The sequence below is a fragment of the Podarcis bocagei genome, assembly GCF_964188305.1.
Source record: "Podarcis bocagei genome assembly, chromosome: 5".
Lineage (NCBI taxonomy): Eukaryota > Metazoa > Chordata > Lepidosauria > Squamata > Lacertidae > Podarcis > Podarcis bocagei.
Genome location: NC_138129.1, coordinates 39786436 through 39858524, shown reverse-complemented (window position 1 = coordinate 39858524; position 72089 = coordinate 39786436). Strand labels below are relative to the sequence as shown.

General features: G+C 43.3%; 2 long non-coding RNA genes and 1 pseudogene across 5 annotated transcripts; 2 read left to right on the top strand and 1 right to left on the bottom strand.

Moving 5' to 3' along the window:
- The first annotated feature begins 14879 nt into the window (after nt 1-14879).
- LOC308587755 (large ribosomal subunit protein uL30 pseudogene) lies at nt 14880-16428 on the top strand (annotated as a pseudogene). The gene is made up of 2 exons: nt 14880-15012; nt 15940-16428. The product of its transcript is annotated as a large ribosomal subunit protein uL30 pseudogene (transcript).
- A 16720-nt stretch (nt 16429-33148) lies between these two features.
- LOC308587550 lies at nt 33149-41122 on the bottom strand. The gene is made up of 3 exons (XR_014008437.1): nt 41053-41122; nt 35253-39298; nt 33149-34630 (listed from the first exon to the last, which is right to left on the bottom strand). It is a non-coding gene; the product is annotated as an uncharacterized lncRNA (long non-coding RNA).
- LOC308587551 lies at nt 40826-63263 on the top strand. Of its 3 annotated transcripts, XR_014008439.1 has the most exons (6): nt 40826-41134; nt 41617-41807; nt 42893-43050; nt 55637-55689; nt 56121-56188; nt 62966-63263. It is a non-coding gene; the product is annotated as an uncharacterized lncRNA (long non-coding RNA). The 3 variants fall into 3 exon arrangements; XR_014008438.1 differs by lacking the exon at nt 41617-41807; XR_014008440.1 differs by lacking the exons at nt 55637-55689; nt 56121-56188; nt 62966-63263 and adding an exon at nt 43780-44713.
- The last annotated feature ends 8826 nt before the right edge of the window (nt 63264-72089 follow it).

The following is a 72089-nucleotide window of genomic DNA, read 5'->3' as shown; positions in this document are numbered from 1 at the left end:
AGGGACAGCCCCATGGAGGCCATGCTTTCCACGAAGTCCCGAGCGGCCCCTTGTAAGGTCGTGTCGGCATGGATGTTAAAATCCCCTAGGACGACCAGGCTGGGTGTCTCCAGGAGAACATCCGCCACGACCTGAAGCAGCTCGGGCAGGGAATCCTTGGTGCAGCGGGGAGGTCGGTACACCAAAAGGAATCCTGTACTGCCCCTATTGCCCAACTTCCAGAACATGCACTCAGAAAACTGGGTCTTCCCAATAGGACGCCTGGTGCAAACTAATGACTTCCTAAAAATCACTGCAACCCCCCCTCCCCGCCCACGTGACCTGGGTTGCTGTGCGTAAGAGAAACCTGGTGGACAAGCAGCGGCAAGGACAGGCCCATCTGCTTCATCCAACCAAGTCTCTGTTACACATGCCAGGTCAAATCCTCCATCCATGATCAAGTCATGGATGGCAGTGGTCTTACGAATCATTGACCTGGCATTGCACAGCAGCACCTTCAGGTCACGTGGGTATCCCTTGCTGATTCTAGTATCCATCCGGACAGGACCAGACCCGGAGGCAGGGATAGTCCTCAGACAACGACTAAACCTGCCTCCTCTGTAATGACATGGTCTGGTCTTAACGTAACTCCTCCTCCTACCCGTGATCACTGAGATCGGTTGTCCCAGTGCATCCCCCCCTGTGGAACATGCCCCAGCCATTTTGTGGGCTGGGGCCCACTCCCCGGCAGCCCTGAACCCTCCCCCTAAAAACAAAATAACACCTTAAACAAACAAACAAAACCAATAAAACAATACAAACAAAAAAAATGTAAAAATTACAAAAACATCAAAATAAAAAAAATAATAATTCCCCAAGCCCAACCAAACATCCATCCCACCCCCACCCCCCACATACAAAAAATCCAAAGAAAATTTTTTAAAAACATTTTAAAAACACTCTGTGCCTCTCCGGCAGTAACAACTGTCCTAGTGAGGCCTGTCAGGCCCCGCCCCGGGCCAGGTGGTAAGTGGCAGGGAGGAGCAGGGCCCTCAGGCACTCACTCAGGGGACTCCTCCTGGGCAGCAGGCAGCAAGCAGCACGCAGTCCTTGTGAGGCTTCAGGCCCCGCCCCAGGCCAGATGGTAAGTGGCAAAAGCAGGGCCCACAAGCACTCACTCAGGGAGTCTTCCTGGGCAGCAGGCAGCAAGCAGCACGCAGTCCTTGTGAGGCCCCAGGCCCCGCCCCAAGCCAGATGGTAAGTGGCAAAAGCAGGGCCCACAAGCACTCACTCAGGGAGTCTTCCTGGGCAGCAGGCCGCAAGCAGCACGCAGTCCTTATGAGGCCCCAGGCCCCGCCCCAAGCCAGATGGTAAGTGGCAAAAGCAGGGCCCACAAGCACTCACTCAGGGAGTCTTCCTGGGCAGCAGGCCGCAAGCAGCACGCAGTCCTTATGAGGCCCCAGGCCCCACCCCAAGCCAGATGGTAAGTGGCAAAAGCAGGGCCCACAAGCACTCACTCATTGAGTCTTCCTGGGCAGCAGGCCGCAAGCAGCACGCAGTCCTTATGAGGCCCCAGGCCCCGCCCCAAGCCAGATGGTAAGTGGCAAAAGCAGGGCCCACAAGCACTCACTCAGGGAGTCTTCCTGGGCAGCAGGCTGCAAGCAGCACGCAGTCCTTATGAGGCCCCAGGCCCCACCCCAAGCCAGATGGTAAGTGGCAAAAGCAGGGCCCACAAGCACTCACTCATTGAGTCTTCCTGGGCAGCAGGCCGCAAGCAGCACGCAGTCCTTATGAGGCCCCAGGCCCCGCCCCAAGCCAGATGGTAAGTGGCAAAAGCAGGGCCCACAAGCACTCACTCAGGGAGTCTTCCTGGGCAGCAGGCCGCAAGCAGCACGCAGTCCTTATGAGGCCCCAGGCCCCACCCCAAGCCAGATGGTAAGTGGCAAAAGCAGGGCCCACAAGCACTCACTCATTGAGTCTTCCTGGGCAGCAGGCCGCAAGCAGCACGCAGTCCTTATGAGGCCCCAGGCCCCGCCCCAAGCCAGATGGTAAGTGGCAAAAGCAGGGCCCATTAGTCAAAACTGCATACAATCATATTGCTAACATGCTGAAGAATTCTCACGATTTCTTTTTTAAATCACAAGTTGCTGCGGAAATGTGGAGACCTGAATCTAAGATTTAACTAATGAGAAATTGAGAAAACTGAAACTGACACATCCTTCCATCCCTAGTTCCTTCTGTTTTCCTAACAGTTCCTCTGAACCTTCTCTGTAGTAGTACTTCTTGTGGGATCATGACCCCTCCAAGCCGTTGTAATTGCTTCACATAATGGTAAGTGATTTCTTTGGCTCTGTCCTGCTCATCATGCATTTTCAGCCAGACACACCATCACAGTGAGAACAGGCTGTCCAGTGCTTGCTGCCTTTACTCTGAAGTCCTATTTCCGAGATTGCATTGGAGCCACTCTACAGTGATGACAGTTTTACTTACAAACGGACTTCATCATGTGGACAAAGCAGGCTGTCATTATCAAGATGTTAAATGGCTTTCCCATGTCAGACCTGCTCCAAACCTAGGAGTAAACAGTGTGATGAATGGCTTCTCATTTATTTGTTCCTTTGCCAAACAGCGCCCATCATTTCCATGCAGGAATGGCTGCGTCATACTGCAAAGAAATTTAATTTCATGAGTCAGACTGCCAGACTGAGCCAGATGGGCCCAACTGTGCTAGCATAGAAGGCTGGCAAATAATTTAGATCCATCTAACTTATATATTTATCATAACCTCACCATTGAGTTGAACATAGTAAAGTAGCACTGCTGGTCATCTTCAGAGCAGATAGAGATAGGTTCCATGCCATGAAGGTGGCATGCTGAGTCATTCTTAACATCTACTGTAGGTATTTGCTTATGCCTCCATGTTCAGGCCACCTTGCCCAGTTCTGTATTAAAAGAGAGGATGTGAGCCAGTAAATGAAAACCAACTGATATGTTGTTGGTCAGAGTTCAGTTGCAATTGAATCATGTGCTGAAGTGCCTCAGTCTGAAAGCCGCACTCTCTGTTTCAACAAAGCCATCATTTCAACATAATTAGCTCATGTAAAATCATAGCTCTCACTATGCTTCTTATCTTGCCACTTCCACAGGGCCAGCTCTATCATGAGGGAAAATTTATTTTTTATTCACTTTATATCCTGACCTGGACTGAAATGGAGCATCAGTAGCATTAGTCAAGGGAGAGGGTGCATTTGAACATGACAGGGCACAAATTCTTGGTCACTGGCCCACAAAGCCATCCATCCATTTATTCAACCACATGGCTTCTGCATAGTTTGATGAGAAGACCCCAAGTAGTACTTTGACTGGGCTGCTATGAGCCCTCTGAGGGCAGCAAGATGGGCACTAGCCATGAGAGCTGAGTTAGTTATTCCCCCTGTTAATTTTGTGCTTCTATTTGATAGCATTAATTAAGTGTGGTTGTGTGGTTTCACTGCACTACTGAATTATATGTTGCCTTTGTCCTATTTGCATTTCTTTGATAGTTTAACTGTGTTTCCCATATATAATGCTGTGTGCTGTAAAAGAAACAAATTCTTCCTTCCTTTTAAATACATCATCCAAATTAAAACCAACTAGAGGGACTGAAGTTTTTTCATTGCGTCCACTAGAGATGATGAAAGATAAACCTTTAGAGTTAACTGGTGTGTTTTAAAAGTAACCATTCATCAGATCTATATTGTTCATATTGGGTTCTTCAATAATCTGTATTCGAATTGGGACTGGTGCTGTTTAACTTATTTAGAAATGATGTGCAGACAGAGAACAGTGAGGTATGAAAATCTGTGATTGATATAAAACTATTTTGGATGGTAAAAATCTTAGCAGCATCACTGAGAACACCTTTACACAGAATACAGATGAAATTCTGTCACACACTTGAGTACCACCATTTTCAGATGCCAAGGTGAAATTCAGTGCCAAGTTTAAACTCTAGAAGAGAAGATTGCACCTCTCCCTCCTCAGAAGATACTGAAACAGGCCTCTGTTGGTATATAGCAGGGGTGAGGAATATTTTGTGCCCCAAAGGCCATGTTCCTTTCTGGGCAACCTTGCAAGAGACACATGCCAGTGGTGGACATGGCCAGAGGCAAAGGTGGGTGGAGGAACAAATGTAAATTTTACAGCAAGCCTCTTTTTATCCTTTCTCCTGACTAGCAAGACTGGAAACATTCTGAGTCATTACTAGACCTCATAGGCACATCACAGCTTGACAAAAACATGAAGTAGGGTCAGTGAGGAATGTGGGCTAAGGTGAGTTCTGAGGGCCAGGTAGAGAGCCACATTGTGTCCTTAGGCATGGGGTCCCCTGGTTATGGTTTGAAGTAGTCCTACTCTCTGGCATCCATTGGTGCCTGTTATGCTGTTGCTATACAGAGTCCTAGTTGCATATCAGGCTTTTTCCTGCAGCCTCCAGTGTCTTCTCTCCCTGCCCCACTTTACCACCATTCAGTTGCTCCAGATCTTTTTGCTATCTCCTTGGGAAACAGATGCCACCCAAAGAAGCTTGTGACCACCAAATAAAAGAAGGGGCCATTTGACTAGTTGAGGTTTATTCATCAACAACAGGTTTTCAGCAATCCGAGCTTCCCACAACTCATACCTCACTGCAGGAGTCAGTTGACTCGACTGGCTTCAAGCGCCTTCCAAGGCCAGATATATGCCAAGCCTGCCCCCACTTCCTGCTGGTCTTCCTTTGTTCTATTTGCTTGCTCTGCCTCCTACTTCTTGGAGACTCAGGTGCAGCCAATTCCTCCTCCTCTGGAGTTGAATCCAACCCGCTACTACCACCTGCATCCTGCTCCTTCATCTCTATGCTGCTGTAAAAACTTACAGGCAGCAATCCAGAGCGAGAAGGGCTTATCTCACTTTCGTGGTGTGAATGAACCAAGTTCCTTTTTTCCTCTGCCTCTTCCTCCCCCTCTGCAGAGTCCTCTCTGCCGGCCATGTCTCTGACATACTCTGGGCCAATACTTATCCATTTCAGTCTCTGAAGGAATCTTTCGCACTCTTGTAGACTTATAATGATTAACAGTGCACTAGATGGAGAAGAAGTGTGACAGCAACCCCATTTTCCCTTTTCTCTTCCTGAAGAGAATGACAGTGTTTTCTTTCTTTCTTTCTTTCTTTCTTTCTTTCTTTCTTTCTTTCTTTCTTTCTTTCTTTCTTTCTTTCTTCTTTCCTTGCATTTCTAAAAAAGTTGCATAGGTTTTTAGTTTTTTTAAAAAAACTGTGGAGTTTAGTTTTGCTAAGGAACAACTGTGTTTCGCTGATAATTTTAGAAGCATATATTTACGCAAGGCTTCATTAGGCTTTTCAAGGTATGTTATGATTACAGAGCGCTACATAAATATAGGCTGCATCTAATCATATTTGCACTGATAAATATTAACTATTATGTTTTAAACAGCATAAAGAACATTTGTGTCTGCCACAACCAGTTTATTTTCCACATAGCTGGGATCTATTGTGCTATGCAAGCTCCAGCTTGTGAAATCCAAGGAAGCTTTGCAGAGGATATGTGCGTGGTTCTGTCAAAGAGGATTCAGATTCTGCCACTGATATACAGCAAAATGTAAAATAATTATAAGGAAGTGATCTTAAAAGTGTGAGGTGTTTATCTTTTACTTTCTTTGAGTACCCCATAGTGTTAAAAAAAGCTGCTTACAGAGAGGTTCTAACATGTGAATAGTGTTTTGAGACAAGAACCTGTACTCTTTGACAGGGCAGAAAATATTTTTCAATTATATTGCTAACCTAGCTAACAGCACCCTCTAGTGCACAGTCCAATATGTTTACTCTTCCAAAGCCATCTGGGCCTTCTGCACTAATGAACTTCCTGTACTTAAACTGTCAAGACAAATAAATTTATTTGACTATCTGCCGTTGTGATGATTTCTGTTCAGCAATATTATTGTTTATGACTATTGTCAGTAAAAGAGGACAAAAAAGAGCGGGAGGGCTTTCAGAGGATAAAACTTCTGCTGGGGTTTTGTTTTCATGTTTGTGCCTGTATCCTTCTGGGGCTGTGATTCATGTGCCCAGGACCTATTGCAGATGGAACACTTCAGAAAATTAGATAAACATATTCACTGTGCATTAAAATCAAATAAGAAGAGACTGCAGAGAAAAACTAAATTTCCCCACAAGTAAGCTATTTTCTAGACTTAATTTTCAGAAAGCGTTCTCTACTATGCCAATTCCATTTAATCTAGCAAGTGGGAACCTGGTTTAATTGGGCCATCACTTCACACTATTCCTTTTGTTTTTCTGAGCTGACAGTGCTTCGCAGGTATGGGTATAGGGGTTTAAACTATTTACTGATAGTTTTGCTGAGTTTTACTGACAGTTGTACAGGGTTAACAATTGACTGAGAATTTCAGGCACAGTGAAAATAAATCCCCATTAAACCAAAGTCTGGAATGAAATTGATAATATTCAGGGCTTTTTCCCCCCTCCCCCAGCTGGAGCCAGGGACGCGGACTTAGAAAAAATATTGGGGGGGGCCCCGGGAAAGCTCATGAATAATAAATAAGCTCATGAATATGCAAATAAAGTGGCTCCGGCCCTAAATAGGGCAAGCCACGCCCCCCAGCCAGCCGATTGGCTGGCTGGGAGGTGTGGCCAGTCGGGATTCCCCTGTTCTCGCGGGATTTCCGGCAGTGCCTTGGCCGGGGCTCTCCGATTAGGGCGCGCGGCTGGCTGGCTGGCGAAGGAGCAGGCTGGGAGGAGACGGGGGACGGCGGCGGCGCTCTGCTGGAAGGGCGCCCGCCGGAGATTATTGGGGGGGCTGAGCCCCCCCAAAAAAATTTTTGAGGGGGCTCGAGCCCCCTCAAGCCCCATGGAGTCGGCGCCTATGGCTGGAGCTCACTGAGTTCAGTTCTGGCACCTCTTAGGTGGGCACTATTGTCATTGTAAGAGAATGAGGAAGAAGTTCATTGTGAGCTCCATCACCTCTTTTTCTAGAAAATAGCACTAATTAGAACTACTAATCTACAAAACTCATTCCCACCTAGCAATCCCCTCAACCTTCCACCCTCTTCTCTCTGACAAAATTCCCATAATCACCCCATCTATTATTCAAGTCTCCTCTGACTTGCTTTTACATTTCATATTTCAAGCAATCGCCTCCCACTAAACACAAACCTCAAATATGGTTCAGCACAAAAGATAACAGAAGCAAAGTATATTGAGGAAGTAATGATAAACAGGGAGACATTTATTTATTCTTACTGTGAAGCAATGGGAGCAGCTTCCCTCTTACAGCTACCAAGGCATTAACTCAGGTTTTGTAACATCAGATTTCTATTGTACAAATATAGGTGAGTTACATCTTGCTCTGTCCCCCCCCCCAATCTGCAGCGTATCTCCTTTGATCCTTACAGGCCAAGGTGTAGTGGGTCGAAACTGAGGAGATCAGGCAGATTCTCATACAATCAGTTTAATTACAAAGAGAATCCCATACTATTCAGCTTTGTTTACAGGACTGATATGCCACCCTTTCATGTGAAAAGAAGCGGAACAAAACAAGCACCCCACCTTCCACAATAACTTCCAAACAGTTCAGAGCAGAGTGTGTCCAAACTCCAGCTGGGCAGTGGCATGGCAGAGAAGATGAAGATGATGATGATGAAGAAGAAGAAGAAGAGGAGGAGGAGGAGGAGGAGGAGTAGTTTGGATTTGATATCCTGCTTTATCACTACCCAAAGGAGTCTCACAGCGGCTAACATTCTCCTTTCCCTTCCTCCCCCACAACAAACACTCTGTGAGGTGAGTGAGGCTGAGAGACTTCAGAGAAGTGTGACTGGCCCAAGGTCACCCAGCAGCTGCATGTGGAGGAGTGAGGATTACAAGTCTGCTGCTCTTAACGACACTGGCTCCCAGAGGAGAATAGCTGCCACCACATGCACTGTTCCATTGCTCTAACCACTAAAGCTAGTGTAGTGGTCATGCAGGGATAGGGCCCAATACTGTCAGGTGATGGCAGTGACCACAGAACATCCCGAGCTGGCTCAGCCCCCAGAATGCCCTGATTTGGGGCTTTCCGTTGACATCTTGACGTCCCCACTCGCATTCCTCTCAAGTGAAGGAGCTTGCGAGAAGTTCTGGGGCAATGCTCTCTCTGCCTTTTCAGATGCTCTAGGGTGGGCATCAATTCACACGCCCTTCCCCTACTATGATTTTGATACTGGTTTTGCTTAGTTCGAATTCTGTTGTTTTAATGGTATGATCTGGAATACATATTGGTTTTAAGGTACTGTTTTAAATTGTATTGTAATTTGTTTAAATTTGTTATTTGCTCAAAATGTTTTTTTAAAAAAGTTGTAACTGTAAGTATGTGTCTCATCCTAAAGGTTTCACCATACCTTTACCATGCCAGGCTGGCAGAATCCATAGAGGACCATGGGTTGTATCTCATACTTCACTAGGGCAAGCCAATGATGAATGATTGTCACTTGGCCCAGATATGGTCCATGGGCTTTTCTACATCTTCCTCTTCCTTGACTTCTTCCTCTGGCATTGTCACTGTAGCATGTAAACACTGAGTCCAAACCCCATGGGAAAGGCCTCCATGCTAATATGGCCTAGCCCTGCTGCCATGGCAACACCTGTGAGATATACCATGGCAGACTTCTTCACACCCACCCACAAAACCATAAGGGAGACCAAATTTCCCCAACCTTTGCCAAGCATAGTACAGTGTCCCTGGTAAGAACAGAAGGATCTTGTTAATTTCCTCAGTTCAGTCAGGCTTTGCAGCTGAGCTTACAGCTGTTTCTTCAGCAGTGAAGCAGTGCAGCCTGAGAGTTTAAATGAAAGTGGAAAGCTCTACCTCTTCTTCGCTGTCAGCTATATGCATGTGCTCCACACTCCTGAGTAGCACCAGGTCTTTGTTGGCACTTTGCTGGCAGCCATGATGTTCCTGCCTGGCTTTCCATCTCATCTGTTTCTGAGGTCCGGGGGAATGACAGAAGGCTGGGTAGAAGTACCAGACAGGAAACTCTTGTGGAGATGTCCAGACCTGGGGCAGGAGTGTCAGGACTGCACAGCTCCTCTTGGCTGTGTAGATATCTTCTGTGGGATCCTGCTCCCACTCCTCCAAGGAGACTTGAGGTTCCAGATCTGAACAGGATTGAACTGCTTTGCTGGGTCAGACCAAAGGCCTAACCCATTTACCACATTGTCCAATCAGATGCCTATCAGAAACCCCAAACCAGCATATGTGGGCTTTGCAGTAGCAAAGAAAGAAAAAAACACACCCTAAAAATAAAGGAACTGACCTACTGCTACTGCTAATGCTAATGGTGAGCCCCAGCCCAGGGAAACAGTAGGAGAATTTCTCCTTCCCCTGGACAAATTCTGTGAAGTGGTCCACACAAAATGTATCTGCCATCAATTATGGTAGGCAATTACCATATTTATACAAGAGCCTATTTAATGCAGAGCCCAAACATACGCAGGAGATCCATGTACTCATCTATGCAAGAAGCCACTGAAATGGAGATAAGTGCTTTAAAGAGAACACATGGAAACAGAAAAAGCATCGTGCATGCTGAAAACATTCTTGTAAATGCACAAAATCCCAAGAAGTCAAGTTAAATTACCCCCCACCCCCAAGAAAGAAAGGCCAAACTTGTATGAAAATCCCTAGCTCAAACAATATGTAAATATCATTTAAAGAAAAAGAAGCAAGCAAGCTTATATAGTTCTTGCAAATCCTGGTGCTTCTATTTTCCTCATCATGCTCTATGTGGACAGTGTGTGTGTGTGTGTGTGTGTGTGTGTGTGTGTGTGTGTGTGTGTGTATTTTTGCATGTGTATTGCTAGTTTGGTTTGATTGGAATGGATAGACTTGGTGAGTATGGGCAGATGAATGCATAAATAGATATGACTTTTATCAAACAAAGAAGTATTTTAGAAGCTGAAAGTTTCAATGTGATTAGATCATGAATTATTCTAAGGAAATGGAGCAGAAAAAAATAAAATGAAAAACAAAATGTACTATTTCTCATTTTTATTTTAATGAAAAATATGTTGAATCAATATCATTACTAAACTCCTGAGCCTTCCCCTTCCTTGTTTTATAGATTTTATGTGGCACATACAGAGATAAAGGAACCCACTTCCCCGTTCTAAGTCACTGTTCATTTGTTCCCTGCTATGAAGGCTATAATAGTGATAATTTAAAATCCAGCCTTATCGACACTTCTACATATGCTTAATTTAGATTCATATAAGTGGCTAAGCTGAGGTCAGTGAAACTGCTCGTGGGGTGAAAGACAAACATATGTGGTGTATTAAATGAAAAAGTTTAGAAATCATGAGTTATGCATGCTAATCATACAATTTTATCACTCCCTCCTCCCTCCTTAATGCTCATATTGGTTTCTTAGATGCTTGGATGTACTACAGCCACATCCTGAATTGTGACATTTGCTTCTTGTTCAACAAAGCTAAACATTTGTTCCTTCCTCATGACTAAAAGTCTATAATATATACCTGCTTCTTTTCTATATCAGTTTCCACAGGCAAAACCAGTGCTCTTCATCATTCCTCCTCTTATAAAAAGCCATTGTGTGTAAAATGCCACTATGTACCCTTCATAAGGACCCCACCTGGAAGTTAAGCTCATGTAAGAGATGTTTGACATGGGATCAGAGTGTTTTCCTCACGGATTGCAGTGGTACAGGGGAAAGTATCCTGTTTTTTATTGCAAATTGTTGTATATGAACAAATTTGTGGGAATAGGTGCCAAAAGGAGCCATGAAAATGCCCTCAATGCAGCAACAATTTCATGCACGTTGGTCCTTATTTTGACTAGTTGCACACTCTTGGACAGTTCTTTTATATTAGTTTTAATTTGTTGAAAACCATTTGCTAGCTGCTTTTGCAATACTTAAAAGTTACAAAGTGGTCCTATGTTACGTTGCTGCCAGGAGCTGTGTCCAGCTTCTTCATGTGCCAAAGTAACAAACTACATAGGCTGGGCAAAAAGTCATATGAAGAGCTTCCTGGATATGATGTGTTTTTGCATTCTTGCTTATTCTTTGTCAGTCTTTTCCTTCAATTTTGATCTCTTCTTTGGTCCTGACTTCTGGTGTCTCCCATGGTCCCAGGCTTCTCCTGGTTCAGTTCAGACTGCTACCCACAACCAAGCCCTGACAAATGCAGTCCTGTGCGTTTAGTAGCTCTGTGTAGTGGACCACTTGTACATGCATTATAAATTATGAGATTCAAGTGTCTTCTTCCATGAAAGGAGATACACAAAAATTAGACATAATTCACTGTGCTTGGCCCTTGGCCTCTTTATCCATTGTTGGGTCCTAATAAAATGTACATAAATATGAAGAGTTTGGAAGGGTCGGAGGAGAAAGCCTTCAGGATGCTGATTGGTAGACTGAGAAACAGTTCCTTGTCTGGGAGAACAAGGTGGTCACTAGAAGCTGACCAGATGCACAAAAAGTAATGTATTAGCTACTGATCATAGATTGTAAAAACAAACAAACAAACAAATCTCTAGTACAAAGTGGTCCTATGTTACGTTGCTGCCAGGAGCTGTGTCCAGCTTCTTCATGTGCCAAAGTAACAAACTACATAGGCTGGGCAAAAAGTCATATGAAGAGCTTCCTGGATATGATGTGTTTTTGCATTCTTGCTTATTCTTTGTCAGTCTTTTCCTTCAATTTTGATCTCTTCTTTGGTCCTGACTTCTGGTGTCTCCCATGGTCCCAGGCTTCTCCTGGTTCAGTTCAGACTGCTACCCACAACCAAGCCCTGACAAATGCAGTCCTGTGCATTTAGTAGCTCTGTGTAGTGGACCACTTGTACATGCATTATAAATTATGAGATTCAAGTGTCTTCTTCCATGAAAGGAGATACACAAAAATTAGACATAATTCGCTGTGCTTGGCCCTTGGCCTCTTTATCCATTGTTGGGTCCTAATAAAATGTACATAAATATGAAGAGTTTGGAAGGGTCGGAGGAGAAAGCCTTCAGGATGCTGATTGGTAGACTGAGAAACAGTTCCTTGTCTGGGAGAACAAGGTGGTCACTAGAAGCTGACCAGATGCACAAAAAGTAATGTATTAGCTACTGATCATAGATTGTAAAAACAAACAAACAAACAAATCTCTAGTACATTTCTGGAGTCACTAATGCTCCAATGGTTTACTTCCTTACCTGGGAGTAAGTCCCATTGAACTCAGTGAGGTTTAGTTCCGAGCAGGCATGTATAGGTTGCACTATCAATCTTTCCCAATAAGCATCATTAGCACAGACTTGTGGAGCTTTCTCATTCCTTAGACTTTGATGCATCATATTATCTTGAGTTCCACATAGAGGTAAATTCCCTTCCCCTTTGCAGAATACCTGCATTGGTCTACCTGTGTTGTGCCACCTGGACTCAACAATGATCAGATTAATATGTATGCATAAATATTTGATTAATATACATGTGGATAAATGCTTTCAAAGCTGTTGTAAGAGGATGCACCATAAGGAAACCAGAGATGTGAATATGCCACCCCATCCCCCACCCCACTCATGGTCAAATGGCAGACAAATGCAGAGAAGTACTGCATATTACTTTGTCCCCACAACACATCCCAGACCTCTGTTATGAAGATACACTTGAGTGAGTCGTTGGATGCGAGGCAAGCTATGGAGGTTAGTTTCTGCAGCTCTGTTAGCAGGAATTCCGCCTATTATTTGTCAAGTTAACATCCACAGGCAAGATGGATTTCTCCTGTAAGTCAGACCTGCCCACAAGGAGAGTAATGCACAGCCATTTACATGAGTGTGATAATTTGTGTGCCACACACCCTAGTAAACCTTGCAGAATGTCAATTTCCTTCACCAGTGTCAGCACATATAACCACATATAACTCTGGAGTATTTGAATGATACATCCCCCTCTAACATCTTGTAAGTAATATTTTTATTCTTCTTTCCTGTTTGAAGAAAGCAAGAAAACCTCTGTTTGGATGGATGATGAAAATGATACAATACGGTGATAAATTTTGCTACTTGTATCATTACTGTCATATTAATGTTACATGTAAGAAGGATTAAGTCAATAGAAGCAATTACTAGTACAACTTCAAACTTCATTTTACATGTTTTGTGTTTTTGGAGAGTGTTGCATGCATATCATTGATTCCTATCAGCTTTCTACCAAGCTGTGGTAGCTGATGCGATCTAGTGATGCATGGATTTCCCGTGTCAGTGTCAGGAGCTGCTGACCACTGCCCCATCACTGCAGCTTCTCAATGAAATGTCAGCAGCGGCTGTCAGCTGTAGGGGGGGATATACCACAGGTTAATTGCATCCTGAGCTCTATGGGGTGGAAGAGTGGGATATCAAATCCAAATAAATAATAATAATAATATAAATAATTCCTTCAGGTGTGGTTGCGAAAGAAAAAACCACATTTCTTCACAATGCTACATAGGAAGAGAGGAGGAAGGGACTGAAAGGCCCTGAGAACTTCTCCCTCCCTGTTGATGTCAATGCAGCAATCATTGCAGTAGCATGCATGTTCCACTTGAAACCGATTTTTCAGTGGGATGTCCTCTTCAAATCTTCATGCTCAAAGGAACTGGTGCACTAGGGGACAATGGAGGTGTGGTTTGTGTGTTTCCCTGCCTCTTTACAGAGGGCTTCAGATACTGCCATTATCAGTCCATTCATTCCAGCATATTCTCTATTGCCCTATAAGAAGTCTTCTTCTTTTTCCAACCTGGGATGTGGCAATGGTTGAATTTTAAAACACAATGATCACACTAGCCTGGCGCATAGCTGTTGTGTTCATTCACGGTTTCTTCTTTGCAGCTTTTGCACTTGTTGTGGCTTCCTTCTTCAGCGTGTCCAAAGCTACCCAGGAGCATCCATTGCATTAAACACGAGGCAGAAATGATCCAGACATTTGCGTGACCAGGCGGCGACAGCCCCAGCCCCCATGGATCACAAGGAAGGAATAAGGACTCTGACAATGTTAAATGGAATTAAAATTAGGCCACAACTTTATTAAACTTCCAAATGTAGGAAGACCTTGGCTTAGGCCTTGGGCATGTATCCCTCCCAGCCGGGGGAAACTGGGGCTCATCAGGGTAAATGGGATATGGGGGTGCTCTGCAGCCCAGTCCATATACCCGCACACAGGGTAGTTCACTGATGACCTTTCAATGCATGGCCAGTGATACCCATATATATAACCCCTTTAAGAGGGGGACTCTGGAATTGCCGCTACAGGAGGGTGAGTCACCACTTCATGTCCCCCCTCCCCATATAGGGAAGAAAAGACTAAAGGATTCCACCCATAGCTGTTGTGTTTTCATTCACAGTTTCTTCTTTGCAGCTTTTGCACTTGTTGTGGCTTCCTTCTTCAGCGTGTCCGAAGCTATCCAGGAGCATCCATTGCATTAAACACAAGGCAGAAACGATCCAGAAATTTATAATACGTTTTCTTCTCCTGAAATGCCAGGCCTCCTGGCTGCCACTTTGCCACGCTTGCAGGGAAGGACTCGTTGTGAGGGGTGGGAACCAACCTTTTCTTCTGAGTTCTTCCAGAAAGCACAGAAAGACAGAGGCGTGTAGCGAATGCATCCCTAAATAAGCTTCTTATTAGTGCAAGGATTCCCACTTGCCCAATGGGACTTCCTCCCTCCTGCCTTCACCCTCCCCAAATCTGCTCCAGAGGGTTGGGGAAAACCCCAGAACAGATTTGGGAGAGGGAGAAGCAGGACGTCCTATTGAGCAAGTGAGCACTGATGAGATGCTTACTGAGCATTACACTGGATACAAAACAGGCCCAATTACAAAGCCAGCCAAGGGTACTTTTTCTGGCGGCAACCATGGCGGGTGAAGAAGCAAAGAAGAAGTTGCCTTCGGTTCCCGAGAGCCTTTTGAAGAAACGGAAGGCTTTTGCTGATATGAAGGCCAAACATCTGAAAAAGCTGTTGGTCCAAAAGAAGTTGTGAATTGCTGAACGAAAATTAATCTATAAAAGGGCTGAGTTATACCACAAAGAGTACAGGCAGACGTACCGGCACGAAATTCTGGAGGAAGGCCTCTGGGAGGAAGACCTTTCATTGCCTACAGACCACCACCCAATCTTAAACAACTCCTAACCCACAATAATACTACAACCAGACTTAACACGGAAACTGGCACCAGAGCCTGCAATAAACCCAGATGCCAACTTTGCTGCCACATACACCCGGACAACACCATTACTGGCCCCAACAACATCACACATACCATCTCGGGACTATTTAATTGCTCATCGTCTAACATTGTGTATGCCATCAAATGCCAACAGTGTCCTTCAGCTCTCTATATTGGACAAACAGGCCAAACCTTACGCCAAAGAATAAACGGACATAAATCTGACATCAAGAATCACAAAACAGAGAAACCAGTAGGGGAACACTTCAATCTCCCAGGACATTCTATACAAGATCTCAAAGTAGCTGTTTTACTACAAAGGAATTTCAGAAATAGACTGGAAAGAGAAGCTGCTGAATTGCAACTCATTACCAAACTCAAAACCATGGAGAGACCTGGTCTGAACAAAGACATTGGATTCTTATCTCATTATACATGACTAAGCCATTTTTCACCTTCTCACCCCTTGCCTTTTCCTGTAAGACCTATTGCAGTCGTTAAGAGTCGTCAACAGGCTCATCTCAGCTATCTGCCAATCTCCCATTCCCACCACCCTTCTGAGTAATACCCCTCCCCACCTTCTCACTATATAGAAGGATCTGGCAACTTCTGTTTCAGTGTATCTGAAGAAGTGTGCATGCACACGAAAGCTCATACCAAGAACTAACTTAGTTGGTCTTTAAGGTGCTACTGGAAGGATTTTTTTTATTTTGACTATGTACCTGCTGAACCTGAAGGTACTGCAGCTTCTTCGCCTGCGTCAAATTTTCAATGGCACATTTGTGAAACTCAACAAAGCATCCATTAACATGCTGAGGATTGTTGAACCTTACATTGCATGGGGTTACCCCAACTTGAAATCTGTGCATGAGTTGATCTACAAGTGTGGTTATGGGAAGATCAACAAGCAGCGCATTGCTTTGACAGATAACTCTCTCATCAAAAGATGCCTGGGAAAACATGGCATCATTTGCATGGAGGATCTGATCCATGAAATCTATACTGTTGGCAAAAACTTCAAAGCAGCAAACAACTTTCTCTGGCCATTCAAGCTGTCTTCTCCACGGGATGGAATGAAGAAGAAAACTATTCACTTTGTAGAAGGTGGTGATGCAGGAAACAGGGAAGACCAGATTAACCGGCTCATAAGGAGGATGAATTAATGGGGCCTAGCAGATGACATCTCTATGCATTGTTAATAAAAAAAATCTTCTGTGAAAAAAAAATCAAAAAACAAAGCCAGCCAAGGGTAATTCACTCATCCAGAGAAGCGGACACGGAGCAATGGATCCAAACTACAAGAAAGAAGATTCCACCTAAACATAAGGAAGAACTTCCTGACAGTACGAGCTGTTTGACAGTGGAATTTGCTGCCAAGGAGTGTGGTGGAGTCTCCTTCTTTGGAGCGCTTTAAGCAGAGGCTTGACAACCATATGTCAGGAGTGCTCTGATGGTGTTTCCTGCTTGGCAGGGGGTTGGACTCGATGGCCCTTGTGGTCTATTCCAACTCTATGATTCTATGATTCTATGATCACTAAGCTTCTACCACCATATAATCTTAAAGAAGCTACCATCTACTTTTGCATGTGCTCCGTTTTATACTGGAATAAATGAACAGTGAAGCAAACCTTTGAAGCCAGAAAGGGTCACAAATATATTTCCAATCCATCTGAGCTCCTAATAGCTGGCTAGGCTGGTTATCTCCTCCAAGGTCTGTAACTGGTATATTCACTTACACTGCTGTCAGACGAAGGCCTTACATGCATTCTGTCTGTGTTATGGGAGCCATGCCTCTCACATCCAAGGCTAATGTCGGCTCTGACAACAGCTATGGATTTGTAATTGGCAGGGCACATCATCAACAACAGCTTCCTGGGTGACCGTCTGCAGCAGACAAGTGGAGCAGGAAAACTAAATTGGCTATCAGACTCCATTGGGTACAGCTAAGCAGAACACCTGTGAGACTCCCCCCTCCCCCCACCCGCTTACTGTTTCACCAACTCACACACAGTCTCCTGTTGTTCTAAGAGCCATCAGAGCATATAATAAGAGTTTCAACCAGTTGGAACCTCCTGCCTGCAGCTGGCAAACTGTTTCCCTCCTGATATTCTTTTATAGAGTCTCTGGCCTTGAGATATAGAAGGGGACTTAGAAATGGAATCTCTGTGGATTTGCATACAAAGCATATCTTGATATTTTATGAACATCTAAGAATAAGCAACATTTTTTGAAATAGCGCACAAGTGGCATGTGTAATTACGTGGACATTTTGATGGTGTGTCCATCACAATAATGGCCAAGGACACATGCTTGTTCATGGATGATTTATAGAAACTGCACGGTGCTACCACAACAGAGATTCTGGGTCCAAAGGGTAGCTAATAACTTTTGGGCAGTTGCCAATCCCCCTTTGGGGAGGAAGTGGGGGGTGGAGACGGTGGTGGGACAACTGTAAGTGTTCTGGGATGGCACTGATTATCTGGATCCACTTCAATCTGGGTTTAAGCCTGGTTTCAGAACCGAATAAGCCTTTATCATCCAGATGGATGACCTGTACTGGGAGAGGAACAAGAGTGTGATCCTGCTACTCTTACTTGTTTTCTCTGCAGCTTTTGATATGATTGACCATGCCTCCTACTCATATCCATATATCCTGTCCAGGCATAATGCATAAACGCTACGATGGACAAAGACTGAGATCAGAATTCTTAGTACTCTCTGGGATACTAAACATACCCATATTCTTTACCTCCTTTCTTCCCAAGTATTACATCTATCGCCACCACTAAATGCTTTGGTATTGCTCCAGTGAGGCCAGAGAGGCAAAACAAACATCTCCTCTGATTTTTACACTCCCCAGATCTCTGTGAATTAGGTTAGACTGTGAGGTAGTCTGCTTGATCAAGACTCCCACAGTGGGCTCCCTAGCTGAGCAAGATCTGGACCAAGGTCTCCACCGCTCATGTCCAGCCCTCTGCTACTCACAGTAACACTGTGGCTCTTCTCAAGGGTCTCCTTTTCTAGAAAACATACATTGGAATTTCCCCTAATCTCTTCCTTCCCTCCCCTTTTGTTTTCCATGCCCCCTCTCTGTTAAGGAGATTGACAGTTGCTTTCTGAGCATTTTAAATTTGAGGAATTCACAACCAGAGCCTCAATATTTAATGAATTGCTTTGACCTTTCAGTGCCAGCAAAATGTCTCCAGATGTTCCTGCGTTCATTACCATTGCTGCTTTCTTGGGATATAAGCATGGAAGTCAGCAATATGTGACATATTAAATACATAATCTGTTGTGACATGCATCTAGATAGGTTCAGTGGATGGGAGGATCTTAGGAGCATTGTGCACTTTATTCTTTATTTAATTATTGAAATGCATTTTATCTATCTATCTATCTATCTATCCATCTATCTATCATCTATCTATCTATCTATCATCTATCTATATCTATCTATCATCTATCTATCTATCTATCCATCTATCTATCTATCATCTATCTATCTATCTATCATCTATCTATATCTATCTATCTATCATCTATCTATCTATCTATCTATCTATCATCTATCTATCTATCTATCTATCTATCTATCATCTATCTATCATCTATCTATCTATCTACTGGTGGAAAGTGCCAAGTATTTGTCACACAAGAAAGAGGTCCCCCTGGTTAACCATAGGACTGCTTCAATGGCATTTTGCCATCCTTTCCCAGCAATCGTTTGTAACAAGACTTGGCATGGCTTCTTCTTTCATCTGCTGCTCCTTGTAGTTCGTCAGAGACTGCTCCAGAATGATCTCTGATTTGAGTTGGAGGCAGAGGACACAGGAAGGCCACAGTGAACTCAGAAGTTAGGGCACATAAGGAGAAGAAATGCATATGGAATTGGATTCTAGAATGCTATAGCTCATGTGAGTTTTTGGGAAAGGATCCGCTGAATCTATGTCTTTTACCCACACAGCTCTATCATAGCATGGCAAGCAGCCTTTGCTATAAGAGGTTAGGTGAAACATTTCATACCATAATTTTCCACTCTCTATTTGTCTGATGATGTAGAAAATCCAAGCTGTACTCTGAAGTCTTGTTAGTGAAAGCTCGTTATTTTTACTCAACACCATGATTGTGTACAAAGAAGCATATATTCTGTAAACTGCAAACAGCCATTATTGGGGGTTTCTGGTGTGCTGGATTGCTCAGAAGCTGCATGTATAATTCTCTCTCTCTCCAGTGTAGCATTCTCAGTTGACAAAATGTGTGCATCTTCATTACACAAGTACAGGCCTGTGTGGTTGATAATAGGAAATGGCTGCATGGTGGCCGCTGTCAGAGGCATGTCGGCGGGTTAGATGAAGCATCGTGTCTGTTCATTGTTCTTTGTTCCTGTGCATAAGTAAACTGCAGCCTCCAGAGCTGTCAATCCGGTAAATTTCATCAGCAAAATATGACACTTTCCCCCCTCCTTTAAGAATAAAGAAACCAATTATTTCTCGCCGTGTGGATCCCCTTTGCTGGAGCCAAATGAATGCTGTGTGAGCCTGTGCTTGATTACAGAATTGCTTTTGTATTCCATTTAAGATTGCTTCATCTCTTATCAGGGAGGTAGGAAGGCTCTGAATTGTGTCACCTTCTCATCTTTGCCAATAATGTCATAATTTGATATGGAAACTATGCATAACATTATATCCTTATTTGATTTTTAAAACATGCTTCAGCAGTCAGCTGAACTCCCACTAATGCATTTATCTGATTTCCTTCACTCCCTTTTTTTCTCTTCTGAAAGGGGAATATTTTGGAAAGAAAATGCAGTCTTTGCACACACATGCACACACAGAGAAAGAGAATTATGAGATATTCTATTTTCTCCATTTTAAAAGAGATTAAAGTTGTTGAATATTTTTTGAAGATCTCGAAAAAACCCCCACAAAATAGGCTGTTAATATAACTTGGAATAGCACAAAGACAACGTTACACTTTTCTTTTCCCTTTTTTTCTAGTCTAGAGCATGAAATATTCTACAGTGGTGCTCTGCATCTCATATCTCCTCCTAAGCTTCTTTCTCCCTGTTCCCATCAATGTGCTTCTGTACTCTTTCACATCTGTTCTCTCAAACCATTTGTTTATTATATTTATATCCTGCTTTTTCTCCAAGGAGTTCAAGGGGGTGCACATGGTTTCACCCTCCATTATTTAATCTCCACAATAGCCCTGTGAGGTAGATTAGGCTGAGATACTGTGACTGGCCAAGGTCACCCAGTGAGCCTCACGGCTGAGTGGGGATTTTAACCCTGGTCTCCCAGGTCCTAACCCATCCCTCTGACCACTATAACACACAAGCTCTTCTTTGCTGTTGTGACTTCAGGCATGCTCACGGGGCCTGAGCTGAGGGACAAGATGGCATCCTCTCCCTACACCACAAACTGAAGCCGACCTCAACATTGGCGAAGGCAAGCCATTCCCCATTATAAGACTCAGGGGTATCCATTGGGCAAAATAGAGAAATGGCTGCAACATACGCCTATGGAATCAGATGCTTTGTGCTGTAGGTGCACCTAGTGGTAGACGGTGTGATCTGCCTCCTGCTGCATCTCTGCTGCATACTGGGATGGCCTGAGGAGGTGGCAGTGAGGCTGGAGTGGTTAAAAAGTGATGCCAAGTGTGCTGGATTGGCTCTGCTGACATGTTTGCATCATACCAGCCTTATCACCCCTCCTAGTCTCCATCCTAATATGTAGCAGAGATGCAGCTGCAGGGAGAGCAGGGGCAGCCCCATCATGCTCTCTGCTAACGTATGTACTAAAGCTCAGCTTCCTAGTCATTTGTTCATTGTGACAAGCAATTAAGCTAGAGAGAGAGAGAGAGAGAGAGAGAGAGAGAGAGAGAGAGAGAGAGAGAGAGAGAGAGAGTTGTGTGTAGTAGTTAGAGAGTGTTGGACTTGGGAGACCAGGATTTGAATCCTCACTCAGCCATGAACCTCCTGGGTGACCTTGAGCCAGGCACTGTCTCTCAGTCTAACCTAACCCAGGGTGATCATGAGGATGAAATAGTCTATCCCATCTCCAGCACCTTGAACTCCTTGGAGGAAAGGTGAGATAAAAGTGCAACAGGTAATATACTAGACTGTATCCGTAAAGAAATCAACGTGTAAAGTGTGAAAATGCAGTATTAAAATGTATTTAAACACCCTCAAACTTCCAAGCATCATAGGGCAAGTCAGGTCAACGTGGTCAGCTGCTCCATATATAGAACGCAGCCAGCGCCATAAGCTTTGGGTTATGACAAAGTGAAATAAATGCAGGAGGGTAGTTCAGACAAGATCAATACTCATCAGAAGAAATGAAGTAAACCCTGAAGGAGGGACCAAGTGGCTGCTGGGATAAGATCCTTTTGAAAGCCGAAGTGACACAAAATGACAAGAGAGGTGAAGCAAGCAGGTGACATAAGGAAGATTACAGAATAAGCAAATGGCAATCGAACAGAGGGAGAGAGGAAAGAAACCTGCTTTGGGGAGAAAAAGTCAGCAAGGAGAGCAGTGAATGAATGCATTAAAATCAATGTTAAAAATCAAAGTTATGAAGGTTAACTCTCAAACTACATATTCCGTTTCCTCTCCGAATGCCTGGCATAAATACCTCCATCTTAAAAGATTTTAGTCAATTCTAATTGTTCCCCTGTGTATTTTCCTTGCCTAGGTCCAGCTTTGCATTTATAATACACTGAAAGGAATTTTTTTCTCCCTCCTCCAAATAAATCCACAAGCACCCCTGAGGACTCTTTGAAAGACTTGGAAGAGGAGCTGCAGAAGTCAGAGAAAAGAATCTTGGGCTGTATTAGGAATGTGGCTTTTTAAGTCTTCCTTCCTTTGGACATTTGGATTTCTTCTGAAATCTCAGTGCATTCGTCCTTGCATGTTGCAGAAGTTTCCGAGCTATGTTTGGCGGGTGTGCTCAGTTCACAGCGAGAGCTGGTCACAGGTCATTTGGTCCTCACCACAGCATCTGCCAGACATCTGAGGGCTCCTGGGCTCATCTAATGAATATATATAGCAGGGAGGTGGCATTCTGGCAACAGATTCTCTCCCCTACCAAACACACCCCTTTCACTGCATGTCTGAAAAACACAGTGCTGTGCTGAAAATGTCTCCTATGTTTTCCCCAAACCTTCCAGCAATTAATGAGAAAAGAAACTACACTGTAAAATTATGAAAAAAGCAGAAAAAAAAGAAAATTTCAATGAAATTCTCATGGGTGGGGTGTGAGGCTTTTGTTGTGCGTCTCTTAGGCTTATTTTAGGCTTAAAACACAGCTACTTTGTTCTTTTCTCTCAGTTCAGATTGAAACTGATTTGAGGGGAAACACATCAAAACACAGTGGCTCCTTAAGAAATGACAGTATAGCTGTGGTATAGATGTGGATTGTGGCAAGCGTTGCGTACACAGTGCTTCCCAAATCAGCAGTTGGAGTATACTGAATGTAAAGTAAACAGGAGTGGGTACACAGGGTTACTGTCAAGGGGGCCAAGGGGGTGTCTATTCTTTCATGCCACAAAAAATATGTCAAGTGATCTGTACTTTGCAGCTTTCCGGGGTGCCTTCATTTCCTGAAAGCCTCATAACTTCCTCGCCCAGGCTTGAAGTTTATCACCTTCACTATATTGGAGCCTCTGTTGTATCTGCTACTTTCCCACATAACAATCCTGTAGTGATCAGCCTAACACATCTATTGGTTAGACACCCCTCCCCGCCCCAGCAACCCCTGATGTTAATTGCTAAGATCCACCAGAGGTGAACAGTGTAGGGTAGATGGTTACAACAGCAGAATGGACTGTACTGTTATGAATGCAATTATTGGATTCCACTAGCTGCAAACCACGTTGCAAATTCAGTTTTCAATCAGGTTGCCATATTATCTTTTAAATGCCATAATTGCCCTTTGTGTACTGAGAAAATAAACTGCCAGGTTTTATTACTCCACCACTGCCTAAGCAGAAAGTTCAGGGATGAAGTTTGTTGGCTGCAGAGTCCGCAGCAGGCAAAGCTGATGACATCATCGCAAATCAGAGTGTCTAGATGTGAAGAACAGGAAGTTTTGAGGGGGGGAAATGGAGCAAAAACAAAACAACAGGAGGGAGGATGGCTACAATCCTAAGCACATTTACCTGGGAGTAAGCCCCACTAAACATGTTTTTGTATTAATAATAATAATAATAATAATAATAAATTTTATTTATATCCCGCCCTCCCCAGCCGAAGGCGGGCTCAGGGCGGCTAACAACAATCAAATAATCAAACAGTCAAATAGTCACACAATCTAAAAATATTTCATTATAAAAATTAATTAAATCAAATTGATGGCAACCAATTAAGCAAAATTCTGTGCAGGTTGCCAGAGGAGGGAGTCAGGCTGCGCCCTGACCAAAGGCCTGGCGGAACAACTCTTATTATTATTATTATTATTCTGAGCAAGTGCATATGATTCAGCTGTATGGAGAGCAGTGGGGGCATAGCGAACTATATTCCATAAGCCCTGGTTGCTCATCTTAGCCAGAGTGGAAGGTGAGGAGCAACCATTTTGTGTTTCTTAATGCTTCTTCTCTCCCGCCATCCCATAGGAAGGTACATGTAACAGTGAACCACATATCAGAATTGGCATATCAGTTTGGCGCTGTCTCTAGTGCCTTTTTGGCACCTATTGAAAAGCTTCCCTTTTTTAACAAGACTTTTAAGTGGAGATTTGGCTTTTATCCCAGCCTGGATTTATATTGGATTTGAAATTGGTTTCAGCTATGAAATTGTTTTATTTATTTATTTTATATGAAGTTGTTTTAGTTTTGCTATATGGCATTGTTTTACATGTGTCTTCATTGGTAAATTGGTTTGAGGGTTGTTGTTTTTTTATGGGAAGTGATTGACAAATAGAAGGAAATACCGTATTTTTCGCTCTATAACACGCACCCGACCATAACACGCACGTAGTTTTTAGAGGAGGAAAATCCGTAGGCATGCCACCCATAGGCATTTCCTCCATAATACGCACAGACATTTCCCCTTACTTTCTAGGAGGAAAAAAGTGAGTGTTATGGTGCAAAAAATACGGTATATGAATGACACAAAGCTCTTGAGTTAGTTGCATTTCAGACTCTCAGATCACACCGTTTCCAGCCTCACCACTGGCAACGGACTGCTGGTGGAAAGGAAAATCTCTGGAGAGCTCTGATGCCATCCAGGAAGAGCTTCTCTCTGTGGGCTAACCTCCTTCTCCGCCAGCTGACTATGGTGTCCCCAGTGTCTTATGGTCTCTGGTCTCTGGTCTGCCTTCCCAAGGACCGTAAGATTGCACCCGTGTTTCATTTCATTTTATAATGATTAGTAACCATTACAGAGGAGAGCATAAATCTATAGACTTAGAGTAAGAAAGGAAAAAAGGACTTATTTTCTTAATCCTATTTTGTGCTGCAAAATCAATTATTGATTAGCTGTAACATATTTTTTAAATAATGTTTTAAAACATATTTGCCCTATATTTAGCCATAGATGATAGGAGCAAGGAAGGCCACTCAAGAAACAGATGCGTAATTACATTCCATGAATACAGGAAAACGGTAAGGAGCGCTTTGAGATTTAATTGACATTTAACAAGATAACTACAGCAAGTTAATTAGAAATTATCAGCTAAAAATAAGAATTAACTCCAAATAATCTTCTCTCTTGCTGCAATATTACTGTAGTGTCTTGTTATATGCCAGTGAAATGCCTAAATGATTTTTTCCATATCCTTTTTTTTTTAAGAATTCATTTCCTTCAAACTAATTCCAGCATTATCAGTTCCTTATTTTGTTATAAAGTCACTGAGCTGATCTGCTTAGCAACAGATTAAGCCTTGTCTTCTTTCGTAAAATAAGATTTTCTTGCTTGTCCGTTGACATGCGAAGAATAAGAATCCTTGTAGAGCACGTGTTGCGTTCAGCATGGGGAGTCTTTCGCCCTATTTCCCAAACTGCGGTCGGTGGTGAGGTCAGGAGGGGATTTGAGGGCAGAAGCCCAGGGCACCACTCAGCAGAATAAGCAGAAAGCTTTCTGAATATTGACTTTTAAAGCAATGGTTCAGAACCTTTTCTGGCCAGTGGGCCAGATCTTCATCAGGTGCCCGCGTGTCAATCACCTGATGTCATAACAATGTCAGATGACAATGCACTTTAAAGCCCTTTAAAGCTCTGGCTTCTGGAGATTTAAGGAACAACAAAGGCCTGCTTTCAGATCACCCATGCTGCTCTTTGAACCTCTGGTTTTCAGTTGATGAGAGAGGAACTGGCATGCACAGCGAACATAGAATCAACCCCCAGTTGATGTCACACACATACCACTCTGGAGTGATGTCAGCTGATTGGCAGGTGGGTGTAGTTTCCACACAAAAATGGCATTGTGGGCCAGATAGGACCCCCTGGACTGTCCACCATCATTGTCACACTCAGTTTGCACAGACAGCCATCAAACAGATCAAGGGAGGTGTGGAATGGTTCTCAGGGTCCATGCCCCACCGATTCTAAATTAAGAGGGTGAGGGAAGCTCAAGGGCTCCTCAAATCCTAGAATACTGCCTAGTTCTCCTGTGCAACTTTGTTCCTGTTGCCAATTCTGTGACATTCTCAGCAAGCTTTATGCCTTCGCAGAGCTATAACCTGTGCCACTTTGTAAGTCTCGCAAATGACTTCTTGTAAAAGACAGCTCTCCCACTGCTCTGGAGTTCAATCCCACAGCCTGGATCGAAGCTTTGGGATGCTTTGATCATATTTCCTGTGGAAACCCTTTAAAAAGAAAATCAAGAAGGCATTTATTCAGGTTCCTATTTTTGCTTTTCGCTTTTTCTTGGTCAGTGGATTAGTCAAGATTGATTTTTCTACATGACTGAGGGAGGCGTAAGGTTAAAAGATAAAGGGATGGATTCCTTTTAAAATGTAATTTAGCATTTTCTGGTATTAGCCCTAATATCAACACAAAATCACTTCAATTTTCCCAAAGCACCTGGGACCCAGTTTGCAGCTGCTGAGATGTGGGAAACACTTTCCTCTGGAAAATCAAACAGATCTGTGGGTTGTGTGTTAATGTCTATATGGAATAGTCACATTTCTGTCCTGTGGATTTGCAGCCTCTTAACTGGCTGAAGCAACAAGTAAAAACGTTCTTCTTCATTGGCTTAAAAACCAATGGGGCCTTAGAATTCCTTCTTTGGAAATATGGAAAAACATCGTTGGGGCGGTGGTGTCACGTGAAACATCCAGTCCCCGCCCTGCCACTGCCCACCCCCCAGTGCATATCAGAAGAAACTTTGCATGCTTATCAATGTACATGTATATTATACAGTGCCTCCATGCAAGGGGCATGCTGGACCACTTGGGTTCTGACGTCATGTGGTGATGCTCTAAGCATATATGTTGGAACACACAGCACATTCTGATGAGCAACAAATGTGCAGATAGTGACATGACCATCAGACAGATGCCTGGGAATGACCCCCACATGGCCCCCCCACCCCCATTCATGCATTCTTTGAATGAATGGGAAAGGAATCATGTGAATCCCCAATGAGTGGTCCTATTTGTGCTTTCTACCCAAGCTGAATCTGCTTTGATCGGATCATTTCTGAAAAAGCTAGGGATGCAGGTGGCGCAGTGGTCTAAACCACTGAGCCTCTTGGGCTTGTCGATCAGAAGGTCGGCGGTCCGAATCCCCGTGACGGGGTGAGCTCCCGTTGCTTGGTCCCAGCTCCTGCCAACCTAGCAGTTTGAAAGCACATCAAAGTGCAAGTAGATAAATAGGTACCACTCTGGCGGGAAGGTAAACGGTGTTTCTGTGCGCTGCTTTGGTTCGCCAGAAGCGGCTTAGTCATGCTGGCAGCATGACCCGGAAGCTGTATGCTGGCTCCCTCGGCCAATAAAGCGAGATGGGCACCACAACCTCAGAGTCATCCGCGACTGGACTTAACAGTCAGGGGTCCTTTACCTTTACCTTTACCCAAGCTGAATCTGCTTTGATGAGATCCTTTCTGAAAAAGCAGTCAAAAGTGTCAAATGGGAAGAAAATAGAGTTTGATTCGGCTCTCAGGAGCAATATTTCACATGACTGCTGGAAAGAGTAGCTTCATGAGCATGCATCTGGCCTCTGCTTCTCATACAGACTGTAGAAAGTTAGACATTAGGATTGTTAACAACAGGAATTGTGAGGCATTGCCTAAAAGAATGCCCCGCCCTACCACTGGCTGCAGTGAAAGGACAACACCTTTGCTTTTTTAGATATGAAGTGATTTTTGTTGAATGACTTGCTCTGTGTATTTACAGCAATACCATGTGCAAGGCAAGTTGCACCAGCCCATCTGGCTGTACTCCTTGCCAATTGCAATCCTAAAAGATATGCCATAAGGACGACTCATAAGCATGGATGGGCTGTTTTAAATATGGTATATGCCACCAAGAGCTCAAAGAACAGAAGAACACAAGACAAGCCTTCTGGGTCAAGCCAATGGCTCATCTAGCCCAGATTCCTGTGAAAAACCTGCAAACTGGGCATGAGCACAACATCACTCTGCCCACCTGCAGTTCCCAGCAGCTGGTATTCAGAGGCATTATGTCTGAAGCAGAAGGAGAACAACTAGCTGTCTAGAGCCAACCGTGAGATTCTCAGTTTATTTTGAGCCTAATCAGCATGGAATTTCTGGCAGGCCATTTAGGTTTGCAGCCCTCCAATCCGAACTACACTCAAGTGACCTCTAGTCAGGCAAACCTTGAAGCTTATCTTCTTGGGGGTATGGCAGCAAGTTCCACGCCGTGTCAGGTATCCCTCATTTCTCTCCAAGAGCACCAGTCAGTAGAACCCCTCAACCCTTTCCTACATAATACATTCAAATAAAGTCAGCACAGTCAAGCTCGTTTGCATCTTGGCCCAAAGAGAATAGAAGCTTGTTAGAACTAAATGAAGGCTGTTCTCGTGCCAGTTTGTAGGAATAATGGGGGAGACCCACTGGGGACTTTGCTACTGTTCTGCCATCCTCCTAACGAAGAGGCTTTTTTTTTGTCAGGTGGCACAGAAAAGTCACCCTCTTTAGAACCAGCCATTTTGACTTAAACAGAGCAGATTAATGGTCTTGTCCATATTCCAGCACATGAAAGGCAGAGAGAGAGCACAAATTATTAGAGTGTCATGATCTTGGCATTAATATCAATCCTAGAGTCTGGTGCCAATGTTTTAGTTATAACAGAAACCCCTAGCTGCATGCCTCATCTTATTGCTGGTAAGAATAACAGGTAATTTTATGCAAACAGAACAAATCTGACACTATGTAATTGTATGAGGGGGGACAATGGAACAATAACATTAAGACAACTAATTGACTCAATATTACGCCGGTTTATCCTCACAATGAGGCTTTTCTTCTCCCCAGCATAATTGTGTAATGACATTTATGTGTAATAGACTTGTGACATTATAAATGACACTTATGTCAGGATTGTCAGGCTGTGACAGCTCTGCAGACAGCTCTGGCAAGAAATTAATCACTTCTGAAGCTTGAAAGTTGCTCATTTGTTGCTGCCAAATAAGATCTCACTAGTAAAATGAAAATGTCCCTGCTGCTCCTACCATTCTCCTCTCCCTCAGGAAAATGATTGGCCATTCCCCTCGGGCAACGGGAGGTCCAGCCGCTGATGGGATTTCTTCATAATGGATGGCAGCATTCGGCATGGTCAGTGAGTCCGAAAGCCAAGGCTGCCCTCACTTGAAGTCCCCCCGCCTGAATGGAGTTGCCATTTCAATAGCTCATTTGCTTCCCCGGGAATGGAGTTAGGAAGTACAGTACACTGAGGTCCCTCATTGTCATAGCAGTTAGCAAAGGAAAAGACTCGCTTTATGTTTCTACAAGAGCAAAAAATGGAGAGTGGTTTGCAAGCAACATTTACCTTGGCCAATGAAATCAAGGAAAGAACAGGGTGATTTTGAGGCTTTGAGGAGTAATTTGGAGAATTAAAAGATGTTTTAAAAGCTTTGATTCTTCAGTTTCTGAAAGTGCTTGTAGCAAACAATTCCACATATCTCTCCGCCTCCCAAGAAATATTCTATGCATAAATAATGTAAAAGATACAGTCAAACATTTAATTGATGTTTGTGCAGATGTAAAATGTTACAAATTTAAGCCAGTTAACGTAAAATGGAGACTGATGAGTAACAACCCAACACCATGCACTGTAACAGCAGAGCCAGAACTAACAATGTGCAGCTAACAAGTTTGGAAGGAGGCAAATAAACATGCAAAGTAACAATTCAGAAAGTCCTGACCTCACAAATCTGCCTGTATGCAGATGGCAGAGAAATGCTCTGAATATTTTGTACCAATGCAGAAATATCTAAGGAAAGATGATTTTGCATATCCCTACAGTAGTTAGGATGCGGGTGGCGCTGCAGGTTAAACCACAGAGCCTAGGACTTGCCGATCAGAAGGTTGGCGGTTCGAATCCCCGCAACGGGGTAAGCTCCTGTTGCTCAGTCCCTTCTCCTGCCAACCTAGCAGTTCGAAAGCACATCAAAGTGCAAGTAGATAAATAGGTACCGCTCCGGCGGGAAGGTAAACGGTGTTTCCGTGCGCTGCTCTGGTTCACCAGAAGCGGCTTAGTCATGCTGGCCACATGACCTGGAAGCTGTACACCAGCTCCCTCAGCCAATAAAGCGAGATGAGCGCCACAACCCCAGAGTCGGTCACAACTGGACCTAATGGTCAGGGGTCCCTTTACCTTTACTTTAGTTAGCGGTGAAAGTCAAAACAATATGCTAAGGTGGCCAATATGGCTTGAATTTGCTAACTTCATCATGAGGTGTGCATAAAGACATCACATAAACATAGGAAAGGGCACAATTGAGGCTGTGGATGACTTACCTATGTAGTATTTATCTAAAAGGCACAACAGCTGCCCAGGAGGTGGAAAGCGAGTGCACTGGCAAACCTATGAGCAGTATCATAGGTTTACACAATAAAGAAGTATATTAAATAAAACTTGCTGAGTTTTGTATTCTGAAACAAGGAATTACAAATGTTGGCATTGTCAATGAATGTCGTTGTGTTAGGAAATGAAAGCCTGCCTTAAAAAAATCCAACATTGTCTCCCTCTCCCTAGTATCCTGCAGGATCATTTACAAAAATTGTTCCCTGCATCACTTATTTATTAATGTAAGCATATATCCCACTCTATTCAAGAGGGTTAAGGTGGATATGTTTTTTAAACAACCTCTTTACTTGCTTATCCAATACCATTAAGCATCTGCCCACACTAAAAATTCTTGTGCCACTTCGGATTTATGTTCTCAGATGAAGCCTCTGCCAAACCTTCAGTAAAGACGATTCCAGGAATGTAGAGCAGAAGATTCCAAGAAAGGTTTACATAAGTGTCCTTGAAGTTCAAACTGTGGGAAATTACAGTCAAATATAACTATGCATGGGTGCTAGTTTTTTAGTGCATGAAGGGGTTAAGACCAGAAATGTCTGTTCCTAGACTCAGCTAAGTCACTCGCCCCCTTACCTTCATGAGAGACGAAGTGAAGCTGCTTCTCTTCCTGTCCCTTGCTCTCTTTTCCAGCCATGCAACTGACCAGGATGAACCTGTCTGAACTTGCTTCAAGTTCAAACCAAATGTTTGAAACTAGGGTTGCCATATTTCAAACAGTGAAAATCCAGACAGAAAAGTTGTTGAGCTTTTTCGGATATATGCAGGGAATTCCAGATGTGTGGCAACCCTATTATTCCTGGAGAAATTTTTAAAAAGAGGAGTTCCTAGAGTATCCCTCTCAGAAACCCCAAAGAAAATTATGCAAGCTCCAAGTGAAAGGTGAGACCTTTCTTGAAATCTAAATGTGCATGGAGGAAGCCTCAAAAATAAGGAGCCACAGAAATGCTGTTTGACTTCCCACCGCAGCGGTACCTATTTATCTACGTGCACTGGCATGCTTTCAAACAGCTAGGTTGGCAGAAGCTGGGACAGAGCAATGGGAGCTCACACTGTTGTGGGGATTTGAACTGCTGACCTTCCGATTAGCAAGCCCAAGAGGCTCAATGCTTTAGACCACAGCACCACCCACTCCCTACATAAACCATATACAGTGGTACCTCGGGTTAAGAACTTAATTCGTTCTGGAGGTCTGTTCTTAACCTGAAACAGTTCTTAACCTGAAGCACCACTTTAGCTAATGGGGGCTCCCACTGCCGTCGCGCCACCGCTGCATGATTTCTGTTCTCATCCTGAAGCAAAGTTCTTAACCTGAGGTACTATTTCTGGGTTAGCAGAGTCTGTAACCTGAAGTGTATGCAACCCGAGGTACCACTGTATCCTAAAGACACCAGAGTCTCCACTGTGCCTCATTTCCAAAAGGAAACACGGACCCTGGAACCCTGTGCATCGGGAACCCACTCAGAGATGTGTAACAATAATGATGGGTTGATGCCACTTAATACTGTATTGGATGGTAGTTAACGTGTTCATTGTAGGAATACAAAGTTGGAAAAGGCAAAGAGATTTTTCATAGAAACCTGTTGCTGAGGGATAGGAAAGGGGGATTGGAAATGCAATCCCACCTGCATCTATTTCCATCAGTGCCCCAAGAGCTGCTATAATGCACTCTTGGTGGACAAAGTCCCCTGCTATTTTCAGGCTATAGGTTTCAGGAAGGCATTTACTCCTTATAGGAGTAAATAAATAGGGGAGAAATAAGCAAGCTCTTGTTCCAGAATTTAGGTACATTCCCATAACCAAGGCATAAAACTCTAACTTGGTGCGTAATCCTGTCAAAGAAAAAGAAGGTGATTTCTATGCTTGTAGGTAGCCTGCTCTCCATGTCAACTTGTCATACCAGCTGCCTCTAGGCTTCTGCAGGACTCTGTGATACTGATGACAGCTGAGGAGACCCTGTCTCACACATTAGCATCATCTGTATCTCCTTTAAGTCACACTATGTCAATCCAGAGTGTCCTGCCACATTTCTCTGCACATGGAAGGAAGATCACGAATGAGAGGAAAGAACTCCACAGACATATTCCGGGAAGAAGTAGCTTCCAGTAAAATAAATGAGAATGCCTTGCGTTGAATCTATCTGTTTTATTGTGTTGCGATTTATGCAGCACCTTTTCTGGAAAACAGGATTTCCCAATATGCTTCCTGTGAGACGAGACAAATAGCCCAGGGGAAGGGATATACAGATCAGTCTTTTTCCATTACAATTTCACATGTGTTCATTCACAAGTCCATTGCACCCTCATTCTGCATTAATCTGTTTTTTTATTTAAAAAAAACACAAACAAAATTCATGTTTAAATATCCATCTCATCACAAAATATGCATTGATATACTCTTTTATGTCTGTTTGTGCGTTTTAATGTTTTTGTGCATTTTTAATTTACTATATCCTGAAAAAAATCATTTTAATGAAGTTTTGTTTTGCCGTGTTTGTTTTGAGCTGAGAACCGTATCACTAAATTTGGAGAAGTGAGAAATCCAGAGGATAATTAGTATGTTCCAATCCATGTGTTATTAATCCAAGAGGTAGGTGCAAATACACTCAACTTAAAAATATGCACCAAATGAAATTCTCCTCCATTTCCAGCCTGGGGTTTGCAGAGGCTGGTTGGTACTGATATGTGGCCTATCTGACATCTGATGTATCAGAATACTGGCACAGCCAGAAACATTTTATCTGCTCTATTGCTCTCCTGTTTTTATATTGATGTCTTTACTGTATGGTGCAATTCTGGAGTCCACAAAGTGATGCCCTGTAGGCAGGCAGCATGGCATCCTCTCTCACACACAAACCCATTAGAGCCCAACAAAGCTTCTTGGCCCTGACCATTTTTATTTTTTTTAAAGTTGGGGAGCAGCTTTTCCTTTTTTGTTATTTGGGTGTTGCCTGCTCTTTGCCTGCGATTTGTTTCTGTGTGTAGATATTTTGTCAGGGGTTTTTTTGGGAGGGTGGGGGTTTGTACCAATCCATACACACAATCTGACTAGTGCCAATCCCACCCCCAATTTCTTTTTGTGTGTATGTGGTGTTCATGACAGTCTCTTTGTTCTCCATATGTGCTCCTGTGTCCAAGAAGATTGGGCCCCCCTGGTGTAATTAATGGTTTTGATTTTTGAAAGTCTCGCCAGCTGCGAAGTGGCTCTGGAAGCATGTTGAACAAAGAAATTAAATTGTTTAAATGTAGAGAAGGCAAGGAGAGCTGGATATTTCACAGTCTAACCAGCCTAAACCTGGCCTACTGAGACACCAAGGAAAATGGCAAGAAAACAGAAGGAAAGGTCGTGGACAACCTTTGAGTTCAGTGGGGCTTGCTCCCAGGTAAGTGGGTATAGGACCGTAGTGTAGCCTTAAAGTGTAACAGGTACACAGTTTATAAATAGGTTAACATTTTGGGAGGACCAACAGCCTAACTGCTAGCCCATGAACTCTGAGTCTCCTTGCAGTGAATGGATTTCTAATTCTTTTTTATTCTGCATCTCCTCAAGCTGGTTCACTCTTAAAACATTTCTTTTTCTTAGAGTGAAGGTCAAGCAATGAAACACAGCCTAAAGGAGCCAGTGAGGAACTTAGACCATGCTGCCATCTTCAATATTTGAAGTGATTGGGAGGCCTAACAAGATTCACCCTTCCAGAACTCCAACCTGTTGCAAATCATTGCAGTGAGAAAGGTGTGCACCATATGTTCATTCATATTCGGCATGTTTTAATTGCTTCTGCCACCTGGTGGATTAAAGCTAGCACTACAGTGTGCAAAATTACACTAGAAAGAATACATACACACACTAAAGGGGAACGCTGTCTTAAAAGCCCCCCTTTTTATTTAGTTCAGAATAATGATGATGATGATGATGATTGGTTGCATTTCAGGTTTGTCCCTCTCAAATCAGCTTCCAACAAGTTGAAACACAATCTATAACAACATTACAAACAATAAAACGGCAAAAATATAATCTAAAACATAAAGCAACTAAAAATAACATTACAGTAGGAGATTAAAAACAATATCAGCAGTCTGAAGTGTAGACGCAGACAGCAAAAACGACAATAGAAAGCTAGCAGAAGAAAAGCATAATATACCGTAAATGACAAGCTTTTTATTTGAGGCATGTTTAAAAGTCATCTCTGTAGAGGCTGACATGCACTAGACATGGACAATCCTGGCAAGGTTGCACCTATTTGATGTATGTAATAGGACACCCTCACTTCAGATTTGACCCCATGGTAAAACATCCAGCAAGCAGATTGGTTGATACAGGATATACCCAGTGCCTAGGCCAAAGTCCCTTACATCTGTAATCAAAAAAGTTGTGGCCTAATTTGAATCAAAGAACGTTGTCTTGTGTGATCTTTCAGTCTCATGTCAGAGTGGTGAGTTCACAGCACCTGGGCAATGCAAATGATAAGCTGCTTCGATTTTTTTTAAAAAAAACAAGTATTTGAGGCATGTTTAAAAATAATGTCTGTAAAGGTTGTACAGTTTCATAGTCAGAGGGCTGTCTTGAGAAGTCGACATGGACAATTAACCTCTTCAGGTCAACTTCTTCAACCTTGTCTTCTTCTGATTCTCCCCTGTTCCACATCTTTGATTTAACATCTCTCCCTCCCCTTTCCTTTGGTTAGAATCAATAGTGGAGAACCTTTGGCCCTCCAGATGTAGCTGAACTACGACTCCCATCATCCCCAGCAAGCATGACCAGTGACCAGCTCCTACATCTGAACAGTACAAACCTAGGTTTTCCAGATCATCAGTGAGCAGTGCAGAAGTGGGTTCCTCCTGCTTTTCACACATGCCCCAAATCTTCTCTCAAAGCTGTATTTTTGGAACTTGCATTTTCCCAGAAATTTGCGGACAGTTCAGTTGCTATTGTTTTGGAGATGAGGTTGATCACAGTCTACACACCCTTCTTTGAAGGGAGCCTAACTTGTGGAACCCAATAGCAAATTATTAATACATTTTTTGTATTTTTTCGTTCTACCACCCAGACTTGAATCCTGCTTCGCTTACTCGTTTGGCTGGTTCTCATTCCCTGAAGTATTCCCTCTGGGGAAGGGATGGTTGTTTTACAGGGCTGTAACAAGAACACGCATGGCAGAATAAATTTCCTAGCTCATCAGTGTCTATTTTATGGTGGCCTAAATGTGCAGTCGCTGCCATTGTGGAAGCTGCAGCACCAAGCCGAGCTGGAAAGTCTATGAAGTTTCCCTCCTGTCCTGACTCTACTTCCAGGCTTGGCCATATATCCACTTTAGCTCATTATGTCCTAAGTGTCTCTGATATAGTGCACCCAGGATGGTTGTTAGGGCTATATCTACTGCATAGATCAAGTGAGCACGTTGAACAAACAGATGGCAGTTGGATAAATCAAGGTGTTTTCTTTTTATACTTGATAGGTGAGCTGACAGTGCCATGATAGAAGGCCCGAAAATAGCAACCACTGTTTGTTCTCAAAACTGCTCAGTGTAATTTCTCTTCTGCCACACTGATAAAAGGCAAAACCCTTTCTTCATTCACTTGAGGTAAATCTATTAAAGTAGTTTTCCCATTTGCTATCAGTATCAGTCAGTCAAAGGCACCTCTTGTATTGCTCAGAATAAAGCTTTGGGTTCTTTTACAATCAAGACTCAGATTACCTCAGATTTGTCAAAAGCCAGATACTTTGATCCGAGGCATATTCAAACCAAGTTTCTATTTTGGGGGGTGAATATTTGACGAAGTGCTGCCTTTTCATTTTAAAAAATGCTGTATTGGGGGTGTATGCAAATTCTCTTTTTTTAGCAGTTCTTTGGAAACTCTTTATGGATGACTGGTTAACTTGTGCCACATGATGAAGTGGCTGAGGTAATGGAGAGCTGAAAAGGAAATGTCAGGAATTTGCGCATGCAAATTTCACAAAGGTTACATGGATTCCATGAAGAGCACTATAGCTAAAAAGCCCTCATCGTGTTGTTGTTTTTAGGCCCCATGGGAATAAAAATCCCATTCTTGATCAGACTCAGTTAATGACTGAAAGGGAGAAGGATGGGTGAGGAAAGTCCCTGCAAGGGCATTCTGAAGTAAAAGAGTGATAATTCAGAAGCCTGGAGGGGGTGATTATGCGCCATTGACTGAAAGCAGAGCTTTGGACTGCAATACCTGATCAGACTATGCATATAAAAATGGACAGAATTTTGTTTCTAAAGCACAGATATGACCTGGCTCTGTCCTTAAAGGCTGATTTTCACACTCACCCAAGTAAGGATACATTCCATGTGGTGGAGGGATGTCACCCCATGGCACATACAGTGTAATAGGATGACAGGAAACTGCCATACCCTGAGTCAGACCATTGGTCCATCTAACTCAGGACTGTTAGTGGTGTCCAAACTTTTTCCAAAGAGGGCCAGATTTGATGAAGTGAAGGGCCGTGAGGGCCGACCAAAGTTGTTAACCTTTTTTTCGGAATGAAGTTCTTGAAGTTTTTTAAGGATTTTACCCCAGGGAATAAACTGCCACAGAGGCCGGATTAAACTGACTGGCAGGCTGGATTAGGCCCCCAAAATGGACTTTGGACATGCCTGGAACAGTTCTCCAGGGGTTCAGACAGGAGTCTCCCCCAAGTCTACCTGGAGACTCCAAGAATTGGACCTGTGACCTTCTGCAAGCAAAGCAGATGTTCTACTGCTGAGACATGGGCCTTCCCCACTGCAATGTTTGGCATGTAAAGGTAAAGGGACCCCTGACCATTAGGTCCAGTCGTGACCGACTCTGGGGTTGGGGCGCTCATCTCGCTTTATTGGCCGAGGGAGCCGGCGTACAGCTTCCGGGTCATGTGGCCAGCATGACTAAGCCACTTCTGGCGAACCAGAGCAGCGCACGGAAACGCCATTTACCTTCCCGCTGGAGCGGTACCTATTTATCTACTTGCACTTTGACGTGCTTTCAAACTGCTAGGTTGGCAGGAGCTGGGACCAAGCAACGGGAGCTCACCCCGTCGCAGGGATTTGAACCGCAAGTCCTAGGGTCTGTGGTTTAACCCACAGCGCCACCTGCGTCCCTTAGTGTTTGGCATAGGAAAGTGTAATTAGTGGTACAGATAACCATGCACAGTCCATTGGTATGAAGATGGCTTATCCACTTTCGTTGTACCATTCTGGTGGTAGGGGCAGCTGCCTTGACCTTCTCAGCCACGTGAGTGTGTGAACTGACCCCGATGCACGCATATGTCTAGTTCTAAGCCATGACTAACAAGCATCTTTTTGAGTTGCCACTGTGGACAGTCCACAGTACGATCTGAATTTGCAGCAATGTAAGCTTAGATAGGATAGGAAAGGAACTGGTACAGTATTAAATCTTTTGCTTTATTATATCATTTTGCCACAAGCAACTACTGCTAACTTTTATGTAAGGGTCAGGTGGAAAGCAGACAAATGCCATCTGCTTGGGAAAATTTGTGTGCCTTGTGATGTTTCTTCCATCTGCAAAACAAAGAAATAAGCTTTCCCCTAGAATGTATTCCCTATATAAAATGGAATTCTTCCTATATGAGATAATATAGATTGCAAACTTAAATTTAAACACTTTCCCTTTCAACATAATAAACAAAAAGCAAAGAACAGGAAGAAGCAGGCATGTAACTTTATAGCCTGCAAAATTGATTTCCTCCTAAAGGTTTTTCTTTAGGTGGACAATATGACATTTTGTCATCCTTCAGGAAAAAGAGCAATGAAACTATTCATAACTGGTTATATTTGGCTATGTGATGAAATCGGTTCAAATGTCATTAAATCAGGCAATCCTCTATTTGCAAAATTTGGTTTCTTAATAGAGCACCACATCAGGAAGGAAGCTACTAGATATGAATGTCACACCTGGGACTCAGCAAAGAAAAAGCACTTTGTATGTGTTGTATATGCATTATAACACTGTGACACCAGATGGCGCCATGGAGTTCCATTTTTGCCAACCCGATTTCTCATTCAAAGTTTACAACATGTTTAACTGAAACACTTCTTTTATGTATCTAGATCCAGCCCCGGATTTGGAAATGCAAATATAACTATCTCATCTATAATGCTTTAAGGCAACCCACAATTTAGATAGATGATGGGGCAGCAACACTTTCAGTTTTGGGGAGGGAGGCTTGGACAACCTCTTTCAAGTGTCTTTAAAGTTTTGTGACTGCAGTGGAAGAGGTGGCAACATTAGTAGAAGACTGATTTCCCCCCTGAACAGAAAGCTTGTGAATGCCAGCCAGAGACTGGAAGAGAAGGTACAGTCATTGATCAGCACTTTGACAGTATTAATAATGCTGACAGGCTAGCATGTATACATTTGCTTAACTGAAAGCCTACTTTATCAAGGATAGAAATCGGAGTGTTGCTATTTATATTAAAGAAAGCATGTAAGTTTATTCCAGAATCCAGAAGACCAGAAATCTTTAAAAAGCAACAAATAAATTGCCATGCCAGGAAACTGGGCAACCATTCCGGTCAAAGACATTAAGCAGAAACTTCAGGATGAAGGTGAAATAAAAGGCAACGCTAAGCCCCAGTTTAAGAACTATGGAAAGAACTTCAAAGCCAAGCAATTAAAAAGAGCAGAATACAGTGAAAATTAAAACTCAAGCTTGGATTTCAGGAGATGTGGCTTTGGATTCCGCCTCAGCTGCCACTGAAGTGTCATTAAGCAAGGACAAATATGCCTGCTATTGTCTGGGCAGGCTTCCTCTGATCAAGGTCAGGAGTCATAGCACTGGTTGGCCAACAAAAATGAAAGTTAATTGCTGCCATGGCAACCATAGCCTTTTCCCATTGACACCTGGCACCACCTATGTAGATCTGGTGTTTTGATCTGAAGTAGGAGGAGATTGAGGGAACCTTAATGTAGCTCCATTGTCTTGGGCAGATCACTTCTGCAGGGATGAAAGATCCACGCGCAGAGACAGGAATCTAGATGGATGGCTTCTCTACTTGGTGTTCCTGTTGAAGTTCGGACCAATCCTTTGGAATGGGAAGATAGCATGTATTCTCCTACTTAGAAGAGCTCAGGAAGCTTCATGGTCAACCAAGGAACTGGGAACAAATGAAGAGAGATGGTTAGAGCAATAGCAGCAGAAAACACATCATGAATTCAACGGAATGCGGTTAACTTTTAGGATCTGCCCGAGGAATGCTTGACTTGGTCTTTGTGAATTCCAGAACATCCAAACTTATCCGCACCAGGAAGTCCAGTTACCCTTTGGATTTTGCAGTGTGGTTATCAGCTCAAAAAAATATGAAAATGTGCACAATGTAAAATGCACATTTTAGGATAAAATAAGTGTAGAAATACTGCAAGAATGCATATTTCCAAAACTGCATGTGCAAATATGAATGTTCATGTAGATTTAAAAAAAAATAAAAAAAAATCAAATTAATGCAGAAACAGGACAGGGAAAATTTATGAATGTGCATATGGAAAACAGCCACGAGCCATGGCAGTGGGTGGTACTCAGTTTGTTAATAAATTCCTTTCAGCACATATTGTACATTTTCCTTTGATCTTAAATAACTGGGCAAAAAAGGGGTGGGATTGAAGAAGCAGAGGAAGAGACGAACAACAATTTTAAAAAATCACAATTATAAAAAAAAATCCAGGATCAGATAACAATGCTGTAAATGCAGAATGATTTAAAATAAAACAGCTAATCATTAGAAATAACAAAAGCACATAAATGATGTGCTAATTGCATTGATGAAAGACAATAATCGTACAAAATGGTTGTAAAGTCACATTATTAATAGTATCATTAGAGCATAATGAGTATTATATGGTGGTTGATTAATAGCCAGCAAAAAGAAGAAAAAAGCATCTATTTTAATTTAAATCTTTATCCTATCAGTTATTTCGTAGTTCTTATTTGTATTGGTGAATTGCAAAGTATCATTCAGAATTAATTAGATGCTATTTAATTTGGGAATTTTTGTTATCACTATGAATTTTAAATTGCTATTGCCTCTTTTTTCTTTCGGCTTGGCTCAAACACTAATTTAAGACTAGTCTAGTCTTGGAACCATTGGGAATCCTTCCAATGCCTTCATCCTAGGACTGATGGGAACTTGTCGGAACCAGGGCAGAAATATAAACATGGTTCCCTTTTTTGGGTGTGTGAGTTTGCAGTCTGCGGTCCATACACCAGCATTTTTAATGGCAATGCACCTCAGATATAGAGGTGTTTCTCCATCCATACTAGTAGGCAGTGCTTGGTGGGACTTCGGTGTCACTAGTCTGTCCAATCAGCTCTGGGCATTGAAACCAGTCCCATTTGTTCCTAGCCAAGAAGGAACTAGGCAGAGGTGGAGATGGAAACACCACAGCGGCAAAAGAGGGGAACTCCTCATTGTGTAGTGGGAACACACAGAGAGGGAAGAACAGGTTGCACAAAATAATTGGGAGCTGGGGGAGGAATCCAGAGACCCTTAGGACAAGAAGAAAAACCCTGCACTCTCCTGTCCCCACTCACCTTCCAAATGGGATAACGTTTTTAAAGCCTCCAGTGTTTCTCACTCTTCCAAATGGGATAACGTTTTTAAAGCCTCCAGTGTTTCTCACTGAGGTGACATAGCTACAAATTTGAGAAGCAGCAAGGAAAAAGATGTACACCCAGATACATACATAAACCTCATTTGGTTAACATTTACTGGAAAGCGGGGTGTGTGATGCTCACAGCAGCCAGACCTGTTCACATGCTTCTCTCTCTAGACCAACCTCAGCCTCACTTCCTGTTGCCCCCACCCATGCAGCTCATCAAAGAAGAGAGCCCACCAGGGGCAAAGTTACAGCTTACCAAAAGGGTGAGAGAAGAGGCAGGACTGCTGCTCAGTCAAATACATCAGCCTGGTTAAAACAAAGCAGAGCCGGCCTGCAAGGTAATTCTTTTTATTACAGCTATTTTGAATTAGTTCAGATCAGTAGCAGGGGTGTGTGTGTGTGCTTAAAATAAAAGAGGCAAACCTACAGCCTTCCTCTGGTCAGAAACAAAGCAGGCATAGGGTGTGGTACGATCACACAAATGTTACCAGAACCCCCTACACACACACACACACACACACACACACACACACACACACACACACACACACACGGTGCTCAAGCAGTTTCACAGCCAAGAAACATGAAGTTTTGCCTGGATATACTTCTCCTATCTGGACTTCCTCAGATTAGGAAAATCGTATTTTTTTGCTCAAAAACTGTGGGCTGCCCCTTGGATAGGGATGTGTGTGTGTCATATGAACCATGGCAATGAAAGGGGAACACAAACAAGTGCAGATTAAACTCCAGTGGGGACAAGCCCAGAGGAAGAACAGGGATCTCTGTGCACTTATTATGCTTATTATTCTCTGAATCACAGCAGCACGTCTGATCTCGCCACTGGGGAGGAAACATAGCAAAAAGACAACTCTGCCCAAACAAGTTTGCCATCCAAATATAAAGCAAGAGACAGTTGGTGGTAGGAATCCACAGTGATAGGAATGGGCAGGAAGAGGCGAGGAATTGGCACAACACCATCAGCTCCAGCTCCTCACTTGTTGCTTAGCAGAGGTAAGCTGGCACCAAGAGCCTCATCGTGCAATGCTTTCATAAGGCAACAGCAAATTACTGCCTGCCCTGAAGGAGCATGGAGATGAAAAGGAATTGTGACTAACAGTGTGAGTCTCACTTAAAGGCCCATGGAATTATTCCTCAGGGAAAGAAGTTCCAATGTGCTGACTACAATGTGCTTTCAATTAAAAGGTTGGGTTGGGTTGGGTTGGGTTGGAAGGGTCCTTCCAGATCTGAAAAGAACTAGGATCCTCAGTTTTTCTGTCCTATAGCAATATTATGAAGACTGAGCCTGCCCAAAGAATCCTCAGTTATTAGGCAGAAATCAGGAAGGCGCTGAAGTTTTTTGCTCTCCCTAGAACTATAGTAAACAGCTACAGAACTACGGTCTAAAACCCATCCACCTTTTGTCTCTTCAGTCTGTGGATGGGATGAAAGAAACAAGAAAGGGCATCTCTCCAAGTCACAGAAAGGGAACCAACCGCAGGAGCTACAACAAAGGTTACTACCAACTACTGCAGATGATCAGAAATAAGTAGCGCTAAAATGGTAATCCTTGTTTCCACACTTACTTCCATAAAATATGGTGGTTATCCCAATTTCATGTATCAACATTTCCTTTAGTTGTGAATTTTCATCTGGCAAGCCTATCGGTACCAGATGCTGCAGAGAGCAGTTCTCCAGAGTTGGATCTCTAAAAATGCAGCAGGGTAGGTGACCCTTCTCATACTGTTGCAAGAATTTTTGAAGAAGCATATGTCAGGGGTCAGCTACTGGCTGACCTTTCACTCAGCCCCCGAGTATCTCAAATGCAAAAAGAGAAGTGAGCAACTTGTGTGACAAAGTATCAGGAGCTAACAGGGCTAGAACTGATATGCTTCTGTTTTCTGCATTGCTGCTCAGTGTGGTATATTTTACTGGAAATCTTATCGGAAATTAAGTATTCTCACCTCTGAACAGACCCCACCCATCCAAGTTAGCCATTGAGCCCTCCTGGACATAAAGCGTATGAAAAACTCCCTATTCAGAGTGAGGCCTTATTTTAACAATAAATACCTCCTGGCTCTTATGTATTCTTGCCTCAGGTTCCTAGCTTTGTCCTCCAACCAGATTTCCTGGCTCAATTCCTGATTCTTCCTGGCTCCTGGCTCACCTCTGACAGGTAACATCTGCCTTCAGCTCATCTCTCACCAGTGGGACTTGGCAGCTGATTACTGGAGTTTCAACCTGTTGTCCCAACCTTGTGAGTGTCCTGCTAGTGGTTGGTTGGTCATTAATATCCTGCCCTTATTTTGATGAAAACAGTTATCATAATTCAACAGCAAACTGAAAGATGCCCTTTCCTTCTAATTGTTGACATTCTTCAGTGACTGCACCAGGAGATGCCAGATGGAAGGGTTCTGTTGGTCCCTCCCTCTGATGCTTCAACTGATGCTCTCTGTGCAAGCAGTAGGGATGACATATGGCCATCTGCCCTGGACTCCTCGCTCTGCAAATGGCACTTGATATTTTGCAGTGGCCATAGCTGGGACAGGATGATAAATGGAGGATGGCCCTGGTTCCCCCCCCCCCTGCTGCTTCCAGTTGATAGATGGGGCAGGTGTTGATGGCATAGAGATGAAGTGAGTAAATATCCCCGGGGTGCTTAGTGACCATCCTAAACTAGCTCATAGGATTCTATATGCCCTAATAGTAAATGAAGCTTATGAGATGGAAGGGCAGGTTGTTAGGAAATATTTGAAAGTCCTGATGTTGAAGGAATATGCACGAGAGCCATTCAATATGAATGTGAAATTCTCTGAGCCTTTACAGGCGACCCTGGGTAATAACCACTAAAGGGTAACTAAACAAGAGGTGTGTGCGAGTGTTGTTCTTTCCCTTTTACAATTTCATGCTATAAAAAGGGAAGTTATAATTGTGCTCATCTGGCAGATGTATAAACTAAGATAGATTTCAAAAAATTATCTTGCAGAGAAGAAGTTTGAAGCCTGCTTGTGCTCTATTCATTTCCCCAGCAGTTAAATATTTACTGCTACTGGACAATGCAAAATGTTTTCAAAAGTAAGAAATATTTTGAGACTTGAAATATCAGTGTCAGTGCAGTGTGTGTGTGTGTGTGTGTGTGTGCGTGTGTGCTAGAGAGAGAGAGAGAAGCGGGGGGGGGGGGGAGAGGACTTAGACTTAAATGTACTGGCAATTCAACAACAAAATCCTTTGCATTTCCCTGAAAAGCCCGACTATTATCATCATCATTTTTATTTCATTACTCTGCCCCTTGTTACTTGTGATCAATTCAAATAACTTTAAGTCTGGAGAAATGAGTGTGAGACCAAAAGAGGGGATGAGCTGTCCTGTTTTGGCTTTTGGCAGTGCGAGATAAAAGATAACCAGCTGTCCTATCACTGGGGAGTTGTTACTAATTTATCATTGGATGTGGTTGAAATGCTTAGAAATATTTGGCTATGTTTTTAATCAGCTTGCATTTTAGACCTTTAAAGTACAAATATGGATTTCAAACATGTCAAGGGAACAAATTAACTCCGAAAAATGGCCATTCTTTCCAAGGTTGCACCTGCCATGAAATTGCTCCAAGTTTGCATTTCCCCCTCCGGTCTCCAGCGTGTCATTATGGCAGATTGATCTCCGTCCTCTCCCTAGCAGCTCCCCATTAGATGGTTTTTATATGGAAATTAATAGAAGGCTGAAAACATTGCTTTTTCAGCTGCAATAGCAGAAGTCACTTTTGATTAAGCATTTCAAATCCAGCAGGCTGGAGTGATCTCTTAGCTTTATTTTGCTATTGTATTATCACTAGTGTCAAGTTTTCTTTCTGGAGCCATTTCTTTGGCATGGCTGCTCTATCTGTCCCTAATGGGAATTTCACTCATACCTGCCTGTGTTTATTTTTCTATAGGACTTGCTCTCATTTCGACAGAGGCCAGCCACCTGGTTTTCTGTAGAAAATCCAAGAGAAAACTGATGTATTCAGTGCTTCCTAATGGCGATTTTGACCTATGCTTTATTTTGTGAAGTGCTGCTGGTTATTCCATGTTTTCCTTAGTTTACATGAAGGTACAAAATTGAGGTTGCAAGTATAGGACTATAAAAAGGTGATTCTGTTAAAGGCATCGGGTCTCAGACCTAAACACCAGTACACACACACACACACACACACACACACACACACACAACACTAACATACCGTATTGGCCTGAATATAAGCCTCACTTATATATTCCAACCGTGAAAAGTTAAAGTGCAGCTTATATTCCTGACATTATGGTATGCAGCCAGAAGTGTGGCAAAGCAGCGCCCGCCCCACGCATAGTGCCCCGTCCTCTCCCCCAAGGCTGGGAAGGGAGAGAGCGAGGAAAGGCCACTGGCAACACAACACAGCTCTCTCCCCCCCCCCCCAGTATGCAGCCAGGAGCAGCGAGGAAGAGAATGGCTTATATTCAGGTATTTTCCTTTCCTCCCCCCTCCCCAATTTTAAAGGTGCAGCTTATATTCAGGTGCGGCTTATATTGAATTAATGGTATTTCCTGCAGAATCTGGGAAAGTGCAATGGTATATATAAAGATAGGGCTGAGCACCCGACTGTCAACCTCTAAATCTCGGTTGTAGCAATGGCAGTATGTACCAATACTATATATTACATATGCATGTGGTCTGGATCATACACATATGCAGATCTGCCCAATTGCATTTCCAGTCACAATCATCTTTGAATTCACATGTGCCCACGGTCATCTAAAAATGCTCCCAAGTGAAGTAAAATCACATGCTTATACATCTACATGGGATTGTTGCTGTTCTTATAATCTCAGTAGATTTCAGCCCCCAGCGTACTCCCAACGATTTCATAGAAGCACACTGCCTTTCAAATGTCTTTGTCCTTGAGATGACAATCTGTGCCATTCCCACACTTCATAATACTTACCAGAGATGGTGTTTGTGTGTGTGTGGAGAATGTCTCATTCAGGCTTAGTGGTATAGGCAGCCTTCAACATTTCTCTCTGTGTGTAGTGTGCAAGACATCTGGAAATCATGAGATGCACAATGGAGCATTGGTGATTGCCTTTACAGTGAAACATATTTGAGCTCCCCATAGTTGTGCCTGTTGGAATATTCCTTTCCACCTTAAGAACAGACGTGTGGAATTGTTGTATGTCACATGTCTGTTTACACTCCAGCACAGCTTGCTGGGAACTTCCGTTTGTGTATAGCTTTTGCTTAAATGTCTCGCTTTGGACACGAAGGAGATCAGACATGTTTTCTTTTGTCCTGATGTGTGCCGAATAAACTGCTTGTCAATATGCTCACACAACTTCTCCTGCCGCTTCGGTTGTGTAGCGTTTACTCTGCTGAGTAGCGTGCCCCAGCTTTTGAAGCTCAGGTTGCAGATGCTGCACCAAGGACTGGAGATCGCCCGGCACACTGGCCGGTGGGCTGGAGCCAGCTGGGGGCCTGCCAACTGCCCCCCTTTCCTTGGTTGCATGTCAACAGTGCCCATGTTGTGTCCCATTCCCCTATAGTTTGTATATTCTACTGTAATTCTTCACACCCATTTGGAAGGGCTGTGGCTCAGTGGTAGGGCCTCAAGAACATCATAATATAAGAAGAGCCTCCTGGATCAGGGAAACTGAAGGTGGAGGCAGATTACCTTCTCCTTCAACCATTTTTCTAATCATATTTTAAAGCCATCTAGGTTGGTAGCCATCACTGCCCCCGAGGAGAGCAAGTGTCATAGTTTAACTATGCACCTTGCATGCAAAGCTCCCAGATTCAGTTCCCACTGAAATGGGATGGAAATGTCCCTGGTCAAAAACCCTGGGGAGCCAATCAGTCTAGGACTGATCAATAGTTTGACTCAGTAAAAAGGAAATTGTTATGTACTAAGCATACCTTATTGTGCTTCATGATCCCAGGATCACCCTGGATTGAAGTTCCCCCAAACATGCTGGGGGAGATGCTTAGTTTTAGTCTTAGTTACTTCGTATTCTCTCTTTCTCTGTGCAGAGACAAACTGCACTCCACAAGTCAACTGCGCATGGTGCTCCCACTGCCAACAAAGGAGTGGAAATGCCCACCGGGAATTATATCTTGCCGCAGTAGGCAATAGTAGAGAACCATACATTTTCAAATTAAACAAGAAGATTATTTTAAAATATTGAGCTTTTAAATATAATAATGTATTCTAATACAAAGATAAATCACAACCATTCAGTTTCCCCATTAGCATTAATATTTGATGTCACATCGAATACTTATCCTCTCTCTCACTGCAATCATCTTGCTTCCTACCTGCCTAATTTCATTGAATTTCTGCATGTCAGCTGAAAAGCAGCAGAAGTACAAAGTAGCTTTTCTGCATGGAGTCCATATTAAAGAAGAGACTCAATATTAATCAAAGCTGTGATAGAACTGAGAGGGTAAGATAACTATAAAATGCATGGCCAGTCACAGGACTGAAGGATTATATTCTGGCTACTTTATCAATGAGCTAGTTTTTCTTAAAAATGATGAACAGGGCAGTTTGGAAAACAGGAGAAGTTTCTTTTAAGCTGATTCCACAGTTAATCAAGTTGTAATTGAGAACAATGAACTTTTCTACCATCTTGGCTGGAATGAGGAAGGTGCTGTGGCAAATGTAAATGGCATCATTTAAACTATTTTTTCTGGAGAAAGCAGGACAAAGGTTGGCCGAAGCTAGGATGTATGAAACAAGAACCCCACAGTGCCCCCAGATACCACAAGGAAGATGCAAGATACAATGGGTGACAGGGTTTATGGGCCACAGTTTGTTTTCACTGGCATTGTGCTTAACTGTTTAACTGCCAGCTTCACTGTCACTCACTGTAAATATACTTGCTTCCCCAAGTGATAGCTAGTAGATATCATCATACACATTTTTGTTAGGGTGATCCCATCCCATCTCCAAGCATCAGATCAAGAACAGAACTTGTCATTGGTCTTCATCGCAACACACCAATTTTCACAGTAGACCAAAGTTCTGAATAACTTGGAATTCACCTAGTTTGCCCAAAATCTAATTGGCTATGTAAATTGTAACATCATCCAAATCACCATGTGATACGTGATTGGCTGATTGAGAACCAGTGAGATGTAGTGGCTAGAATGTTAAACTATCTCCCAAGATGCCAACATTCAGATCCTTATTCAGCTATGAAGCTCACTGAGTGCTCTTGTGCCCGTCACGATCTCTCAGCTTAATCTAACACACAGGATTGTTAAGAAGCTGAAATGGGAAGGGTGGAATAGACATCACTTTGAGCTCCTTGGAGGAAAGGGGGGATATCAATGGCAATGGCAATAATGATAATAAGCAGCTGGAAAAATCAATGGTACTGAATATAATCATAAAAGAAGATGGGGTCAAAAAAAATAATTCTGATCTCTCTCCACCTCTCTCCCTCTTTCTCTTTCTTTCTTTCTTTCTTTCATTCACACAACAACAGTACTATTTTGTGCCTGAAAATGGGATATGTGGAATAGTTGGCACAACCTTAGTGAGAAGATTAGTGACATTTTCTTTCAGTGACAGAATTGGATCAAGAAGATGTGATATTCTAGTGCAGTGGTAGCCAACTTGGTCCCCTTGGTGGACTACAACACCTAACATCCATCATGACTCACCCCAGTGATCAAGGCTAATGGGCTCTTTGGTCTAAAACAGGCTTCCTCAACCTCGGCCCTCCAGATGTTTTGAGACTACAATTCCCAGCATCCCTGACCACTGGTCCTGCTAGCTAGGGATCATGGGAGTTGTAGGCCAAAACATCTGGAGGGCCAAGGTTGAGGAAGCCTGTCTAAAACATCTGGAGGCCACCACATAGGCTAACCCTGCTGTAGTGACACAAAGCAGTATGAAGTCACACCATACTGATATGTGATGTAAAGGGTATATTAAGCCAGAAACATTGGGTTCAGTTCAGTGCCAAGATACTTGCCAGACAGAGCTGAATAATTTGACATGCATTCTGGAAAGTATAGTAGCAACCATTGTTGAGAAGGCATGCCTGACTGATGTAGTCACACACACACACACACACACACACACACACACACAAATGATGTTAAGCCATTATTTGGAGAAGTCATAAAATTACTATTTGAATATCCATCCATCAACCAGGCAGCTGCAAAAGCCAACCTATACATCATGGAGAGGTTGCAATTATGGTGACTGGATGTGCAGATATCTGAATTTCATAACATCTCTATAGGGATTGGCTCGAGAGGGTGAAAGGGCAATTTGGGAATGGCTTTTTGAACATTTTGGCAAGACATTAGCCTGGCTAAATATCTGGTTGGTGTTTTTCTCTGCCTGACAAAGAGAGGAAAATGTCAACAGTGATGTTTAATGATTTGGGAAGGAACAATACAAGAAACAGACAGGAAAGGAACCTGGCAAATCTGGTCTGAAGGCAGTCAACTGCCACCTGCTATTATGCTGTAAATGAAAACAGGAAGACAGTAATAACAAAGCACTGGATGGATGCAGAGAAAATAGAGCATAATTGTCAGGGGAGCACATGGCTGGGAAAATGAACAGACAATGAGAAGAGAAGAGATTCCCAGATTGTCACATAGTTCAACAGCAGAAGCAAACAGCCTCATGATGGCCACTGATTTTATTACTGTGGTCTTTTTCACAGATCCACAAAAGTAGCATTCTCCATTCACTGGTGTAGCTAAGAATATAATCCCAATACCCTGAAATATGTTGAATTCATTGTAGAATTTTCTGCAGGTGCAATCCTTCCTACCTACCTCTAAGCAGAAAAACTGTGAAAATAATATGGCAGTAATGATTTAAGGGAGAGGAAACATAAGATTATTATTTTTTTCAAAAAAACCACTTACAGCACAATCTGAGGCATGTTTTCTCAGAGGTACAATAAATCCTACTGCTCAGTGGGACTTACTCCCAGCTATGTGCGTAATAGAGACATGGGTGGTGCTGTGGTCTAAATCACTGAACCTCTTGGGCCTGCTGATCAGAAGGTTGGCGGTTCAAATCCCCACAGCAGGGTGAGCTCCCATTGCTCAGTTCCAGCTCCTGCCAACGTAGCAGTTTGAAACCACGCCAAAAAGTACATGTAGATAAATAGGTACCGCTCTGGCAGGAAGGTAAACAGTGTTTCCATGCGTTGCTCTGGTTTCGTTGTTCCATTGCATCAGAAGCGGCTTAGTCTTGCTGGCCACATGACCCAGAAACACTGAGGACAAACGCCGGCTGCCTCAGCCTGTAAAGCAAGATGAGTGCCGCAACCCCAGAGTCATCTGCGACTGGACTTAACAGTCAGGAGTCCTTTACCTTTACCTTTTTATGTGTGTAATAGCCTTGCAACTTCAAAGGCTGAACTCTTAAGTATGTGGTAATAGCAAAGCTTCTTTGAGACTGGTATGGACTATCATATCATTAAGATTTGTTGGAATCCTTGAGGAGAAATTCATCATAATGAACCAAAGAAAGACTGTTTTGGAGACCTAATTACAACAATAACCGAAGAGCTATTTTGAACTTTTTGAGTGGGAAAAAGGAGAATATGAGATGCCTGGGAGGGAAGATTGAGGAAAATACCATCTAGCCGAATAAGAATTTTCTGGACATTAATACAGCTAGAAGTTATTCTGGAGTGCACACTTTGCATATTTTGAACAACTGTTAAATACATAATTGGCAGACAGAAAGTTGGAAAACCTTCTTTTTTATTTTATTTCACCTCTCTTTTTATCTTGTGACTTTTAATTATTGCTAGTTTTCTGATAATTCTATCTATATGTATGTTTTGTTTTTTGAAGCCTCCTATCTTTGATTAATACATGCAGATACCTGCAGGAAGGTGATGGATGGAAGACAAAGGTTCCTGGATGAGAAGCAGGATAGAAAGGATCCCTCAGGGTGGGAGGCTGGGCGAAGAGGGGGAAGCTCCCAAATGTGTGTTGAATAAGGGTTAAGATATAATTGTGATAAACAGCTTCATGTCTCTTCTCTTCTTTCTGGTCTCTTTCTTATCTCTCTTTAGATTACTTTGACATTTATTGCATTTTGTGTTGAAAACTTTCAATAAAAATGATTATTAAAAAAGAGACTGGTAAGATTTTTAGCAAAATGATTCAAAAGTGGATGTACAATGCTGATTCGATGATCAGAAACCAAGTTAAGGTTTGGACATATTTGGGGTTCAAAATTGATGAAATTAGCTTATTAAATAGAATCATAGAATTGTAGAGTTGGAAGGGATCCTGAGGGTCATCTAGTCCAACCCCTTGCAATGCAAGAATCCAACTAAAGCATCCATGACAGATGACCACCCCACCTCTGCTTAAAGGCCTCCAATGAAGAAGAGTCCACAACCTTCTGAGGGAGTCCGTTCCACTATCAAACAGCTCTTAATGTAAGAAAGTCCTTCCTGGTGTTTAGTCGGAATCTCCTTTCTTGTAACTTTAATCCATTGTGTTGAATCCTACCCCCTGAAGCAGGAGAAAACATTTAAAAGGCTGTCATCTTCCATGTGACAGCCTTTTAAAAGTTTGAAGATAGCTATCATATTTCCTCTCAGTCTTCTCTTTCCCAGGCTAAACATTACCTAGCTCCCTCAACCATTCCTCTTAAAACATGGTTTCCAGACCATCTTGGTTGCCCGTCTCTGCACATGTTCCAGCTTATCAATAGCCTTCTTAAATCACAGTACCCAGAGTAGTAGTAGTAGTAGTAGTAAGGTAAAGGTAAAGGGACCCCTGACCATTAGGTGCAATTGTGGCCGACTCTGGGGTTGCGGCGCTCATCTCGCTTTATTGGCCGAGGGAGCCAGCGCACAGCTTCCGGGTCATGTGGCCAGCATGACTAAGCCGCTTCTGGCGAACCAGAGCAGTGCACGGAAACATCATTTACCTTCCCGCCGGAGCGGTACCTATTTATCTACTTGCACTTTGACGTGCTTTCGAACTGCCAGGTTGACAGGAGCCGGGACCGAGCAACGGGAGCTCACCCCGTCGTGGAGATTCGAAGTGCTGACCTTCTGATTGGCAAGTCCTAGGCTCTGTGGTTTAACCCACAGCGCCACCCGCGTCCCTTCAGTAGTAGTAGTAGTAGTAGATGATTAATTAAATTTTCAGGACTCATGGCCAAGACATGGCTTCTCCCTTCTCTTTTGGCTAATTCTTTAAACCACGTCTTTAAAGCGCATCTTGCAAATCCACTCTTCATTTGTACATATAAATGGTCCCAGACTAGCACCAAGGAAAATGCTGTAGGGAAAACATGTATTAACTAATAACCACATTATTCAGCATTCAATACTCAAATCAATGAGATTATTTCATTCAGATAGATAGATAGATAGATAGATAGATAGATAGATAGATAGATAGTATTGATATGTTCCTGCATTTCCCATCCCCTTTAGTTCATTTGTCGAAACTAAATGGGCATAGAACTGCTATTCATTTAGAGCAGTTCAGTTAAAATTATTTTAAAATGATCTTATACTATAAACATATCTCATAAAATTAATGCTGCCTAGGCACTTTATGACCTTCATCTCTTCACAAGCCATTGATTAGCCAGATGCCAGGAATAGTATATTCTCTTTATTGCATTTTGGGTTTATTGTAGAGGCACCATTATCAATTCAGTTGCAAGCGCCTGGCTATGCCTGTTTCTTCTTCGCTGTTGTTCCTTACGTGTGTCTTGTTAATTCTGCAATTGATCCCCCTATAGATGTTTCATGGGGCCTCATAGTAATAACCTTAAAATATATGCTCATGTTCTCTGGGAATACATTTTTCTTTAGCTAATTTCATTAAGCCGTTTTCATGTTTCCTTTACTATGTACCAAGCAACATTAAACAACAGTACAGAAGCACGGGGATGGAAATTCTATCTGCAAGAAAATCAATAGAAACACTCACATTGGCTTTTGAGAAAGTTGAATTACATCTGGGATATTTCCACAGCAGAAGGTTGTCTGTGGTATAGACTTGTCCGTTGTGCACTCATAACAGCACCACAATAGACAAAAAAAACCCCACAAATGTTAACATTGGTAATGATGACCAAATTCTCTGTTAATTGGGTGGATTGGTTCCATAAGAGCATTTTGCTGCACAAATTGAAACCTTCCTAAATGGTCAGACCTATGTAGCAGGAAAGACACAGAGCACATTCATTCAGACAAAGCAGGACTTAAAATATGAATTTCAGATAGGAAGGAGTTTGAAAATCACATGGGTGGGTTGAGGTGTGGGCAGAGTAGCAGTCAGGCCCTGTTGTATCCCAGATTGGTGGTCTGTTAGTGTCTGAGTTGGTTCTGACAGACTCAGTATGGTGTGAGTTTCTCTCTCTCTCTCATGCAAAAGAGACTTAATTTTCTGTCCCTTTCTTAGGGCATATGAGAATTTCTTTACAATTATAATTTCAATAGGTGCAAAATTTACCTTACCTTATAGCTGTAAAGTGGTTGTGTGTGGAGGGTAGATTTTTTGCATTTCCTTTAAACCAGGCATGTCCAAAATCCGTTTCGGGGGCCTAATTCAGCCCGCTGGTCAGTTTAATTTGGCCCCTGCAGCAGTCTATATCCTGGGGTAAAATCCTAAAAACAACTTCAATCTTTAAAAAAGCTCAACAGCTCAACAACTTCAATCCTAACAAAAGGTCAACAACTTTGGTTGGCCCTCATGCATGTTCACTTCACTTCATCAAATCTGGTCCTCTTTGAAAAAAGTTTGGGCCCCACTGCTTTAAACAGTTCTCCAGTGCTCTGCAGCCTCCTTGGCTGCATATGCATCCATATCTGAAAAAGCCCCACGGGAGGGAGGGTCAGGGTTACCTCCTGAACTCTTCCCCTGAGTTTTGAATAAAACACAGGAAGCCAGGGAGGCTGGCTACCAAGCACCTGATACCACTGCACTTGCTGGTTTGTTTGTTTGTTTGTTTGTTTGTTTGTTTGTTTGTTTGTTGTTTCTTTTAATGCTTAAAAAACCCCCAACTTTTCACATGGATTTCCTTAAAGTTAAAAATACTTATTCATTAAAAAGAATGTTAACAGTTGTTAGGCACACCGTAGACAGCTTCCTCACTTTCCTGTACTTGCTGGAAATCCCAACTGAGGACATGATAGGACATCAGGAAATGAGGGCACCCAGGGAGGCTGCAGAATGCAGACCAATGGAGAGATGATTTGTAGAATGAAAGAGGGATACTCACAAACACCCCGTGGCCACCTTGAAAGCAAATTAAGTGCAAAAAACCCCACCCTTGGGAATATCACAAATTTTGTAACTTCCATTTGATGTTTTCTAAGTGCATTTCTTTCCATTCTCTTTCACAAAGGGGGGCAGTAATAGCTTAATCCAAGTCAATCCAATATTAACCTAGGAGAGCTCACTCATCACTAGTGTCATATGTTTAAATAACTAAATAACACCATGGATATTTTTTGTGTGTGTGTGTGTGTGTGTTCTTTCCTTCTTTCTAACTAACAATGGTATTAGGAAATTAGCGTGGCCCAAGTCTTTAGGCAAACATCATAACTGGGGAAGTATGCAATTTATCAGAACTTGTTGTACATTGATAAAAGTCGTAACAGGGGCACAAACTCCATTAAAATGTAAGAGAGCTAATTAAAAATATTTATTCAATGCAGCCAATGCTAGTGGAAAGGAAGATTATCAGCTATTTCAGACATTACTCACTGTGGGTTTATAAAACAAGCATTAAATTTGAGAAGATAGCCACATTCTATTTTAATTATGGCATTCTTTTGAGAACCAGTCAACTAGTTAGCCTGTTTCCCACCTTTGGTTTTGGACTGGAAAAATAGTGTTAATTGCAAATGACCTGTTGACTGAAGTGAATTATTTATGATGCAACAGCAATAAGATTGTCTGGCTGGGTAGAAATGATACACTCGGCACTGGGTTGTCTCTCTTCAAGGACTACACCTTGCCAACCTTTTTCCAACATAGCCTCTGCTGGTGGAAAGCAAGATTATCAGCCTTTTCTTGTTTCAGTCACCCTTTTGTTCACATGAGCAAGGTAATTAAGGAGAGGTCATGGGTTAGGCATTTTTATTTATAATCTGAATGAACATACCCTCCAATATTGTTTGGCAAATCAGCACACAGCCAGTGGAAGGAAATGAAGGCTACAGTCCAGTCAAGCAGAACCCAGATCTTGTTGCTCCCAAAGACCAGCATAAAGGCAAGTGTAGCACGGTGGTAACCCCAAGCTACTGCTGCAGCAGTCCTCTGTGGTTTCTGTCCTCCATTCCATTCTGCCTAAATCTATGACAAAATTAAGAACACCTAACAAAACTATATACTGGGGAAAGGTTATCTAGTCTGAGGCATTCATTTAACACATTTGAATATATGTTCTGCAAAGGAGAGCAAGTTGGAAATATCAGGTTACATGACTGGTGTGAGTACCTGAAATTCAAAACCACAAATAAATTTTCTTACTGATATACCAGTAGTCTTCTACCCAGCATTGCTTGGGAGTTCCAAGAAACTAAAATATTAGTACACTTTCTGAAATCAATGCAGTCCTCAGTCTACCGTCTTGATTCAAAATGTCTAGTCCTTGACCTCAGGAACCATCATGCAAAATTTGGTCATGGCATCATAAGAGGTATATGCACAGAGAGCAAACTAACAACTTTCCAAAATATGTAGTCGTTTCAATCATTTGCTTAGAATTTGCCTTTCAGAGCAAGTATTATAAAACTTGAATTGTTTAGCTGATCAGTGTCTAATACCTGAGGGGCAGAGGTGGTTTATAAACATATTTGCTTTCCCAGTTCCTTGTGTATCTGCAACCAGAAAACAAGATACTTCCACAGTGGCAACTCAGGTAGGGAAGCCACACCCTATGTGGGACTAACATTGGGCTGATGCAGCAGCCATTTCCTTTGAGATCTGCCATGGTCCAGAGACTGACAAACACCATAGCAAATGGATCATCTGAGGGGGAAATAACTTTGTCCATCGATACTAATTGTCCTGCCCTAGCTTGACTCTAAGCTCCGGGGGAAGGCTGGGTTGAAGCACTGGCACTTATTGGAAGCGCAGGGTCATGTCCAATAGAGCCATGTCTATTTGGCCAATTGAGCCATGTCCTTTCAGGACCCTGGACAGGTCACTGTGGCAGGTTCTGGCTCACATTCATGCAAAGGATAGCTGTGTCTGTAGCCTTCTGAAGGCAAGCTAATCTGGAGCTGGGGTTAACCCTGTTCCTTTTGAGAAGGTGCCTGTTTCTTAAAAGGCCCATGCTTGATTTTGCAGCTGCTGGCTTCTGTGGTGTGGAAGTGGTGACAACTGCATTGGTAGGGTGCCCTCAGACTTGGAGTGAGGTAAGGCCCTACTGTCTGGAAGTAATTTAACTTTAAAATATTGAAATGCATCAATACCTACATCTCTGGATAAAGGTAGAGGGACACCTGACCATTAGGTCTAGTCGCGGACAACTCTGGGGTTGCAGCACTCATCTCGCTTTATTGGCTGATGGAGCCGGCGTACAGCTTCCGGGTCATGTGGCCAGCATGACTATGCCGCTTCTGCCGAACCAGAGCAGCGCACGGAAACGCCGTTTACCTTCCCGCCAGAGCAGTACCTATTTATCTAATTTCACTTTGACGTGCTTTTCATAGAATCATAGAATCATAGAGTTGGAATAGACCACAAGGGCCATCGAGTCCAATCCCCTGCCAAGCAGGAAACACCATCAGAGCACTCCTGACATATGGTTGTCAAGCCTCTGCTTAAAGACCTCCAAAGAAGGAGACTCCACCACACTCCTTGGCAGCAAATTCCACTGTTGAACAGCTCTTACTGTCAGGAAGTTCTTCCTAATGTTTAGGTGGAATCTTCTTTCTTGTAGTTTGGATCCATTGCTCCGTGCCCGCTTCTCTGGAGCAGCAGAAAACAACCTTTCCCCTCCTCTATATGACATCCTTTTATATATTTAAACATGGCTATCATATCACCCCTTAACCTCCTCTTCTCCAGGCTAAACATGCCCAGCTCCCTTAGCCGTTCCTCATAAGGCATCGTTTCCAGGCCTTTGACCATTTTGGTTGCCCTCCTCTGGACACGTTCCAGTTTGTCAGTGTCCTTCTTGAACTGTGGTGCCCAGAACTGGACACAGTACTCCAGGTGAGGTCTGACCAGAGCAGAATACAGTGGCACTATTACTTCCCTTGTCTAGATGCTATACTCCTATTGATGCAGCCCAGAATTGCATTGGCTTTTTTAGCTGCCGCGTCACACTGTTGGCTCATGTCAAGTTTGTGGTCAACCAAGACTCCTAGATCCTTTTCACATGTACTGCTCTCAAGCCAGGTGTCACCCATCTTGTATTTGTGCCTCTCATTTTTTTTTTGCCCAAGTGCAATACTTTACATTTCTCCCTGTTAAAGTTCATCTTGTTTGTTTTGGCCCAGTTCTCTAATCTGTCAAGGTCGTTTTGAAGTGTGATCCTGTCCTCTGGGGTGTTAGCCACCCCTCCCAGTTTGGTGTCATCTGCAAATTTGATCAAGATGCCCTTGAGTCCATCATCCAAGTCATTGATAAAGATGTTGAATAAGACTGGGCCCAAGACAGAACCCTGTGGCACCCCACTAGTCACTCTTCTCCAGGATGAAGAGGAACCATTGATGAGCACCCTTTGGGTTCGGTCAGTCAGCCAGTTACAAATCCACTGAGTGGTAGCATAGTCAATGTTAGAGTCGGAACTTAAGAGGTTAAGTTGTTCCCATGATGCCTCAACATTCTGACGTCAGCTTTGGAAGCTGGGAGGAGTTTTTCTCTGTTCCTCTTGGTCTTTGAGAGAGAAGGACGCAGTTTGTCATGGCTGCGAGAAGTCCAGGAGTTTTCTGAGAAATGGCGCAATAAACAACTGTAAATGGACAATCCGGTACTCTGTGTATTTGTCTGAAGCTAAGTGACAGCTTTGCCGCTGTGTTTACTCTGCTAGGTGTGACTGAACGACGCAGAATGCGCAGCTGATTGGAAGCGCGCCAGACCGCTGTAAAGAGCTAAGTTGGATCGTAAACCAATTAGCAGGTCACGCCCTGATCAATAAATCCCACAGGTTATGGAGGCCTTATTTACCGCTTGTAAAGCTGTCGCTGGAGGCTGCCAGAATGCTTTGATGTCTGCGTTCTGAGGCAGTGGAGCTGCCGGAGGCGGAGGTCTGACTCTGAGGCAAGCAGCTGGCGGAAAGACGCAAAGGTTTGCCTGTGCTGAGTTGCAGCAGTGCTGAGGGCAGCAAGGAATCGTTTCTCCACGGACAGGAGCCGGATGAGCTGGTGACTAGTGAGTACAGCTTAGGGGCGCCTTGGGAGAACGGGAGACCATGGCAGAAGGCCATGATTCATATTCCGTCCCTTTCGAAAAATTGGACGGCAAGAATTGGCAAGAATACAGCAGGAGGCTGAAGGCATGGCTGGTGGCGAAGGGGCTGTGGGAGGCTGTCCAGGGACCCCCACTTCCCACACCAGGGGCTGGAGCTACAGCAGCTGAGATAGCAGATGCCCATAATTCTCAGAGGAGAAATCAAAGGGCCCTGGGAGCAATAGTGCTTAGCCTGGATGGCTCGCAGCTGCCTTTGGTTGAGGGGCTGGAGAATGCATGTGAGGCCTATCAAGCGTTGGAACGGGTGCACCACAGAACCACGGCTGGGGCAAAGATCCACACCACCAGACGCTTGTTTGAGATGAAGTTACGTCCTGGGGATAGCATCAGGAAGCATGTAACTGATATGCTGGCCGTGTTTAACCAGCTGAGACTGTTACAAGTCAACTTTTCAGAGGAGCTGAAAGTGTACATTTTGCTCAGCTCACTGGACAAGAGTTATGACAATCTGTGTCTAACTCTGGAATCGATGGATCCCCAGAATTTGACGCTGAATTACGTGGTGGGTCGCTTACAGGACGAAGAAGAACGACGCCAGGAAGAGGGCAGGGCTGGCACCGGGAGCTCTGGTTGTAAGGGCGGAGCCAAGCCAGCGGAATGCACGGTCCAGGCTTTTTCCGTTCGTCGTTGTTACATTTGTAATTCGACGGAACATCTGCGTCGCAATTGCCCCCACCGGAGCAAGGAGGCAAGGCAGGATGTTGTCAAGGTCAACTCCCATGGGAACCAGTCGGGTTTCCATGGCAACCAGCCTGGAAGAACAGCCAGGCGTGGGACTGAGTCAGGTGGACGTGACAAACACCATGAGGAGACTTATCAGCTCACAGCCAGTCTGGCATTGTTTGAGGACAGCTGTGAGAAAGGCTTTGGGCTTTGTTTTGTAATAGACTCTGCAGCTAATTGCAATTTGATTCCAGAGACCCCTGCTGTCGAGATGTGGAATTGCAGGGCAGTTCCGGCCGGAAAAACTGTACTTTTCGCAAATGGACAGAAACGAAATGTAACTAATGTTGCAAATGTTTATGTTTCTGTTTTGCAGGAGCAGTTGGAGTGTTGTACCGTCCCAGGGATACACCACTGTCTTTTGTCTGTGCCTTATTTGTTAAAGAAGGGATTTAAGGTTTGCTTCGAGGATGATGTCTGCACAATCTCCAAAGGAGAGAGGATACTTGCCAAGGTTAAAAAGGGGCAGAATGATCTCTTCATTCTTAAAACGCCTCTGGAGGGTGAGGGGAAGGTTGAGAAAGCACAAGCCCTGCGTGCTACAGTTCCCACTCATGTGTCATGTGCCCATGTTTGGCATACTAGGACAGCTCATGGTTCTTTAGAAGAACTACAGGTGCTGCCTGAGGTCGCCAGAGGTTGTAACATTATAGAATGTTGATTTGCCATAAATTGTGAAGCATGCAGACAGGCAAAGGTAAAAGGGTGCAGTTACCCAAAGGTGGAGAGGGTACACACCAAACCCTTTGAACTGGTTCACATAGATCTATTGGGTCCCGTAAAGGAACCAAGTCTGGGAGGGGCCAGGTTTCTCCTGACGTTGCAGGATAGCTTTACGCAGAACACCTGGACTCATGGTCTCAAATCCAAGGAAGATGCAGCACAGCTGATCAAAGGTTGGATTGAGGAGGTGGAACTAAGGTTCTCCACCAAAGTGCAAGCAGTCGCCAGTGACAGAAGTGCTCAGTTTACAGGATCTGCTTTGCAGAAGTTCTTTCGCAAGAAAGGGATACGTCACACAGTGACTTCACCCAATCAGAGAGGGGTGGCAGAGCTTAGATGTGAGGCTCTGGTCAAGGCTGCAAAGGTGTTGCTGGCAGATTCTGGGTTGCCACCAAAGTTTTGGCTGGAGGCAATCAAGTATGTGGGCTTCACCTGGAATCGTACCTACAATTCACTGATAGGTGACACACCCTTTGGTTTGTTGCATGGCAGGAAACCCCAGATTCATTTTCTGCGTACGTTTGGTTCAAACGCATCTGTGCCAGTGCCTAAGGTTTTGCAAGGGCCAGATGGATCCAAGTTCCGGAAAATGATCTTCTGTGGGTATGAGCCAGCAGCGCGTGCATGGAGGTTTGCGTTCCCATCAGGTGATCAGAGTAAGGTGCTGATCAGCAAACACGCTGAGTTCTACAAACAGGATGAAAGGTCAAAGACTCCTGTCAAGCGTGATGTTCTATCAGAATGTCTTTCTGACTCAGAGCAGGAAGGTTCTGAGGAGGAGGAAGGAGAGGCTGAGTCTGCTGATGACCATCAGGTCACTGACCAAGGTCTGGAGCAGGGTGGGGCATCTCCACAAGTTGTTAAAAGAGAGGCCAAGACTGAGCCTAGTTCTCCGGTGAGTGTGATGGAGAGGATTCGAAGTCGTTTTAAGTCAGAGGGGGAATCCCGTGATGCTGAGGACACACCTGCTGGTGATGGTGTGTCAGGGGAAACATCTGAATTTGTGCCCAGACGGTCAAGTCGCACAATGAAGGGTATTGCACCTGAAAGGTATCAGGCCACAGGTGTGTGGGTAAGTTTCGCGCAGTATGAATCTGAGAGTTATGTGGATGTTCCACAGGTCTTGTCAGAATGTGATGCAAGAGGGGGTGTTAGAGTCAGAACTTAAGAGGTTAAGTTGTTCCCATGATGCCTCAACATTCTGACGTCAGCTTTGGAAGCTGGGAGGAGTTTTTCTCTGTTCCTCTCGGTCTTTGAGAGAGAAGGACGCAGTTTGTCATGGCTGCGAGAAGTCCAGGAGTTTTCTGAGAAATGGCGCAATAAACAACTGTAAATGGACAATCCGGTACTCTGTGTATTTGTCTGAAGCTAAGTGACAGCTTTGCCGCTGTGTTTACTCTGCTAGGCGTGACTGAACGGAGCAGAATGCGCAGCTGATTGGAAGCACGCCGGACCACTGTAAAGAGCTAAGTTGGATCGTAAACCAATTAGCAGGTCACGCCCTGATCAATAAATCCCACAGTCAAGACCGCATTTTACCAGCTTCTTTACAAGAATATCATGGGGCACCTTGTCGAATGCCTTGCTGAAATCAAGGTAGGCTACATCCACTGCATTCCCTTAATCTACCAGGCTTGTAATTCTGTCAAAAAACGAGATCAGGTTAGTCTGACATGACTTATTTTTCAGAAATCCATGCTGACTATTGGTGATCACAGCATTCCTTTCTAGGTGCTCACAGACTGTTTGCTTAATGATCTGCTCCAGAATCTTCCCTGGTATTGATGTCAGACTGACTGGGTGATAATTATTTGGGTCCTCTCTTTCCCCCTTTTTGAAAATAGGGACAACATTTGCCCTCCTCCAGTCTGCCGGGACTTCGCCTGTTCTCCAGAAATCCTCAAAGATTGCCAGTGGTTCTGAGATCACATCTGCCAGTTCTTTTAATACTCTTGGATGCACTTCATCTGGCCCTGGAGACTTGAATACATCTAAACTAGCCAAGTATTCTTGTACTATCTCCTTAGTTATTCTGGGCTATGTTTCCTCTGCTGAATCATTTGCTCCAAATTCTTCAGGTCGGGCATTGTTTTCTTTATCGGAGAAGACTGAGGCAAAGAAGGCATTGAGGAGTTCAGCCCTTTCTGTGTCCCCTGTTTGCATTTCACCATCTTCTCCTCTGAGTGACCCCATTGTTTCTTTGTTCTTCCTTTTGCTACGAACATACCCATAAAAGCCTTTTTTTGTTGCTTTTAACCTCTCTAGCAAGCCTGAGTTCATTCTGTGCTTTAGCTTTTCTGACTTTGTGTCTACATGTGCTGGCTATTTGTTTGAATTCCTCTTTGGTGGTTTCCCCCCTTTTCCATTTTTTAATCTTATTTCAGTTAAAAGTTCTTTAGATAGCCACCCTGGCTTCTTTAGGCACCTTCCATGTTTCCGTCTCATTGGTATTGCCTGACGTTGTGCTTTTACTATCTCCCTCTTAACAAACTCCCATCCATCATGAACTCCCTTTCCTTTTAGTATTACTGTCCATGGGATCTCACCCAGCACTTCCCTAAGTTTTATGAAGTCGGCTTTCTTAAAGTCAAGAAATTGAGTCCTAGTATGCTTGGCTGCTCCTTTCCGCTGTATAGTAAACTTCAGAAGAGCATGATCACTCGCACCTAATGATCCTTCCACTTCTACCCCACTAATCAGGTCATCAACATTGGTTAGGACCAGATCTAAAATGGCTGTTCCTCTTGTTGCTTCTCCCACTTTCTGGACAATGAAGTTGACTGCAAGGCCAGTCTGCAAGGCCAGTGAGGAATCTGTTTGACCTTATGCTCTTGGCTGAGTTTGACATCCAACAAATGGACAACCAACAACCTAGCTTTTGAACTGCTAGATTGGCAGGAGCAGGGACCAAGCAACAGGAGCTCACCCTGTTGCAAGGATTCGAACCGCCAACCTTCTGATCGGCAAGCCCTAGGCTCTGTGGTTTAACCCACAGCGCCACCCACTTCCCAGCACCACCCGCTGGATAGGCTTGCCTAAACAAAAATGTTTCAAGCAGGCACCAAAAACAGTACAGCAAATGTGCCAACAAACACGGAGTTTGAAAGTGTAGGTGCTGCCATACCAAAAGATCAAGTATAAAAAACCTCTGCACATGCTTATTGGTTCCCTTTATTTTTATTGCAATGAATGAAAGTCCTGACACTATTTTTCTAGAAAAAGAGGAACCAGAATTGACTACGAATGCCTCCCTTGTTCTCTTATAATAGTAATGGCACCCACCTGAGAGATGCCGGAACTTGGTTCCAGCCAGTTCCTGCTGACCCTGGAAAATGGTATCAAGAAACTTGTCTACTGCTCCTTTCTCACGAGATGTTCTCACCTGGCCAGAAGAATACCTGGTAAAAAATGAACTCAGCAGGAAGAATCACACAGCAGGAGAAAATTGTTTTAAAATCCAATTGTCACACACCACTAGCTGAGGTATTTTTTCCAGCTCTAGGATAATGTCATCCCTTTCTTTAAATGAGCTGAAACTAATTAATGACCTTGATTAAATTATCATCTGCCTCAGAGCCACTGGAGTTTTTCTGAGATACAAAACACACATTCTAACTGACCCGGGTGAACAGGTAGACCTTTCTGGTTGAGGTTTCTCCCAATTGCTCCTCTCTTCATCCCCCACATCCTAGAAATTCTATAACTGAAGCATTTGAAATGATTTATACGGCTTATGATGGTAATAGTGTTTATATAATACTCTGGCAGTGTTCAAAGTATTCCATATTCTTTGTCTCATTACAACATTCCTGTAAGGTAGCGCACTAATTTTTTTCCAAATTCAAACAAGGAGCTTAGGCCAGGCTTCCTGAATTTTGGCCCTCCAGATGTTTTTGGCCTACAACTCCCATGATCCTTAGCTAGCAGGACCAGTGGTCAGGGATGCTGGGAATTGTAGTCTCAAACATCTGGAGGGTCGAGGTTGAGGAAGCCTGGCTTAGGCAGAGGGTATAGTTGCTTACTTGAGATCATCTTATGAATTCAAGGCTGCTGTGGAATTTGCAAATCACATTTCACATTCTTAGCTACTGCATTATAATAGGCTTCAACAAACACAGCAAAATTGTTATGGTTATGTGGCGATGAAGTGATATGGCGATTATGTATTAGCCCATCAGTTAGGACGGATAATTTATGGGCTAAAAGATTATCAAATGGCCAACTTCCTTACCCTAGATCGGAATGAAGAACTGAATCCAGTCAGCAGGATTCAGAACTGATCCACCCTCCACAGGCCACTCTTTTTTTACAGGTGGGCAAACCTGTTCACCAGTCAATCACCTGACATCATAAAAATATAAATAGAGCTTAAGGCTGGGTCATGACCATCAGCCAAGACTGGTTAATCAGTTGGTCCATCAGTAAGAGATAGCTTCTACTTACAGTGGAACAAGATGCTTTAATAAATATGCTTAGAGGGAATCTACAACTAAAATGAGGAAGGAAGGATAAAGTTATACCATAAATATATAACACATAATTTGTTCTGATAGTTGGTTTGAAAATTAGCTTTAGGGGCACCCTTCTTTGCTTCCTTAATGATGTGCAACATAATAGCCTCAACTGTAATAAAGACGAATTACTTTTTCATAAAATAATGAAACTCCAGTAAACATTCAAGGTTTATCGCTTAATTTATCCCCCAGCACTTCTAGTGAGGGATTTTTTTTTTAATTCTCCTTTTTTAATATTCCTAGTCATTAGATTTCAATAACTAACTCGGTAGCTACGTGCGTCTCATTTCCCTGGACAAGCAAAATAGGCTGTAACTTCTTCTCAGTTTGAGTACTAATGCTGTAATTTAGAACTTCTGTCAAGATGAAAGATCTTCCAGGGGATTTACCGAAGACCCATAGCAACACTTGAGCACAGGGCTGGATAATGAAGTTTTCATTATTAAATAAAGATATTTTAGGAATGTCATAACCCATAAATCCATTCTCCTAGAATATATCACTACATTAGTTTGTTTATTTCAAACTCTGAGACGCCTGCCCCCGCCCCTTAATATTTAGCTACTCCTTTGCACTCTCTGAAGTTGCCATGGAGATGATTTCAAGTGTCTCTTTTGGCAGCCCTGATGCTGAAATCTGATTGGATGGAAAACCCTAAATGCCTGTCAAGGAAGGCAGGGCAACCAACTCCTTTGTTGGCAGACATTCTAAGGCCCTGCAATTTAATGTTACCTTAAGGAAATGCTAATGTGAATCATAGAGGTTGGAAAGCTGAAGAATTATGAAGAGAGGTTTCCCCCCCTCCCCTTCAAAGTGAATTTAGTGCTGCTGAATGGTACCAGACTGGGTGCCCTGGGGCTCAACTCTTCCATTAATTTACAAGGCACGTAGGCTGTCAGAAGCCACAAGAAAAATCCCCCATCTACCACCACACACGGAAAGATGCTACCTATGATGTGTTCCTGTGTTATGATTGTGTCCTTGGATAGCATGATATGGGAGCAGCTGCATACAGGCAGACTGGAGCAAACAAATGTTAAAACAGAGTCATTCTGGAACCGAATTTCCTAAATAATCAGTGGCTTTGTTATTATGGAGTCTGTACAGGGTTCTTTAGCAGCTGGGACCATAAGAAATGGTCTATAGCATAAGAAATGGTCTATAGCATAAGAAATGGTCTATAGCAGTCTATCCAGGTAGGTAGGCAGGAAGGAGGAAGAAATGAGACTGATCTGTTGCATTCCCAAAAAGAAGAAAAGGCATTCACTGCTGAATTTGGGATACTTGGGTACATCAAGGGTATGTGTACATCCAAATCCCACAGGCACTCCAGATGGCAAAAGTGGACACGGACTTGCATTGCACTAAAATGCTAATTTAGAAATAATTACTATTAGAAATGCAATACATAGTACGAAATCCTGTGACCAGCTGATCACCCTACCAGGCTGAGACCCTACCTGCCCACAGACTGTCTTGCCAGAGTAGTGCATGCTCTAGTTTTCTCCCGCTTGGACTACTGCAATGTGCTCTATGTGGCGCTACCTTTGAAGGTGACCCAGAAATTACAATTTATCCAGAATGCGGCAGCTAGACCAGGACTGGGAGTGGCCATATAAGGTTTTTCAGGACCATATAACACTGGTCCTGAAAAACCTGCATTGGCTCCCAGTATAATTCAAAGTATTGGTGCTGCCCTTTAAAGCCCTAGATGGCCTCGGCCCAGTATACCTGAAGAAGTGTCTCCACCCCCACCATTCAGCCAGCTCTGAGGGCCTCCTGGCGGTTCCCTCGCTGCGAGTAGTGAGGTTACAGGGAACCAGGCAAAGGGCCTTTTTGGTAGCGGCACCATCAGATGTCAAGGAAATAAACAACTATCTGACTTTTAGGAGACATTTGAAGGCAACCCTGTTTGGAGAAGTTTTTATTGTTTGGTGTTTTATTGTCTTTTTAATATTCTGTTGGGAGCCGCCCAGAGTGACTGGGGAAACCTATTATTATTATTATTATTATTATTATTATTATTATTATTATTATTATTATTAGTTTGCCTGCTCAGTCTGCTATCCAGAGCATTGATGGACATCCTCAAGAACCCTGCTCTCCCTTCTGATGGTTCTTTATTGTTCAACTGGACTTAAACAGGACTTCTCTTCAAATAGAAGGCTCATTCAAATAGAAGACCAACAGCCCTTCAAACAGAACACAGTCCCCTGCTTATTAGGGCATGTGACCACCCTACCACTAGCCTTGCTTCCGATGTTTCATGTGCCACTGGCCCCACCCCCTCAATGAACATTCAGTGTGACGCCTGCAAGGGGGCAGCTGGATTGGTTCTGGCACCACTTCTGTCCTCATTGACTTAAAAATGTTTCTTAATTAATTTTAAAATGGGGACAGCGTTCAGTGGAATGCCTACCAGATGAAACAGGAACCCTGCAGTCCATTACAACTGGTGGTAGTGTTGATCAGAATAAGCTAAGGCTGCTATCGTTCTTTGCATAATTCTAAACCCCATCCCAAAGTCTGAAATCCATCATTTGCACAATGATCAGGTATAAATGACCCCCTGGACGATTACATCCAGTCAAAGGCAACTATGGGGTGTGGCACTCATCTAACTTTAGGCTGAGGGAGCCGGCATTTGCCCACAGACAGCCTTCCAATTCTGGCTCAACGAGTGCCAGAGCGCATGGAAACAATGTTTACCTTTCCGCCACAGCAGCACCTAGGTATACAGGGTGCTAGACTGCACATGCCTATATGAGACTAAATCCCATGGAAGGCAATGGGGCTTGGTTACATAAGTAGGCACAACTTTCATAGCTGGAGTAGTAGATTGAAGCTATGACAACCTTAGGAAAAGCCTTTCTGTGTGTTGATTAATTGAGGAGAAGAGAAGGGCAATGCCAAAGAAATAATTCCAACTCTGGGGTGGGGACCTATTTCAGCCTAAGGGTTGCATTCCCTTGTGAGGAATTTTCTGGGGGCTGTATTGCAGTGGTAGGTAAGCCCAGAGCCAAAAGTGAGCATAGCACCTGTGCACAGCAGGCTACATTCTAGCCCCACAAAAGTCAAAGGGGGGTATGCACACATCTCCCCATCCATCATCCAGCCCAGCAAGAGGCATTATCACAGTGCAAGGATACAGTCTAGCTAGGCAAAAGCAGTTGAGGAAGGTAATGTTTGATGTTTTACTATATTTTTATATATGTTGTAAGCTGCCTAGAGTGGCAGGGGAAACCCAGCCAGATGGGAGGGGTATAAATAATAAAATTATTCTTATTATTATGAAGCAGAGCCAGTGAGGTGTGTGGCTTGGGGACTATCAGATACAGAAATCTGGAGGGGCACATTCAGTCCCAAACCCTGAGACTCCTCCTACCTGTTCTAGATCCTTCATTGTGTCCTGCCTTGCAACTGATTGCTACCGTGAGGGGCTCTGACAAGGGAGGGGAAATGGAGCCAGCAAGTGAGGGCTTGATATATCCCTTTGTCTTCTCCACTCTGCCTGCCAATGCATGTAATACATGCAACTTTCTGTTGAACTAACTAGCAAATCTCTGGGTTGGGTATCATTATTTTTTCATACCTTATACGATATTTGGATAAATTGCTTGTAAGTGTTATTTCCTTATCTGAGCATTCTGGGATAGGGCAGGTTTAAAAAAGTCAAATACCGGTAAGTTAAATGCAAACTGAAATAAGGAAAAGTAGCAGGCTGGAGCTTGTGCTGGAGCTTATGCAACTACTCCTGGCTTCCACCCCCTCTCCAGCCAGGTGCTGTTGCTCCAACACTACACTGTCCTTCTTCCTGTATCTTTCATTCATGTATCTGCCATTCTCCTAATTTTTTTCAGGACTAGGAGTGGGCTCTGATCCTAGCCATTAAAGTAGGCAAAGAAGCTGAGGCAGTCTGCACATGCTAAGTTCAGTGAGTACTTGATTGCTTGTGATGTCAAAACTATATTCTACCACTATGCAAAGGTCCATACTGCATCCATACCCAGAAGGAGATATCAGACTGAGGAGGAGAATTCTGAAATGCATCGCTTTGGACGACCAGCTGGAAGGAATTTTTTTTGAATAGTCCCCTGTGCTGAAAATATATGTGCGCAGTAAACTGGCATAGAAGTGGGAGGGAGGGAGGAGATGATCCCTAATACATTGTCTACATTAGAATTGCTCACTGGAGCACCACAAAGTTTCATGCCTCAAATCTGGAGGACTACAGAGATGGTATTGGCAGTTGCCTCCTGTGCCATCCCACCCCTTCCAGTTAAGGCCGCCCTTTTATTTAGCAATTGTACTCCACCCACCAATTGCTCCAAGAGACCGCCTACATCTCAAACCCACACACTGGTTCTATGAAGAGATTGTTTGGCAATCCTCCCCCCCTGCCCCACCCCCACACAAACAATCTGAAATGCCTCTCTTGTCGATATATATATGTCCATGGTTGGATTTATGCCTTGCTCTCCCAGCAGCAAAGGAAAAGCAACACAAACTACGCAAATGGGAGTAACAGCAGAAGTATATTTGCAATGACAAGATAATGAGGCAATTGTGATCTGCATGGGCTTTCTTGGGTCTGAACTGATGTACTATTTACCTCTCAGAAGGTGTGGGCTTTTGAAAACAGAAAGTTTCTGTCATTTATTTGCTTTCACAAGAAGGACAAAAGTGAGTTTTCTACAATAGATATCTTAGTTCTGGAATTAAATTAGATGCAGTGAGGCCCAACATAGGATGGCGCTTAAAATGCCAGATCGAGTCTGGGTGGTGACAAATCCCCACCTAGCCACTTTAAGTTTGCTGTGTGATCTTGGGAGTGCCGTTATCTCTTGACCTAGCCTACCTTATCAGGTTGTTGTGAGGGCAAAGTGGGGACACCATATGCATTGCATTGAGCTCACTGGAGGAAAGTCAGAATATAAATATAACAAAAAAAAATCAATGGATAATAGTGATATGCAAGCATCGTCTAATGCTTCTGTTATTGCAGTCATGCACAGCAGGAGGAGCTGGTGATCAATATCAGTTTCATGACCTGGATGCTACTAATGCTAAACTGACTGTGGAGGACTGGGAGAATGGATGAAATGCAAGAACTATGTGTACATTTGTTCCATTTGCAGGCAGAAGGAAGGACGTTCCCTTGAAAGATTACAGAGATTTTCGTGGAATAGAAATACATGGCAAGCGGGAGGGAGAGGGAGAGAGAGAGAGAGAGAGAAGAAGAAGAAGAAGAAGGAGAGGGATGCGCAGCTGACATCTGTGAAGTTATCCATTGCCTCCCCCTAAACATCTGGGGAAGAAAATTATGAATTGTGCTTCTAAAAAAAGAGACGAGGATGTTCACTCATCATTAGTACTGTATATTTATTTTTAGAGTGGAAAACAAACTGCAAACACTATCAGCCCTTCCATTAATTGAAAATAAATTTTCCTCACCCAGCACTAAACAAATGGAAAAGTTTGGCAAGATAGTGTTAATGCTGCCTGTAATAGTTTGCTAAGATTCAACTAATTAAAAAAAATCTCATTTGAAGATAGTTAATGGATTCTGCATTTCTACAAAGCATTAGGAAGACAATATTTATCTGAACTTCGGGGGCTTGCACTGATTACTACTCAATTAGTTGTGATTCAATTCACTGAAGAAAAATGGTCATTTCATTAGCACAAAGAAATAACCATTGGCCAAAAAATATATTTCCTGCAATTGCTATGGCAACTGGGATAACACTGTGCTGAGCTTGGAATTTTAATTCTGCCTGGATTTGTAATTGTGACCATGCTGGATCATCCTTGAATGACTGCCTGATGTTGGAAAATGACTGGGTGAGGGTGAACAAACTGAAAGTAACTCCAGAAAAGATAAAGCTGCTCATGGTAGGTGGTCAACTGTTCCAAGGCGAATCTACAGAGATATAAATGGGACTTCCATTGGGGACTTCCATGCTTGTCCTTCAGAGTAGTGGGGCTTATCCTACTGCAGTGGTGACAGTAGAACAGCTGGCTGGCAGTTGCTACCCCCACCTCCATTCCTCAGTGTCATTTGGGAAGATTGTGGAGGGAAAAACACAGTTCCCTCATCCCACTAAAAAGTAGCAGATGCTGGAGGAGGTTATGTTTTATTGTATCTGACATTTCTTCCTACTATTGTGCAGAGCTTGGAATTGCTATGTCTGGGGTATGGTAGATAAATAATATGGTGGCTACCAGGTGGAAAGAGCTGAGGAGCTCTACACCCTCCCTCACGGACAGCAGCAAAATTAAGGCAAAACAAAAAACACCACCCCTCATGAATGGGAGTGCAAAGAGCTGCCAGGGCTTTCCTAGCCTGCTGTGAAGTCCAACACGCTTGCCCTTTTATGATCTACCCAACCAGGAGCCAGGGCTGAGAAGCAGGTTAGTAGGAAGTCTCACATACAAGGCCTTCTGCTTTGTTAGTCCAGTGGACAGGGCAGGGACCAGCGGCAACCATGGGACCATAATGAAATGAATGAACCAACCAACAAATGAATGAAAATGAAAATGAATGAGAACACAAGTGAGCAAAAGGGAGGAAGGGGGAGAAAGAAGAAGAGGAAGACTGCAGAAACCCCTTCCCCAGAAGCTGCCTGGGGGAAAGCCCTACATCTATGCTAAGGGTCAATCCTGCTTGACACAGCTTTATAAGCCAGGACTTTAGTAGTCCAGACTAACTGCTCAGTGCCCTTGTGCCTTTAACAACTAGAGGTGAATCCTTAGTCTTAAAGTAAGTTCTTTTCAGCTACTTCAGGCTCCCCCTTTTCTGTATGCCCCACATCACTTCAGTGGCAGCCTCCATAGGCCCAGGGCAGTTCAAGTATTATGCCAGGTGAAGGAGGGGCTGGAGAAGGTTAATAAGGGTCCACTGCTTGATATTTTCTCCAGGCAGCCCTGGTTTGGCTCTGGGAACATTTACCGTAATTCTCTCACTACTGAATTTCAGGGACATTTGTGGACTTTGTTTGCCCATATTCTATCTGGAGAAGATCCTAAAGTCTTGGTGTGGAGCAACACTGGGAATAGAGATGTGTGTACATTCTGAATGCTTTTGACTGTCATAAATTTTCTTTGTGATTGAACTTAACACAATGAAAGCAATGGAACCTGGGGCTTTTTATGTCTCCCCCGCACGCACACGCGCGCGCACACACACACACACAATACCCTACCAGCAGCAACAAAACAAGTATGCCTGTAATGATGAAATAACAAAGCAATTGTTATTTGCATGAATCACTTAAAAAGAAAGGAAATATAATTCTAGAGAGGACATTACTCAGGAATCTGTTTTCTCCATTCTGCCTCCTTGAATTCTAGGTCTCACCCTTCTTTGAAAGAAGATGAATTGTGGCAAAACTTTTGTATCTGGAGAAGGGCACAGGATGAATGGCTGCAGAAGGAGAAAATATCTCAGGCATGGTAAAGTTAGGTAGGGTTTGCCAACCATTTGGGTCCATGGGCACATTTCTAAACTAAAGAAAGTGTTGTGAATCTCTCACATACCACCACCACTAGCAGCAGCAGCATTAAAATACATTATATACTGCCTTTCATTTCGAGAACAAATGCCAAGGTGTTTCACAAACAAAAAAGCCCAAAGCAAAATGACAAGGATGAAACCAATTGTAAAAAGAAAGCTACATAGTACAACAATTTCACAAAACAATGTAACACAATTTCATCAAAACAATGTAACACCCGTAAACAAGGTAATTAAAACAGAATAAAAGTTAAAACAATTAAACAGGAGGTTCAAGTTAGAACACCATGGGAATGCTTGTCTAAACAGGTATGTTTTCAAGAGCAAAAGGAATGCCAATATTGATGGGACCCATTGCATTTC